The sequence below is a fragment of the Sceloporus undulatus genome, chromosome 3, assembly GCF_019175285.1.
Source record: "Sceloporus undulatus isolate JIND9_A2432 ecotype Alabama chromosome 3, SceUnd_v1.1, whole genome shotgun sequence".
Lineage (NCBI taxonomy): Eukaryota > Metazoa > Chordata > Lepidosauria > Squamata > Phrynosomatidae > Sceloporus > Sceloporus undulatus.
In genome coordinates this window covers 69,234,074-69,306,162 of record NC_056524.1, presented here as the reverse complement: position 1 = coordinate 69,306,162, position 72,089 = coordinate 69,234,074, and the positions used below count along the sequence as shown (strand labels likewise).

The 72,089-nt window shown below is 39.8% G+C and overlaps 1 protein-coding gene across 1 annotated transcript; it reads right to left on the bottom strand.

Annotated features, from left to right (window-relative positions):
- Positions 1–30,749: 30,749 nt before the first annotated feature.
- On the bottom strand, positions 30,750–49,741 carry ETS2 (ETS proto-oncogene 2, transcription factor). The gene is made up of 10 exons (XM_042457807.1): positions 49,483–49,741; positions 43,089–43,160; positions 39,419–39,539; positions 38,083–38,202; positions 37,453–37,653; positions 36,792–36,875; positions 35,512–35,754; positions 34,368–34,631; positions 33,312–33,430; positions 30,750–32,281 (listed from the first exon to the last, which is right to left on the bottom strand). Exons 2-10 carry the CDS (start codon positions 43,158–43,160, stop codon positions 32,066–32,068), a joined length of 1,440 nt encoding a protein of 479 aa, XP_042313741.1. The 5' UTR covers positions 49,483–49,741; the 3' UTR covers positions 30,750–32,065.
- Between the last annotated feature and the right edge of the window lie 22,348 nt (positions 49,742–72,089).

Sequence of the window (72,089 nt, the reverse complement as noted above, 5' to 3'; positions counted from 1 at the left end):
ACAGTCATTTTTCAAGGAAAGCCACACGATCGCGGTGAAGATTTTCACACGGCATCGTGATTAAAGAGGACTTATCCTGGGAATAACCAGCAAGAAATAATTCATGGGGGAATCCCGTGAAGTATTTGTTGCTGGTTATTCCTTGGCTATTTCCGGGATAAGTCCTCTCTAATTGCGATGTGTGTGAAAATCTTCACTGACATCGTGTGACTTTTCTGGGAATATGAGTATTTAAACCCCCCAATTTTCCCAACATGTGATAAACTCCAAAGTTCTTTCAGACACAACTTTCATTCTGTGGAAATGTGATAGCAAGCCACTCTGTGGAGTTCCACTAAGCATTTGCCTCCCCTCTCAATAATTTTGCAGACATTTATTTAAAACAGTCTTTGCCTCTGAAGATGTATCTGCTTGGACTTGAATTCCTCAGTGATACTTCAGCTAACACCAGAATTGTCTGTAAGCGGATGATAAAACTAATTGTGCCCTTTACAAAGTATGTCCACTTTTCCATAAATCGCTTTGGAAAGTGTGGCTCTTGACCAATTCGATGAGCATATCAATAGTGGCTGTAGTGGGAGAAGAAGAAATATGAAAAAAAAAATCACAATTTTCCTAAGATGGAGACTCCTTTTTACATTTTAGCATACAATGTTGGTGCATTTATAGCGGGTACCTGTATACCAAAACTGACTCAGTGTTCCACTGAGTTGGAGGGATGTCTACTGTGTCTATCACTGTGACTGGACATATCAATTGCTTGTATGCTGTACATGTTTTCATAGTAAGTTAATTTGGTGCCTTCTGGATGCTTAGACTACTAGCCAGTGTAGTTAAAGGTCTCTTGTTTTTCCTTTTTTGTTGTCACCATTCAGTTGAAGGGATGTCTAATGTGTCTGCCACTGGACATATCAATTGCTTGTATGCTGTGTATGCTATCATAGTTAATTTGGTGTCTTTCAGATGCATTGATTATTACATTAGTTTTCCTTTTCCCTGCACACAAATAATTGAACAGTTGTATTCAGGCTTCTGTTTCTGTTTCTGGCACCTTTTACCTTCTCTTCTGTCTTTGACTGCTTGAAGTGTTTCATCAGTCATCCATTCAGGCCTATCTTTCTTTCTGACTACATATAGTGTCTTTCCAAATTCCTCCCTGATGCTATCCCTGATTTCAGTCCAGAGCTGCTCTGGTTTCTTATCAATCAGCCTTAATATTGTAAATCTATGTTCACCTTATCTTTAACTTCTTTAGGGATGTTCTTATGTTTTATTTCAGCATGATGGTTGGTTTAGTATTTTTCTTTAGCTTTACGCTAACTCTTGCTATGAGTAATTCATGGTCTATGCCACAATCTGCTTCTGGCTTTGCTTTTTGCAATGGAGCCTCTCCATCTTTGGCTTCCAAGTTTGTAAACTATTTGATTTCTATATAGGCCATCAGGTCATTTCCATTTACAGTCATCCCTCCATATTTGTGGCTTTGATATTTGCAGCTTTGATTATTCACAGATTTCATTAATATGTTCTCTCTAGGACTGTCTAGGTCCTCCAGCGCAACTCTGTGGTCAACTTTAAAAGTTGGACTGAAAGACCATTTGTAGCTACTCCAGTGCCATTCTATGGTCAGTGTATGTTGGACATTGACCACAGAGTTGCACTGGATGACCTAGAGATTCCTAGAGAGGTGTCCTCTCAGGTAAAAACAGTGTTTTTGTTATTTGTGGTTTTTCCATATTCATGGGGGACTTGTTCCCCTAACCCTAGTGAATATGGAGGGACAACTGTATACCATTGCTTTTGGGTTGTTTGAATAATGTGTTTGCAATGTACAAATAATTGGCTTTGTGAAATTCAGGTTTTCAAAATTCAGTCATATGCCCCTTCCTTTTTTCTTCTCATTGTATGGAAAGCAGCACACAAGTGAGATATTCACTTGCAGGCCACTGATTTTAACAGGGCTGTTCTAGAGTAAATGCCTTGTGATGTTTCTGAATTTAGTTAAAAGTGAACCAGGCCTATTAATTCCAATTAGGCACTGCAAGAATGGAGCCTTCATATAAACAATTCAAAAGAAACAAGATACTGACTTTTAATCTATTGAATGTTCACTTAAAACTGCTTTAAAATAGGTTCCTTTGTTTTAAACTAGTATAAAGCAGCCAATTATCTGGTTTGTTTAGGATCTGTATGCTATTTCAAGAAGTAAATGACCCAAATGGCAGATTGTTCTGCCTTCAGGCATCAAAGAGCTTTTTTTAAGGACTGAAGCCAATTTTATTATGAATGATGAATTTTGTGGATTACCACATGCTAGTCTTAAAGGACAAATAAGCTAGAAAGAGAGATCAAAAGCAAGAATGTGAAAATACCTCCAGTCATGGTAATTATAGAAACTGCATAGTGGAACCAGACAAGTAGTAGAAATATCACATATTCATATTTAATAAATGTATGCTATAAATACTGAAAAATAAAAGTTATACTGGTAGAGGGTGGAACATTATTTATTAGGAAAATATGGAAGAGAAGAGGTGAGGAACTTTATTAATTAGCAGGGCAATTCTATGTATGCCTATTCAAAATTAAATCCCACTAACTTCAGTGGCAGAGAGCTGGTGTGGTGTAGTGGTTTGCGCATTGGACTATAACTCTGGAGACCACGGTTCGAGTCCCCTCTCAGCCTCCAAAACCCACTGCGTGACCCTGGGCAAGTCACACTCTCTCAGCCTGAGAGGAAGGCTTATACAAACCCCCTCTGAACAAATCTTGTGACAGGGTCAGCATGTTAGAAATGATTCAAAGGCACACAACAACTTAAATGGTACCAGAGCTGGAACTACCAGTGGGCAGAAAGATTTGGTATGTTATGAATGGTCAGCTAGATATTAATTTTTATTTTTTTTTAAAAAAAATCTCTTTTCTGTTACAGAGCAAGCACTTACCATTTTGTCTGCCTCTGGTTCCAAGATAACCTGACCTAGCATTGGGTATTGTTAAGTATATTAAGAATGTAATGTGGGTTCCTGCACCCCACATAGCAAAATAACTTTGTACCTCTGAATAGTTCTGGAGTAGAACTTGGCAAAATTACTTTTGTAGTAACTAAAAGTTACTGCAAATCCCAGAGTCCCTTAGGCAACCTGGCTACTGATTATGGGAGTTATGGTCCAAAAATCTAAATTCTCCAAGCTCTGTTCTGAAACAATGGAATCTTCTATGCTTTCAGTAATATGGTATTTCTTCTATGGTTTAACAACCATGTAAGGAGATGAGAGAGAACCATGCTTTTCAAGGGGCATAGACTTACTTCAAAAGGAAGGCATCTTAAAAACAGCAACTGTGTTGAGTCTTGGAAAGCAGTACAGATTCCTATCCCTGTCTAGATGGCATTTTACTCAAGGATTAGCTTGACGGACTATCAGAGATCTGGCACACAAAACGTGAAGGGGAAAAACACTTTGTATAATCAATGTTTGTTTGCAATGATGCAACAGTAGACTGTATGCTGTTGTATAAATTCATAGGCCAGACTGAGTCACAAACAGGGCACAGCAAAGGTAAACAGTCACAAAGGATTAACTGTGGGATACGTAGGTATAAACTAGTAAATTTTGCCTCCAGAATGTCAAGAGCTCAGTAAAAGATTCATTGGATGAGAATGACTTATTAACAGTTTTATTTAATTTGAAGCAATCCTTATGCTTTCTCAAGTGATAATGGACATGGTGTTTCATGCTTTTATTTTTTGTTTTAAAAAAAATGAACTCCATTTGTATTAGCAGATTTCAGTAATGTGATCCTATAGTAATGTGGTCCAAAATGGGTAAAATTGTGATTCAGTTCTTTTTTCTTTTCTTTTCTTTTTCTTTTTCTTCTTCTTCTTTTTTTTTTGGAATAAGAACTTAACAAAATTAACAAACACATTTGCAAATGAGTTGACAAAGAGCATCAAGGGTTTACCTCTTCCCCATGCACATTTTACATTTTTGCTGAATTTTTAAATTATGGATTATTCAGTGTTAAAAGAGGAAGATTCTCGAATTTTAACAGCTACACAGCAGCAGGTGAAACTTGGTTCTCTCAGTGCTGAGAAAAACTATACCTATTGAATTTGGATGACACAGTTGGACGAAAATGTCATTTTCATTTTCGGATGAGGATTTCCACAAGTTTGCAAATTTCTTTGGATAGAAAAAATGTGACATTTAAGAAAGTGAAAAAAAATCTGATAGTTCATTTATCTCTATTGGATTGTTCCTTTGTTGCTATAGTATGTTGTTGATGTTGTGTGCCTTCAAGTTGTTTCTGACTTATGGTGACCCTAAGATGAACCTGTCATGGGGTTTTCTGAGGCTGAGAGTGTGTGACTCACTGAAGATCTCTAGAGTCACAGTCCAACACTCAAACCACTACAGGGTGCGAGGCCATAATTACAGAATTCTTTGACCACCATGTAATATGGGAGATTATCACACGAGCCCTTATTCTCACCACAATTGTGTTAATGAAAAGAAACACATGCATACTGGCTTGTGAGCAGTCCCTATTGCATGTGTCTGCAATCACTGTAGCAGCCATTGTCAGTCTGGGAATCTCTTTCTCTGCATACGCCTAACATTGCTTCTCTACCTTATTGCTTTACCTGTATGCCTTTTGATGATGATGATGATGATGAAGACCTCTTCTTTTAAAACTATTTAGGCATTATGGCAATGTGACCCGGGGGGGGGGGGGGGGCATGAATAAAGGTTAGTAAAAAAAAAACAACAACAAAGAAAAGAAAAGAGGCTATCAATCTCTGTTTCTGGGTTCATTTGTCTACCTATATATTGGAAGCTCCAATGGTGATAATACATATATTTTTTCTATTTGTCACTGCTCATTTAATCACATTTGTGATCCACAGTCTTTAACACTGCAGCTCTTCCTGGTTATCTTGTAAAACAGCATCAGAGCTCTAGTACATATTTTTCTGACTCCTTTATTTTTTGCCTTCATTTCTTTATCCTCTGGCTAAAAGTCATCTGCCCTTATTTCTCTTCTCAGTAGGTCTGTTCTTCTCATCTGTTTTCTGCCATCCTCTCTATTTTTCTTCTCCCTTTCCTTCCTCCATGCCTTCTGGTCTGTCTTGAGACTTGGCAAATTTCCCACTTTCTCTCAGTCTATGTAACTTTAATATATCCTCCCTCCTCCTCCTGCTTGGCATGCTTTTTAAAAAGGGTTGTCTCTTTATTTCCACGATACCAACACATTCAGTCTCATCTCAGAAGCTTTGAGAGCCCAAGACACTGGCTTCAGATTTCAGAAGCTAAGTAAGGTCTGAGTACTTGGATGGGAAACCCATCAAGGGACTATTAGTAATCATCAGGTAGTAATATGAAAGAATAATTTCTAAAATACTGAACTTCCAGATAGAGTTGACAATAGTGAGATAGATAGACCAATGGTCTGATTCAGTGTGAGGAAGTTTCCTATATTTGTGTGCAACCTTTGTACCATCTTTGCAGAACTCTCGCTTCTGGGTAAATTCATACTTCCCCTACTCTGTAGGCTGATACAGTATCTCTTCTCTCCATATACATCCATATCCATTTAGTTCAAAGTGTACATAAGATATGGCCATCTAGATACCTTTCCCCTATTCCCTCACCATATTTGTACCCTGGTGGTGCAGTGGTTAAATGCCTTTACTGCAGCTACTCACTCACAAACCATAAGGTTGTGAGTTCAATACCAGCAAAAGGGCTCAAGCTCGACTCAGGCTTGCTTCCTTCCTAAATGATCACCCAGATTGTTGGGGGCAATTAGCTTACACTTTGTAAGCCGCTTAGGGAGTGCTTAAGTGCACTGATAAGCGGTATAGAAATGTACTTGCTATTGCTATTGATGGGAGGTTACAGTTTGGTAATGCCTAGAGGGTTGCATTTTTTGCCCACCTGTAATCTGCTTTATTAATCAGAGGGTCTCAATTGAAATGTTCCCATTTGGGGAAGTGGGCATACTTCCTTCTGCATAAACCTGCAAACCTACAATCGTCTAAGTAGACATTACTGTGTCAGGTGAACTTCTTGCCTTTATCATAAAGCAGGTTCATGCAGTGGTCTTTTCAGAATTCCTTTTTCTTGGTTTGTAGGTGTATCTTTCATACTGCTTATTTATCAACAGTTCCATAATTCTTCTCAGAAGTCCTTCCATACATGCACTGTATATTCTGTGCAGAGCTTGGAAAAGGTACTATTTTTGGACTGCAACTCTCTGAATCCCTTAACCAGCATGGTCACTGGGATGCTGTAGGCCTAAATACACCCCCCCCCCCCAGCTCTGGTTCTGCCACATAATGAACATAAAATAGCCGCAGGGGCAGATTTTTATTTCATCTGCTTACATATTCTGTGGTAAAACTGTAGCAGTCTTACAAATGTTCTGGTTGCCCAAACACCAGAGAAAGGGAGACTGTAGTGGGAGGGAGCACACTTACTTTATGATATCCAAGGTGTTGTGTTGTCAGTGGCAGTGAACAGCCTTGAATGTGATGATAAACATCACCGACTTTGAAGATAAAACAGAATGGAAGCAGTGTGTATGTGTTAGGGATTGTCAGGCAAAGTGAGGTAGGTGTGTGTGTGTGTGTGGTACATATCTGTCCGCTATAGTAAAGCAAATCATTTGTAGGCTTAAAGGACAAAGTTCTCTATGTAGGTGATACTGCTCATCTGGCAGCCCTGAACTTTTGTTCAGAGAACAACACCTACGCTGCTGGGCTGGCTGCCAAAGCAGCTGCACCCACATAAGGACTCATTCCTGCCAAGATGAAAGAAATTAACTTTCTACCAGTGTGGTAGAATATTCCCCCCCCCCAATATTCTGATTTTACAAGGAGCAAATTCACTTTCATTGCCTTCAAAGCTTTATCCCTTTTTACAAAATCTTCAGGATGTCTCAAATTTATTTTCATTATTTTTTTCTTTTTAGAGAAGGACATTTCACAGTATCTAAAATGGCTAAACTGACTGTGTATATAGGTATGTTAGGAAGATATGGTGCCGATCAGGAAGTATATGTAGTTGTGAAAACAGGTACCTCACCACAACTTTTCTTGCTACGTTAGTTGGTAAAGCAAAGTATAGGAATGAAACTAATATCAGCATCAATTTGGCCAAACATTATGAATTAATACATAAACATTTGGCCAAACATTATGAATTAATACATAAAGACTTAAATCAATGATTATTTAAATTGGTTGTCTTCTTTTCTTTTAAAAAAAGCAATTTTGCATCATGACTCAAGTTGAGTGATACAATGAAGCTAGTGCCCATGATCTTGTGAAAGCGTTTTTTGAGTAGCAGAGACAATGACAAAATCTAAGACACATGCCCATGTTCCTTATTCTCCTTATTCTCCTCTGCATTTTGTTGGGGGATGCATGGGTTTTCTCAGCAACAATATATTGTTGTGACCTACTTGTGTTGTAATGCAAAGGGTTCAGGGGTACCTTGACTAAAGTGAGCAAATTACATTCTATTAGCTTTATAAAAGACCTGGTGGAAAGGAAGCCTGTTAGAACTGATCTATTTGATACGGATCAACCCAACTGCCTAAACTTTTGGATTCCGCTTGGAGACATGGCAATGGGCACTGTTGCAATAAGCACTGGTACTTCAAATTTTGCTATTATACTACTGCTTCAATCATTTTCAGTGTGAGTCATACAAGAAGCCATATGAAGATACCCACACATCACAGCTGTTTCCTAGGCAAACACTATTACTTGCAGTAATTTTGGCAATGCGGGTTTGAGGAAGAGCTGTACTGTGGGCTCCTCCCACAAAGTCTAGGACTTCTGTGGTACACGTGGAATCTGGGAAGGGACTGTCTTGTCAGAATATCCATCTGATTTCAGTCTTCTCAAGGCAGGCATCTCTGTAGAGGTTCCAAAAGTTATTCTCACAGTTTTGCCACTGAGGAATTCAGGGTGGCGTGCGTATTTCCCTATGCCACACTATTTTATCCTCACTGTGATCCTGTGAAGTGGGTTAGGCTGACAGAGGACTGGACCAGAACAACATGGTTTTTCTGGTTATAATCTGAAACTCTAACCCAGAAGTGGGCAGCTTTGTTGGGCTTATGAGCCAGATCCTGCCTTTAGGATCACTGTGGGCTATGCACCTCTGCTACTGTTGTGTGGGACTTAAAATTTGATGATGTAAAGTATCAGAAATCCACTATGGGTTTTTTTAAAAAAAAACAACCCAGTGTTGTTGTTGTTGAAATAAAGTGTGCAAGTGCCACATTCATGTAACTCTCCTTTGAAAGAAGCCAAAATGTAGCTTTCAAGTATTTCCATAGCTGGATATTGGTGGCATAGTACTGAAGCTCTGGGGACTTAAAATGAGTGGGCAGGGGACCCCATCCCACTCCCAGCCTTTATCCCACTCCTATTCTAGCCATTTCATGGTAACTGAGGGTATTTTTACTTTCTCCTATGGTCACTCCTTTTCTGTGTTTTGTGGCTGACTAAAAAAAATATCCATGGCTAATTGACAGAAACTGCTTTTGGTTTTATGGGTGGTGATGGTGGCCCCATTTAAGTGCTGTCTGTATGCTCTTCATGCTTCTTCATGCTTCTGTAACAGATTGGAGATGTGGGGCCAGAATGTGATAATTGACACCAGTTCAGCAAGCAGCCTCCCTTATTCAACAGAACATTAATTAACCTTACAAAATCTATGCTGTACCAAAGAACTGAATTTAGATTCCCTGCCTGTTTTTCAAAGAGCAAGGCTGCCTACAGGTCAAGAAATTATGGGATTAGGTTCCAGCCCAATTTTTTCTTCTTCAGAGGACAAGATTATGAAATATATGAGATAAAAACAGAGGTAGAAATTGTAAAAAGCTGACACACCCAAAGGTAGATGGTATGCACACTAGCCATCGTTGCTATGATAATTGTTACCTTGTGGAATGTATTAGCTCCTGATGTTATCTTGTCTGATCCTTGCCTTACATCATGGCACTCCTCAGAGCTGTGCTGCTGGCCTCTATTTAGTCTGTGTTGCTTACCGTATTGTCTTTTTATGATAATGAGGTTCTGATAAGATGTGCACATACAAGACTCAGACTTATATTTTTTGTAAATGTTTCTCCTGTACTCATGTAGGGCAAGCAGGGAGGAGTCCACTTAAGGTTGATCCAACTGGCTACACTGACTAGAATAAGACTGGATATGAAGTTACCTTGTCTGATCCTTATTGTGTAGGAACCATGCAGCCCTCCACATGCTACCAAACTCCAGCTCTCAGCATTCCCCATGATTGGCTATGCTAGGGCTGCTGGAGTTTATAATCCAACCATTTGTAGGTCCAACGTCATAGATCAGTGTGAGATCTATGGACCAAATGAGTAAGTAAGATGCAGCGAGCTTGTTTTCTGCTGCTCCAGAAACAAGAACACCAAGAAAGTCAAATGACAAAAAATGAGTTTCCACCTAAACATTAGGAATTACATCTTGATGGCAAGAGCTGTTTGACAGTGGAGCAAATTATCTTGGAGGGTGGTGGACTCTGGAAGGTTGGGTGGCCATTGCTTGGCAGTGCTTTAATCATGTATTTCTGCATGTAGGAAGGTCTTTGTGGTCACTTCCAACTCTGTGATTCTACACAACAGTTTAGGCCAGGTGTGGGAACCATGCAGCCCTTCAAATTCTACCAAACTCCAGCTCTCAGCATTCCCCATGACTGGCTATGCCAGGGCTCCTGGAATTTATAATCCAACAATTTGTAGGGCCAACTCCAGAGTAGTCCCTAAGCACACTACAGTTATATCTTCAAGTAATGAGGGGGCTGTAAATGCAACACAATATATTAGAAAAATAAATACCAGTTATAAGGCTTCTTATCACTTGTAGTTTTTGCTTTCTTTCCATTGAGGTTGTGAGTGGTGCAGGAATCATCATTTGTTTGATCCCTCTTCATAATCACTTTAATGTGGTCAGCATGTAAGGTTGATCAGCAGCAATTTCACTCCTGTCATGTTTCGCAAATTAGATGCATTATCTCTGTCAGCTCCATCCAAACCTATGAATGTGATTTCTTGTTGCTGTGTACAAGTGGAGTGGTAAGTCCAAAGCTTTGTCTTCTTCTTAATAGTATCTTCCTCACAGAAGGTCTCATTGAAGATAGATATAGGCCCGTTACAGGCCGCTCAAAAGGGGCGGTCTCAGGCCGCTGCCGGTTGCAGCGTGGAGGAGCCGCAGCAGCCAAACTGCGTGACTCCTCCGCGCTGCAAAAAAGGAACACGAAAATTGCACTCCTTCCGACAACCCGGAAGAGACATTGCAAGTGCCAAAGCGCGCACTTGCGATGTCTCTTCCGGGTTGGGACGTGCGGACGCAGAGCATCTGCTACGTCAAGATGGCGGTGCCCATCTGTATAGGGCGCCGCTATCTTGACGTATCGGTTACGTGCAAGGGGCAAGGCGCATCCGGAAGCGCCGCCCCTCGCGCATAATCGCGGCGCAAGGACGGCGCCTCTTAGGCCCGTCTATAACACGCCATAGAGTGATAGAGTTAAAGAATCATACAGTTGGAAGATGCCCCATAGGACATTTAGTCCAACTCCTTTCTCAATGCAGAAAATCCAGAATGTAGCTGTCCAGCCTTTTTTTTTAAAGACATCTAGTAAAGTAGACCCCTAGGTCACTGATTCCATTGCCAAATCACTCTTACTGACAATAAATTCATTCCATTGTACAGTCATGTCATACCCGAGTCCTCTCTTTGCCAAATTGAATATGTCCAATTCCCAGAATTTTTTTTCCTCTGAAAAACACAAGCCCAACAATAGAACTGTGAGAAATTCCTAAAAAGGGGGCAGTTTATAATGAATTATGCTTTAATTTTAATTAAACAGTGGGTGGCTTTTTTGTTCTGTTTTTTTTTTTTTCCATGAGCAGGGTCATCATGTAGCAGAAGCAAGCTTAGTCTTGTCTGAACATTCACATAACCATGAACATTCAACCTGTTTATAACTTGCTGGAAATTGCAAGAGCACAGAGAATGGAGACAAGCTGTTACAAGCTAGACCTATTCTGCATTATATATGAATCTCTCCCCATGCCTCACTCCTCCCCAGTAATTGAAATAATACTGTGCTATCAAGTGTATCCTAGAGAAAAAAAATCAAGTAAAAGCTGAGTTATAACATGAGTCTAAAGAATAACATGCTGCCTTCATCCATTCCAGTACATTAGTTCAGTTAAGGTTCTACAGATTGTTAAATTCAGATAAAACTTGAAGAAAGCAGCTTACATTTCTCATTGTCTCTGTTCTCTTAGCATGTTGGATGGGGATACAAAAAGCTGGTAATTAGCACAAAAAGCTGGTAACTAGCCAAGTGTAGTCAGCTCATTAGAAATAGGGTGCTGTAAAGGGTTCTAGGAATATCATGGATTGCTATAAAGACAAATGAGCCTTCAATCAAATCATACTTGAACTCTTATTAGAAGTGAAGATGACTAAACTGAATTCATAAACAAAGACCCGTTCCAGATGGGCGTAAAGTACGTATCCAGTACGTACTAGGGTTAAGAAGAGGCATCACTTCTGGACGCCCCTAACCCTAGTATGTACTGGATATGTACAAAATGGGGCGCCTGTTCCACATGGGCGCCGCCATCTTGATGTGTGTAGTGTCCACATGTTGTGCCCTGGTTGTGACACCGCGAGTGCGTGACTAGCGCCTTGCGGCATCACATCCAGGGCGCAAAAAGAAGCACCATTTTGGCGCTTCTTTTTTGCGGTGCAAGGGAGCCTCGCAGTTTGGCCACTGAGGCTCCCCCCATCGCAAATGGCAGCGGCAGCAGGCCGCCGCTTTTAGGCGGTTTGTAATGCACCATAGCCATGTGAATCTGGAATAGCAGTATGCAAAGGGATCTTGTAGCACCTTTGAAACTAACTGTATGCAAGAAGTTGTAGCATAAGCTTTCCTATCTGAGAAACTAAACCAAGTCTACGAAAGTTTATTCTACAATGTCTTTCACAAGCTTAATAACTAAAACTGAGGCAGTCATACTTTGAACATATAATGAAAGGATGTGATTCATTGGAAAAGATGATAATTTTTGGTAAAGTGGAAGGCAGTAGGAAAAGATGGAGACTGCACTAAAGGTGGATGGATTAAATCAATGAAGTTATGGCCCTGAGTTTGGAATACCTGAATAAAGCAGTTGATGACTGGATTCATAGAGTTATCTCATTCATAGGGCCACAATAAGCTACAATTGACTTGACAGCAAATAACAAGAATTACCAAGTGTAGTGTACTGCTTAATGGTTTAGGCTGAGCCTTGCAAGTTCCATGTTCAAGCCCCCAACCCCTAGCCATAAAACCCACTGGGTGAACTTGGCCAAATCAGTTCCTCTTAGACTGATCTGTGTTACAGGATTGTAATGAGGCTAAAGGAGGGAGCAGGAGTGCCACGGATATTCCCTTGAGTTCATTGAAGGAAAGATAAACATAATGTAATTAATTAAACAAGAAATAAATATTTAGAGGTACAGTCGGCCCTTCTTATACATGGATTTTTTATACACGGATTCAAGCATACACAGTTTGAAAATGTTCCAAAAAAGTATAAATTTACCTTGATTTTCCATTTTTTATAAGGGACACCATTTTGCTATGTCATTATATTTAATGGGACTTGAGCATACACGGATTTTGTTATACACGGGGGATCTTGGAACCAAACCACAGCATATAACAAGGGTCCACTGTACATTCTTGTGAAATGAAAATTGCTAAGAAAATCTGAGGTGGAATGAAGATGGTAATACCTCAGTCCAGAACTCAGATGATGGAAGCTCCAACTCCAGCAAGGTTGTTCCCAATTGGGAGGAGGTAATTCTATGTACTTCCAGTCCAAAGGCATTGTGGGATTATTCCCTCTTTCTCTCCTGAATGGATTTTCTTTTTCAGATAAGACAAAAGAGAGATGTATAAGCAAAACTGACCAAGAGTAAAAACTGATAATGATGTGAATGTTATATGAATCTGAAGTCGAAGGCTTTCATGGCCAGCATCCATGGTTTTTTGTGAGTTTTTCGGGCCCCATGAACATGAACATGGCCACATAGCCCAAAAAACTCACAAAAAACCTTTATATGAATCTCCTGTAAAATGTCATAAATGAAGTAGGGTAGGTGACAACACAGAGAAATGCTCATGAGGAAGGATCTATAGTTTCATGCAGAATTTCCCATTGGTTAACTTTAGGACAGATGTCAGTGATTTTCCAGTAATCTAGCTTCCACAATTCAACGTTGTATGTATTTTTGGCCGGGGAACCCCTATGAATAAAAAGCCTATCTATTGTAGAAATTCTTGAGACCACAAGGGGCATCAAGTCCAAGCCCCTGCCATACAGGAATACACAATCAAAGAACTCAGGACAGATGGCCATCCAGCCTCTGTTTAAAAACCTCCAAAGAAGGAGACTCTACCACTCTCTGAGGCAGCGTGTTCCACTGTGAAATAGCTTTTATCTTCAGGAAGTTCTTCCTAATATTTAGGTGGAATATCTTTTCCTATAGTTTGAATCCATTGCTTCATGTCTTAGGAGTTTATTGCACAGCTATTTTTGCCTGATCCAGGCACGGGATGGGATTGGGACTGAATGGGGGAAAATGAGTGTTATTGTACACAAAAACGTAGACTTTGTCAGAGGGTGACCAGAAGCCATCCTCCAGATGTGTTTATCCCACCAATTTTGGTTGTTCGGAAGCTTTCCGCCCCACAAAATCTGCTGGCTAAGTGCAGCTGGAGGACAGCGTGTGGTCATCCTGTGACAAAGTCCGCATTTATGTGTGAGATAACACCTGTTTCCTCCCGTTCAGTTCCAGTCTTGTACCGTGCCCAGATTGGGCAAAAATGGCTGTGCGATAAACTCCTTAGTCTCGGCATCTGCAGAAAAAAAGCTTGCTCCTTCTTCCATATGACATCCTTTCAAATATTTAAACATGGCTACAATGTCAACCTTAACCATCTCTTCTTCAGGATAAATATATCCAGTTCCTTAAGCTGCTTCTCACAGGGCATGGTTGCCAGACCTTTTACCATTTTGCCCTTTTCTGGACATGTTCCAGCTTGCCAATATCCTTCTTAAATTGTGGTGCCCAGAACTGGACATTCTTTCCTTCTTCATATTATAAGCATCATATATACTGAGATAACTGCCTGTCTGAATGGACTGCATTACCATTGTCCCATTTCAGGTCCTCTGGTCTTGTGTCAGTGTTATTGCAGAAGTCAGTGACTTGATCACTTTGCTCCTCCGATTCTCACCATGCACTCTCTGACTAATTCTAAATAGGAAACACAGAGGATATCACTGGTTTCATTTTCTGCTCTGCCTGCATGCATCCCTTGAGCAAGTTCCCCCCTCTGAAGAACTCATAATCACCCCCTTAAACTTACAAACTGGGGCAAAATGTTTTCAAAATAAGTGAGGACCAAGGGCCTGAGTCACGGCTCCATCACAGAGGAGCTGAAGTCATGTCAGTACAACAGAAGAGTGAATCAGGCTGGTGGATTTTACCAGCAGAACACAGAATTGAGCAATTCAACACTTATATCTATGGCTTTTATTTATCTTGAGAGAGGACTTTCTGATAAAACCTGCTGAGAATGTTAGCTAATACAGCCAGCCCTCTATATCCACAGATTCATTATCCATGGATTCAACCATCCGTGAATTTAAAATATTCAAAAATAATATAAATACTAAAGAGCAATCCTTGGTTTTATCATTTTATATAAGAGATACCATTTTACTATGCCACTGCATTTAATGGGACTTGAGCATCCACGGATTCTGGTATCCACAGGGTGTTCCGCAACCACACCCCAAAGGATACCAAGAGCATACGGTATTTATATATCAATGGCGTCATGGAGACAGGTCTCCCAGCATTGTCAGGATGTTATCATTAATAGGGAAGGTGACATTATGTTCCACAAACTTCCAGTTTTCTCTGTCCCCCCATCTTAGCTGTAATTTTCCAAGAAATGTGGATGGTGATGATGATGATGAAGAACATGAGGACGAGGAAGAGGAGGTGGAGGGGAGGAGAAGTCAGAACTTTATAATCCACATTTTCCCAAAAACTGGACTTGTGGCAGCTTACAAATTAAAACAAATACACTATGTCTCAAACACATGAAAAGGCAACAATAATCAAACTATTAACACTAAAACCAATTAAAATACAATTGAAATGTTCAGCACTAGAGTGGTTTAAAAAAAAAAAAGAAGCAGTACAATTAAAACAGTACAGCACATTCTTGTAAGCTCTTTAGGTAACAATTCTCTGTTCCCAAAACCCTTCTGGAATATATATATTTATATTATGGAAAGACAGGAAGGAAGGAACCAGCCTAGGCAGAGATGTCCAGAGTCTAGGGCCAGCCACTGAAATGGTAGTGGATGGATTTTTTTAACAAGCATCTGTGGCAATTGAAGCCTGCCATGTCAGAGTGCTAGTAAATCCATTCTGGGTTTTAACTCACATTTGAAAGTTCCTGTCCAAGGAGCTGAACTCCCAAGAGAGAACGTGGCAGAAGCAGAGGCAGGAATGCCACCGAACTGCAGCCAGTGGCAGGTCAGAACTAAAAGTCTGGGGGGGGAGAGGAGGGAAGCTTCTCCACTCATCTGAAGGTTTTATCCTTATCACCATTGCCCCTTCCTCTAGGAATCAGAGATGCTTCAGATTAGCAATTGTATACCTGAATTATTGGATTTTCTGAACAATGACATTCCTTTGTAGTGGTCATACATATAAAGTCTGTACTTCTCTTACCTGATTGGTAAGGAATTTCAGGGGCAATTATTTACTGTATATACTCATGTCTAAGTCTAGAAATTTAGGTTAAAAAAATTGACCCCAAAAACTTGAGTTGACTTATCCACACATAAATCTAAGCATCGTATTTTAACTCGTGTGTGTGTGTGTGTGTGTGTGTGTGTGTGTGTGTGTGTGCGCGCGCGTGCGTATGAATAGTGAAAGGTAAGAGTTAAATCTGCCCTGGAAGCACTGGCCCCCTTCTACTCTCTCATCCATCCAGCCTTTATGAGCACAAATAGTTATGCCTGTTGGAATTTTGTAGGTTCTTTGGCATTTGTTTCCTTTGCTTAGTCCTTTACATCTTTCATTAAATGCTCCTACATTTTACCATCGACTTATCCATAGGCCATATCAAAATCCATAATTTTGGCCCCAAAACCTGCCCTTGATTTAGGGGCTGTGCAGACCACCTCTTCTTCAGCCAGATCAGGGCCATGGCAACCATATGCCATGGCCCTGATCTGGCCTTTCCATGGTGTGAAAAGGAGCTACAAAAAGTGGCTCCTTTTTGTGCCCTGCAAAGGGCACAATAGCAGTGGTGCTGTGACTATACAGCACTTCTTTGGTGCTGCGTCATGCAGACGCAACACTGGAGGAGCACCGTGACACCGGGGCTTGTGTTGTGGGGACGGAGCTAGGGCTTTTGTCATTAAGACGCTATGCCCCGACTACACCCCCAGCTGGCCCTTCAGGCCAGTGTGTAAAGGCTCATAGATATGAGGCTGACTTATAGTCAAGTATATATGGTAGATGTATTCAATGGTAGCCATCAAAACCCACTGGACCCCACTGGTCAAATATCTTGTCACAGTGAGTAATTATTCTAGACTGCCAGTGATTAACTAGGCACAAAGTAGATAGAGGTTATTACTTAATATGATGGCTATGATTGGCCCATCAAAATGTTTTCAAACAAGACTTTATGTGCATAAATGAGGATTTAGAGAAGTCATTTTACAGATGTCAAAATGCTGTGTCTACTTTAGCTTTAGCTTAATTATGTAGTAACTAATCTCTGACATGAGTTGCTGTAGTGTTTTGCATCAGTGTTCCAGATCAGCATATATATGTAGTCATTCCTGAATAGGACTTGTTCATATTTTTAAAGCTTAGATCAGCAGTTGTTCAGTTTTGCTGTAGTTTGACCCACTGCTATGTTTACTTCTTTGCAAAGCACTGTAGGTTTTTTTTTTGAAAACCTGCTACACAGAACTACTTATGCACTTCTAGATTAAAACTTGGAACCTTATGATTCTTGTTTACCTTGTGGTCTACTGAGAATTCTAGATCATTTTTACATGTATTGCTATGACATTACATGTCTAACATTTCCATATATTGCTGACAAGCCAGGTGTCACTGATCCTGTATTTCTACATTTCATTTTTCCTGCCTAAATGTAGCACATTATTTATCCCTGTTAAATTAATAAATAATAATAAATTCATTTTGTTAGGTGCCCCGCTGCCCAGCTGTCTAGTCTAACAAGGTCAGTTTGACTTCTTATAATGTCTTGTGGGGTATCATTTTCCTCTCCTAGTTTGATGTCGGGTAAAGACAAGGGCATACCCCCTCTGAACAAAACTTGCCAAGAAAACCCCATGATAGGTTCACCTTAGGATCACCATAAGTCAGAAATGATTTGAAGGCACACACCAACAGTCTGACAGTTCACTAGCTTGTCAGCAAAAGTACCATGGGAAACTTTGTCAAAAACCTTATTGAAATCAAGATATACAGTGCGCCTGCACCATAGCAGGATGCATTTTACGTGACTCTAAGCTTACGCAGAAGCCGCTTGGGGAGGGAAAAGAATGACGCGTGTACCTGTGGCTCACACGCACCATTCCACCACATGCACAAGCCCCATTATTTCCTATGGGGCTCAAGCATAGGCAGATTTTCCCTTATGCGGGGGGATCCGGAACGGATCCCCCACGTAAGGAGAGGGCCCACTGTACTCCATCCATAGCATTTCTCAGATCTACCATGCTTGAAACTCTATTTGGAAAAAGAGGTCTGGGATGGCATGTCTTTTGAGAAACCCATGTTGGCTCTTAGGAATCATGGGATTCCTTTCTAAGTGTGCACAGACTGAATGTTTAATGACCTCTTGTAGAACCTTTTCTGATATTGGTGTCAGGCTAACTGGATGGTAGCTGCTTGGATTGTCCCCTTATTTTTTTGAAGTTGTGGATATTATCCCACCTCCAGCCTTCTGGGACCTCTCCCATTCCTCAAGAATTATAAAAAATTATTGACATCAGGTAGTGCCTTTACCCTTGGGTGCAGTTCATCTGGTTTTAGAAACTTGAATTCATTTAGAGTAGCTAGGTATTCCTTTATGGTATACCTCTTTACCACTTCTGGGCTGCAGTCCCCTTACTGCATCATTTGTTCTATTTTTCACCAGGTATAATACTGTTTTCCTTTTGGTAGAAACAGTGGTAAAAAAGTTGTTGTGCAATTTCTCCTTCTCTTTGTTCTCTTTTAGCATTTCACTATATTCTTCACATAGTGGTCTTAACATTTGTTCGTGCTAGCTCTTGCTTTGAACATAGCTCAAATTCCACATTTTTATAATTTTACCTCTTCTCACTTGCTCCTTACAAGTGCTGGCTATTTCTTTGTATTCCTCTTTGATGATTTCTTCCCTTCTTACCTTTCATGTGCATGCCCATTTTAAATCTCAGCTCATGTGAAAGTTCTTCCACATGTGAAGCTCTGCCTTTCCTCTCCTAAAACAGAAGGCCAGCCCCAGGATCATTTTGAGTGAGTGGGTGGATGAGTGGGCGAGTGCAAAGGGGGTAAGGCAGAAAGCATCCAGGCAGCATCAATCACTTATGATCCATAGCAGCAACATAATTTATAGTTTTTTGTGAAGATGCCAGCCACAGATGCTGCAGAAACATCAGAAAGAAACTCTTCTAGAACATGGCCACATAGCCAAAAAAACTCCACAAAAAACTATGGATGCCGGTCTTGAAAGCTTTCGACTCCACAACATAATTTATTTTTCCCTGGCTGCAGAATTGCAACTGGGATAGGTGTAGTCTGGACACCTTCCCCCAGCCAGTAAATGACCATAGCTGTGCCATTGGAGCCTGAGGGTAGGGAGTTGGGCAAGGAGATAGTGAGTAGCTCTTTGCAAAGAATCCAAAACTAAACATAATGCACACATAAGTAGATTCTAGACTGTCCATCTGCTATTAAGCATTCTCTTTCCCTTCATGCTGCTCATGCAGTAAAGCTGCATGGGAATGCAGAAAGAACTACATTTTAATTGTCTTTCTGTCAAGGTCTCACACAGACAACTTGAAATGCCATCACAGCTGGTCTGAGGAGCATAGCCATTATTCAAGAATATTTTGCTTTGAAAAAACAAAGTAGTCCCACCTCAGGGACCACATGCAGCCTCTGAGATCAACTTTAGAGGTAGTCAAAGGCCCTGATCCCCCCATTTAAAAAAATACCAGACCAATTTGTAGGTGATTTTTTCACCCCAAACAGCTCAAAACAGTCTCAAACCCCTGCACCAACACAGCAGTTTCATTTGGGTCCTGCACCCCAAGAACCCCACAACACTCTCACGATGAAAGAATAATGGCCCAAACCAGCCAAAAATAGAGGTAACTGGTGGCTAGGCATATCACTTCTGGTGCATCTGGGAGGCAGAGTGTAGCTCTGTGGTGGAGTGGGGTAAGGTGGGGTGGAAACTGGACCCTATAGCCATGCAGTTGTTCATCCTGGTGTAAGTGAGTGCTTTTCTCTATTATGCACTAATTTAATAATTATCCCTTCTGCTCTTTGTTATGAGTAGCAATGCACAGATCAGCTTGGGATTTGGAAAAATACATTTTTGGACTATAAATCCCAGATTTTTTCCCCTAGTCTGGCCAATGGGAGGGGAGGGAGGGAGGAATTCCTAGTGTTAGAGTCTAAAGAAGTAATTTTTCCAAGTTTTTGTATGAGTTCTAAATGCAGGTGACAGCTATTGTTTTGAATCACTTATAATATGAAACTGTAAGAAAAAGCACTGTATCAGAAGCTTGGATGTAATTATTTACAGATTAAAAAACACACAACTGGAACAAGGTAGCATCATCATCTACCACTTAAAAACAGAGGAGCCAGGAAAACTGGGCATGCAAAAGCTTGCAAGATAGCAAATGGGATTTTGTGCCACTCTGACCTTCTAAATCATATTCTGCTGGCATTGTTTAGAACTTAAGGAGTGGAAATTTCCATGCAGGCTAATGCTTCAGTATCACGTTATGCCCTTTCAATTTTAACTAAGTCTTGTGGTTTTTGAAGAACAGAGATGGCTTAAAGTGAATTCCGCTCAGGCTGAAAGCTTAGTGACAGATTCCTTAGATAACTGATAGCTCTTGCATGTCAAGTTTTCACCAAAGTGTTTGGGCATCAATGATGCCTTTATACACCATTTCCCTCTCCATGTAAATCTTTGCCTTATGTGTATACTGACAGAATAAACTCCAAAAATACTTGGACTGTTACTTAATACTTAAATTCAAAGGTCATGGAGTGGGCCTTCAAGGAGTGTGCCTGTCATAAAAGCCAGGACCATATTTTGGTGTCACCATGGAATTACCTGGAGAGGGTCAAAAGGGGCACAGAAACTATATAATAGTATTTAGCTTAGCTCCCTGTGACGTCCCTGAATTTTATGTGGCAGAACTAATTCTCTACTCTATAATCTGGGAGTAGAGCTTGAGAGAGTTATTTTTTTAGATTACATCCCAGCCAGTGTGTAGCCTACAAAAGAACCATGAATTAGTAAAAAATTAGTAAAAAATACAAAACAAAACCAATCATTAAAAAAAAGCCTGGGCAAAAATCAACTTTATGATCTTGTACTGAACACAAAATAAGTTCAGTAACAGCTATCTCTCTCTCTCAGAAGCACATTCCAAGCCTGAGATGCCAAGCTTGAAATGCCATGACCTCTTGTGAAAAAAGAAAAGCCTGCTCAACACAGAAGCTGTGTTTTGCCATAATCACAGGGTGCCTTTTACTATAGTGCATGAAACAATCTGAACCAGACTTTCTTGCTTTATTATACTGTAGACATTAATTGGCTTTTATTGTTAAATAAATGTCAAACTGTCAGACCCCACTTCTCTATAGGTACAGTGCTGGGTGCAGATGAGCATGCCAAACTGGTGGTGGTGGTGGGGATATCAACCCATTCAATGGGGCTGCAAATAACATCACAGCAGTGACTGAAAAATACACCTATCCATCCCATCCCCATCGTTTATATACACAGAAGATTGTTGCTATCATTCTACATGTGTCACCTTTCTGTACTGGGGACAGAGTATTATATTTCACTGGATTAGATGATAATTGATTTATATACATACCTTGACCACTCTTGCAATTAGGCAGAGTGAGGGAGTGACCAAAGAGAGTAGTTGTGAAGAAGCGGTGGCGGCAGCTGCCAATGCCCCCATGTGTTCCCCAGCATTGAAGGACAGAGCAGTGCCTTCCAGATTGCTTATCTCGATTGCTATATGCTAGCCTGCTGCCCTCAGAGTAGGGAGAGGGCACTGCTCCATTTCTATTGGAGTAACTGCCAGCCAAGTTGGCTTCTCTAGGTGGAATAAGGGGCAATCTCTGGTCTTTTCTCACAGGCAGCAAAATGTTTTGGACAATCCCCCTTCTCTCTCTCTCTCTCTCTCTCACACACACACACTCCTCATTCCCTACAAGGGTGAACAGCCTACAATATTTCCCACTATGATTTTCAACAGGTATTTAATTCAGTTGGACTTTGAATGCACTAGTTTCAGCTAGACATTCAAAAGTACATTTCTAACCTCAGGCTGAAATTCAGAATGGCTGTTCCTGATTTGTCCTATGATAAATGACATGTCATTGCCAACTCCTTTAGGCTTCATTCTTCACCTCAACAGAAGTAAAGCTATCATCTCAAGCCAAAAGAAAGAAAGAAAGAGCTTCCAAACTCACAGAAGTGAAGGGAGGAAGTGCAGAAACTGGCCATGGGACTTTTGATACAGATTTTCAGATTGAGGATGCAGATCCAGACTTTGTCCTCATGTGGTAAACAGGACAATGGTACTCACATCACCTCAACCTGAAATGCAAGAAGATGCACACTTTTTTTCAGCATCAGAGAGATTTTGTGCAGGTTTCTCCCCCCCCCCACACACACATTTTTGTCAAATGTGCAATATTGAGAGGAAAAGGTAACTATTGACCTATCACATAAAAACTTAAAAGTAGTAGCATTAGATAGGTTATGTCTTTGTGATCAATTAGCCTGTGCTGTTATGCTTGCCTGTCTGTATGCTTAGCTTCAGCACTATTTTTGTGCAATTTCAGTCTTGCACAAAATGCAGAAACTACAACAGCAAAACAAAAATAAAAATAAATAAATGCCTCACTGTTACACTTGAGGCAAGAAATTCTATGGGGTATAAGAATCATCAATAGCCTGTCTTAACCAAAATCTCAGCATGATGAGATTTTCCCTCACACATCCATATTTCAGACTATGGCAGGGTTCTCCCTATCCCCAACCTTCAGCTGTCCTTATTCAGCAGACTAAGTGTTGGTGTTGGAGGCAGTCAAAGACACGAGTTATTTTGTGCCTCTTACAGAACTGTATTCCAGACAATGTTGGCCAAGTAACCAAGGAACAGTGGTTTCCAAATCACAGTATATTGGAACTCTAGAGTGCCCAGAAAAAGTGATATCCTCAGATCAAATATCTTCTTTACAAATAAGTGCTGACACTCTGCTAAATATTTAAGAGAGTGTAACTTTGAGGACTCATATTGATGAGTGCTAACAAGCAAACATGACCCTGCTCCAGAGAATAGGACCCCAAACAATTAGTGCAGGTTACAGGAAAAGAGATTCCATCTTAACATTAGGAGGAAATTCCTGACAGTGAGGGCTGTTCAACAGTGGAACACACTCCCTTGGAGTGTAGTGGAGCTTGTCAGGGATGATGGGAGTTGTAGCTCTTCACCTCTGGCTCGAACTCACCACCTGGTTGTACACCGCGCTGACCAGTTTTGGCCAGTGGTTATAGCTTAGCAGAGTTACAGAGAATAGGCTGAAGACCCCGACAAACTCTCCAAGCCTTCTCACTCTTGCTTCCACAGAAGTCTTCACCCTTCTTCAAGGATCCAGCTGGTTCTTGTAGCTTCACCCAAGACACCAGACAACTCAGTAGTCTTATATAAAAGATCTACTTTATTCTACTATATACAGCTCCAAAACTATCCAACACAACAATACACTACTCCTCCACTATCCACTCTACAATCCACTCTACTACCCACAAAAATACATTGGGATTCTTAGTCATTATTATAGTCAATGCATGACACCACCCACTGTTGTCTGTTTCCACCCAGTAGGCGTGTACACCATTCTCATTGGTTCTTTTGGTTCATCCTACAATTAATGATTTCATCATCTCAGCCTTGACCACTTAACAATTGTCAGGTGTGTCCAATTATCCACTTTGCATTTCTTGTCCTTGGCATTCAGGACTTGTTAATTCCATTACCATTTACACCTGTGTGGTTCTCAATTGGCTTCTGCTGAGTCATCCTGACTCTCACATACATGTTTTATTTCATTTACTGTATATCCCATGTTGCTTTTTTCTTGACAGAGTCTCCTTCCTTAGAGGTCTTTGAACAGAGGCTGGATGGCCATCTGTCGGGTATGCTTTGAGAGTTCCCACATGGCAGGGGGATGGACAGGATGGCCCTTGGTGTCTCTTCCAACTCTATGATTCTATGAAAACCTGGCAGCTGAACATCAAAGTGCTAGGAAATGACAACGACAGTGCTCTTGCAGTCATGAGGCATGCTGAGACAAGTAATTGTGATACAACCCGAAGGGTCTCTCCAATGGTCTGCCTCAACTGCCCCATGAGTGGGAGAGCAATGCCATCATCATTTCCCAGTGCCCTGATCTGCAATGCCTTGGAAACTTTTTGATGGGGCATTCTTTGCTTAGGAGGTTGGTTTCTGGGGAGGGGGTGGCATTGGCAGAAGTACCTACAATGATGGTGGTCCATTGTTGTAGGTATGTCTGACAATGCAACATCTTGGCCAAGGTGTTCAGATTCTGTGTAATGAATGCATATATTAGATTATTTACACAGGTGTGGACAACTGTGACCTTCCTGATGCTTTTTGGCCTATAATTTCCATCAGACTATAGCCAACAGTGAAGGATTATCATTGATGTAGTCCAAAATCATATGGCCGACACATTACATTGGATTGTATAGCACAAGAGTTGTTCAGGTGGAGCACTGCTATGGCTCCCTGCTTACCATCTGCATGACTGACAGTTTTGTTGCAGTAATCCCTCTCAACAGCCATTCTATGGCTGGTGGGGTTGGGGATGCTTGGCTATGCCCCCATGGGCAGCTGGAGAACAATGTCATCTTCTGCCAAGATCCACCAAGGTCCTTCAGATGTACCATAATCATTCTGCACCTGTCCATGGGGAAATAGCCAAATGCTTCTCCAACCCCACCACTCACCATCAGCTATGGAATGGCTGTTCAGGGGGCCTAACGCAGCAGAACCATGAGTCTTGGGAAGGCTGTGGTTGTTGTGGAGGATGGAATACAATACAAACCTCCACAACGACCAAAAAAGTAAGACATACTCGGACATAAAATGGACTTAAGCTTACATACGTCAATAACAGGATCTTGGCTCAGATTTGGACACATGCAACGCAGCTTGAGGAAACAGACTTTTTTTGCCTTGTCATTTCTCTCAGCCTCCTAAAAATGTTTCACAAGTGTGAGAGCAGCCAGGGGAGAGCTACAGTGAGTACAGAGAGGTGTGTGTGTGTGTGCATGTGGGGAGGTGGGTCTGAAAAAAATGGATGGAGGCTTCTTCTGTGAACATATTTCTTTCAAACTTGGTAGGCAGATTCCAGATACAACTCAATAGTTTGTAAATAGTATTTTTTAAAAAATCAACCCATATAGAAAGACTCAAACAATTAAGACTTGACCACTTCATGATCTAAAATGACAGTATTATCCCATTCCCCTTATAGTGGGATGTCACAATTGCAGCTGCTATCCTTATTTGGATCAAGACCTAAACAAGAAATACAAAATTGGTCATTTTTCTGGTGGGTATAAAGGCAGAAGTTTGAGCAAATCCTGTGGTCAGCCATGTATGTGTTGGAGACAGGATATGGCTCAATACAGACAGGTCATCAGTGCATGTGAATTGCATGGTTTGGACATGACTATGGAGTGGGGGAAGTCTCCACATATTATGCAGTGCTATATTTCAGAAATGAAAAGTGGAGGGGCTTAATTCTACTTTGAATCCCCACTACCCCCTCTGGACTTCCTTTCTGTCTGAAGCTAGACATGTGAGAGCTGGTTGTGGTTATTCAGTGGAGAAGTTGTAGCACTCCCCAGATGATCCCAGAACCACTATTCTTCAGATATCGTTGTGCTGAACACTTCCATTAAATCCATTGCCAAAGCTAAATTGTGAGCTCAAATTAGACATTGATGGTGTGTCTTCTTTAAAATTATATCTCTGATTAAGACAGGGGTAGGCAACCTGTGGCCCGCGGGCCGGATGCAGCCCGGCAAGGCCTTGGGACCGGCCCCAGCCCGGTCCTGCCGCCAATTGCCACTGGGGCCTTTGGCGTCTCGCGCGAGGGGCATGGTGGGGCAATTGTCTATAAAAGCCTCAGAAACATGCATTTATCTTAACATTTTTTAAAAAATCAGCAATTTTTTTCACGTGTCCTCCATTTTTTATTTTAAAAGTGCCCTCCATTTGAAAATTTTGTCCTACATTTGTCCATGTTTATTTATTTAATTTTTAAAAATTATTTAATTATTTATTTTTTGGCTTCGGCCCCCCAGTTGTCTGAGGGACAGCAACCCGGCCCCCGGCTCAAAAGGGTTGCCTACCCCTGGATTAAGAGATGGCATGAAATCTTATGTCCACCTTTCCCAAGTTAGTATGCTCCAGAGATTTTGGACTACTACTACTACTACTGCTTCTATTCCCCCTTTCCACAAGCTGAAATGACTATTAGTCAGGGATGGGAGTTGTACATATCTGGAGGGCCCCAGGTTGGGGCAAGGCTGTCTTCTGGTAACCAGATTCATGTGAATAGTTGATGCAGGAAAATCAAGAAGACCAGCTGTTTATGCCACATCAGCATTTGACTGCTGAGTAAGTGGTTAAAAAAAGAAGAAGAGTTTGTTATGCATTACAAGACTAATATAGTAGTCTGGTCAGTTTTAGTACTGTGATGCAACATCTCTTCTGCTTTACTGTAAATGATTACAGACTTTTGTACTCATTGCTTATCTTTCAATAGAAATGCAGTAATGTTGAGGACATCAAGCTTACCACAGTGTTAGCACATCCACCTTGCAATTCAGAAGATCTTTCATAACTTTATGGGCCCACACATACCCATAGTAATCGCCTATGGCTTAAGTGATGATTTAGTTTCCAGTTCCTAGATTTATTTTTAGCTAGCTTAGCCCAGTGGAAAGTTTTGTTTCTTCTGTGGACAATAGTATTTGTCCCACTTCTCTGGTTACTAAAGATGCATGCTCCACTGTCATGGCAACCTTACCAAATACCTCCTGTGACATCACTATGGACAAGGAATTCTTAATAAAGAGTATGTGTCCACATCCAGCATACTTTCAGTGATGCCACAGAAGGTATCTGAGAGGATTGCCATAACAGCTACCATACATAATGTCCCTTTCTAAAGGGAAAAGAAAGGGAGAAGCAAGGCAATCTGTTCTATACCATAATGTATCAATAGCCTAATTATGTTTTAAATTACTTCTTACTGAATTGATTGTACTCCTTTCTTCAACACTATCGCTTCTTGTTTTCCTTACATTAAGACCGCTTGAGGTCACACACAGCCAGTCAGTTTCCCTAGCCTTGTACCAGACTGAATATCAAGTGAATGGATTTAATATTTTTCCCCTTTAGGAACCAAATCCCTTCCTTGTATTTAGAGAATGTTCGAACAATTGTTACAGAAATGGTTGTTCAGAATTGCACACTAGTTTGTCCTTTGCCTCACTGCAAATTGCATTTTTCCAGTCATTTTAATACACACACACACACACTTTAAAACTTCAGAAATGCAAGCAAGCCTTCATGTTACAACAGTATAATGCTTGATCCCACTAGGCTTGAAGGTTGGTATGAGAAAATCCCACATAATGCATGCCCTTTTGGCACCAAAGAAATTGAAACCATTTCTCATATTTTGTTGTTTTGTCAGGTTTATGATAGCCATGATCTTACTTCTGGATCTCAGTAACCAAGCCCTGCTAATTTTTTTTGTAAGACAGAAACTTCTCTACCATAAAAACTGGGGCAATGGCTTTATACTATGCAATTAAAATTGGACTCCAAGTTAGCCAGACAAATACACTTACATGTTTTTGTATTGCTATTTTGTATTACTATTACTATATACTAATGCTGTTTTGTGTATATTATCTTAATTTCATTACTTTTTCTCATTCCATAACTTAGTCTTTTATATACATTTATCTAGCTGGTGGGTTGCAATAAACTTTACACTGGTATAATTGTTAATGGCCAACTTGTTAGAAAGGGGTGTTTTCCCCCCAAAATGACTTTCTGTATGTAATCAATCCTTAGCAATACTGCTATCAGACTTGTAGGTATTGGGTGAGGATGTGGACAAAGATATACAGGCATTGTTGTGCCATGGATTTGGAGGCCAGAAATGAGTATATTTTTTCATTGACTACAGACACACAAGAGATTTCCTCAGTTTGCACGTATTGCTTCAAGTTTCATGATATTATTTCTAGAGCAAAAAACAAAAACAAAAAAAACAAACACAAAATGAAAGAAAGCAGATGCTTTGAAATAAAGCAAGTATTTATGCACCCCACCCCTGAACTGCCATTACAGAAAATGTTATTCAAGAAGATTTGCACTTTGACAAATCTGATTTTACAGGAGGCAAATTATATTTAGTCATAAGCTTTGAGGTTGCAGACTTTGCATCACATTTCACATGCTCATGTACCAACAAAATACAAGACTCCTTCATAAAAAGGAACACATGTGCTGAATTACAATTTGAATTCCTTCCATATATAAGGATATATATCTATCACCCCCAGTGCTTTTACCAGTCACATGTCAGGGATATGAATTACCAAAACTGTAGCTTCTAAGAAATGGAACTGTTTTCATGGACAGATGAAAGCCTCCCGCAGAGAAAAAGAGATGTCTTCAGGGTATCTGAAGGGGAACACAGTCTTATCTAAAAAACCCATTGCAAACATTGACAAAAATAGCACTGCTTTAAATGTATTTTCTTAAAGATCCCATAAGAGCATGTGCTGGGAAGCTCCCGTTGTGAAAGCTGAAATGTAAGATGCATCAGCTCTCAGAATTTTATTTATGCAAACAGAAGTTCTCCAACATTCCTAAGCTGCAAGTACAGGCATATCAGCTATAGCAAATTCTCCTTCTTTGGGTTCTTTTTAATATTTTACACAGCAAAGTTGTCAATGAATTTTGAATTATTCTGCAATTTACAGTGATTAATACACACTCCAAGAAGTGCTGTGCTTTGAAAGTCTGTCAAAAGTATTCTGGAGGGAAGAACTTAAGGCTTATACAAGAACTCCAACTAGTAAGTAGATTGAATGACAAGTACTGTAGATTATATTCAGTCTTCATCAGTGTGTATAGTTATTTCCTTTAGTATGGATTTGTCAATGACATTGTATGTCTTTATGTATGGTTGCGAAAGCTGGGCAATGAAGAAAACTAATAGAAAATGAACTCTTTTGAAATGTGGTGCTGGAGAAGAGTTCTACAAATACCATTGACTGCCAAAAAGACAAATAAATGGGCTCTAGTACTCAATCTGAAATACGCAGATGACACCATAATATTGGCCTGGTACATGCTGCCAGTTTGCGGCAGCCTGGGGCCATAATAGTTGCGCAGTGTCAGGGCAGCTGCACGCCATGCAACCCTAATTTGTGGTGGTGGCGGCGGCATGGACGCATGGCCCCATCTACATGGGGTGCGCATCCATGACATCACTTGTGCGTCCTGACCAAACACTGGGGTGCAGAAGAGACGTCACTGCACTGCTGGAGGCAACTATGGTGCCCTATCAGCAGCATGAAAAGGAGCTTTCATTGCGCACATCGTTCCCCTGGTAACGAAACGGCCATGGGAACAATGTGAAGGAGAAAGGGGCCAGGCTGTCCATGGCTCTGGCTGTCAGGGTGTCTGGGGGCATGAAGCCCCAAGGACACACCTTTTCTGTGCCCGGAAAAACTCCGGATTTGGGCCACAGGGCTACTGGTGAGGCTGCTCTAACCCCAATCTGGAGTAAAAAGGGGCGGGTACAGGCTACCCTAAAGGGTCAGTCTGTACCGTGCCAAAAGCAGAAAACCTCAAAGACCTGGAACAACTACTAAGAATATCAGGGAAGAGAGTGCTAAGGCAGGACTATTGTTGAACATAAAGAAAACAAAAATAATGACCACAGAGAACCTACACAAATTTGAATTAGACAATGAAGAAATAGAAATGGTAAAAGAATGATCATACCTGGGATCAAACATTGGTAGAAATTGAAAATGCAACCAGGAAATCAGAAGAAGATTAAGAATGGGAAGGACAGCTATGAAAGAACTAGAGAAGATGCTAAAATGCAACTGACCACAAAAGTTAGAATCGAACAAACCATTGTATTCCCTATTACCATGTATGGATCTGAGAACTGGACAGTTAAGGAGGATAGGAGGAAAATCAACTCATTTGAAACGTGGTGCTGGAGAAGAGTGCTAAGGATTCCATGGACAGCAAAAAAAAAAAAAACAAACAAACAAAAAACAAACAAACAACAACAACAACAACAACAACAAATGGATCCTGGAGCAGATCAATCCAGAAATCTCCCTAGAAGCCAAGATGACAAAACTCAGGTTGTCGTACTTTGGACACATCATGAGAAAGCATGAATCACTGGAAAAAGCAGAAATGCTAGGAAAGAGAGAGGGAAGTAGAAAGAGAGGAAGGCTGCATGTGAGATGTATGGACTGTATAAAGATCACGAGTATGTGTTTGCAGGAGTTGGGTAGAGCAGTGGAAGATGGGATCTTGGAGATGTCTCATCAGCAGGGCCACCATGGGTCAAAATCAACTTGAGTGCAGTTAACAACAACGAAGGGCAAATCAAGCCTTAACTCTCTCTAGAAAATAGGATTACTAAACTGAGGCTGTTATACTTTAGACACATCATGAGAAAGCATAACTCATTAAAAAGACAATAATGCTTGTGCAAGGTAGAAATCAGCAGGAAAAAAAGGAAAACTGCATTACAGATGTATAGATCCTGTCTAGGAAGTCATGGTCCTGAGTCTGCAAGACCTGAGTAGGGCTGTTGATGATAGGAAAACCTGGAGCTCTCTCATTCATGAGGTCACCATAAGTTGAAGTAAATTTGACAGCAGTTAACAAACCATGTCTAACTGTGTACTAACCAACTAGTCCATTCAGTTCAGTGGAAGCATTGCCTCTTCCCAAGTAAGCCATAAATGTGTTGGGAAAGAAGTGCACGTTGTAGACTTTCTTGAGTGCAACAACCCTCTGTCCACAAAATATTGTTGAATTCACCTTATGATTTGGCATTTGTAGGAAGATGCTATCACCCCATGTCACTTATCAGAACCTTCAGCAAATTAAGAATTTTGAAGACAGCTGGGAAATTTTAAACAAATGTTCACAGCTACTGATCTTTTTCAAGAGGTTTTAATAAAATTTGATATCTTTAAACCTCACGCTGTACATTTTAATTTACATCAACCTCAGATAAAAAATAATCTTCTTACAAATTACATTTTCCAGTGAACTTTTTTTTTTGCAGTAAAAATAGCTGCTACACATTTTTCTCCTAATTGCTGTACAGGAGTCAGAAAAATTACCAAAAATAGAATCCATATTTTAATTAAGGTAATTCTCAAATTAGGGAAAGAGGATGGAAAATATTCAAATGAAAGAAAAACAAACATTATATATACATTTTTAAATGACATGCACAGGAGATACCCATCAATAAATATGTTTTAAACAATATTAACCTGTTCAATTTCATGTAGGAGGAAAGGTCACAAACTGAGTTTTTATCCTATATTCTACACTATTAGTCTCTTGTGGGGAAAAAATGCTTCAAGAGTTTGGTAGCTGTGACCACACCATCTTGCACAATGGCACTTGGCATGTGCCTATTCTATACTATTTCATTAACTCCCTTTACAGAGTAAATTCTTCCAGATGCTGATGTTCCAAAATGAAACAGTTACTTTCTTTCTCATTCAGATGCTTATATGAGCTTAAATTACAGTATACAATATCTATTAAATAGGAGCATAAATTGCCATTGAATCATACAAACATGCTTACAAACACACATACACATATTATGCACACACAGACATATATAGATGTCCAAAATGGTATGAATTTCTCCCACCCTCTGAGGGATTTCTGTCATTGATCCACCTGCCTCTAAGGCTAGGCAACCTGTTTATGGGCACTGAGTAGTGAAACCACATACTTTGAAAGAATGCCCACTGTAAATTCATTTCAGCACCTGTATTAAATATACGATAGCTTGCCTTTTCTGTTATAAGCACACACACCATGACATGTTGACATCTGCAAAGTTGCTATTTGAGGAGAGTTTCTTTTTGCACTAGAAATTCCAATGGCTATCAGCCTTTGGTAGGGGGTAAACACCCTTAATTGTACAACAGTGTACATAACCCAGGGAATGAACCCTCAAACACTTTCATTATGTTCAGGTTATAGCTGGGGACTGTGCTGACCTCAAGGCTGTTCAAGAGCACAGATGTAGCAAGATCTGAAGCCAGAGAGCCCAAGAATAAGGCCTTTTCTTTCCTTCCACAGCAACAGAAACACTTCTTTTAAGGTCGCTAACAGTACACCCCTCTAAACAGCCAGAGGATAAAACCAATGACTGATGCAGAAGGTCCCAATCACAGTTCATCCATTCTTGCATTTTGCATCAATGCCACAAGATTGCAAAGTTTCAGTCCTCTGTATCTGGCTGTACACCTAGCATTGCATGCAGCTCTTCTGCTGTATACCCCAACAGGTTCTGTAGGTCACACACAAAACGGTATACATAACGCTTCCCTGAAGTCTTGTGAATAATATTCTTATCGTAGTAATAGCGCAGGCCACGGCTAAGCTTCTCATAGTTCATTTTGGGCTTGTTTTTCCTTCTGCCCCATCGCCTTGCAACCTTAAGCCAGAACAGTGGGGGGAAAAAGATTTAGTTCAGTCAAGTGCTGTTAAAAACATGTGCATTTAAAAGTATTTTTCAACAGAATTATTTAGCTGATTCCAAGTGTCATTAGATTAACCACCAGCATCATATGACTACAGTTTATTGGGGGCAACTAGGAACAGCAAATGCTCATCAGAATTTCACTCTGGAATGTAATGTCTAGTCCTAGCAAGATTACTGAACTGTTAAGGCCAGCATAGTCTAGTGGTTTGAGTGTTGGACTAGGACACTGGGAAACCAAGGTTCAAATCCCTGCTTGGCCATGGAAATTCACTGCGTGGCAATGGACAAATCACACATTCTTACCCACACATGAAGACAAACCCCTTCTGAACAAAATTCTGCCAAGGAAACCCCATGATAGATTTGTCTTAGGGTTGCCATAAGTCAGAAATGACATCAAGGCACACAACAACAAGACAAGAGTGAAAATTTCTTGTCAACTGGAGAGTCAAGAGGGTTGCCATTTTTTAAGGTAACTGATACAATATAATGCTAAAGCTGAAATTTGTATCCAAGTGAAATTACAAAAAAAATTACTTTTCCAGACAATGTTTTATAAGAAATGAGATTTTAAATGTAAAGCAGCCTGTTGATATTGAGCTGAAGAACCAGGTGTTCAATGCTTTCAAGAGCAATGAATATAAATACCTTCAGAATGGATCTTGCTCAAAACCATCTGTGAAGTATCACAAATGCATAAGCTGAAATCAAAGTACCTACAATACCTATGGAACAATTTTTATATACCTAAATAAATGTAATTGGTAGACACTGACTATGTAAACTCACTGAATTGTGTTACTGAGGCTAATATTATGCATATTTGTATCTAGGGGCAGAGTACATTAGCATGACAATTTGTAGCCTCTCTGTCCTTCTTGGTAGTCACATATAAGAATGGGTACAGCTTGGTAAAGTTACTTTTCTAAACTCTGAGTATAAGGAACAACTCATTTTTATCCATAACAACTGAACTACTCACCTCATCTGGATCAGCAAGTTTGAACTCCCATCCATCCCCAGTCCAGCTAATGAACGACTGACACGATTTGTCAGTTAAAAGTTCTAGAAGGAATTGCCACAGCTGTATAGGTCCACTGCCTGTTAAGATCAAGATAAAATTGTTAAAGCATAACTAATTTCCTCTCTCTCTCTCTCTCTCTCACACACACACACACACACAAAGCATATGCAAAAAACCCCATGCCTCTAAAGATAGTAGCATAAAATGTGTATTAATTTTAAAAACCTCTTGGTTAAAAAGTCAATGCCTCTACCAGAATTTGAATCCAACAAAGAAGTCTATGTAAGATACAAATGTCTTAGAGGATGCCAGAATTTCTGAGTTTAAAACACAGCACAATGGCTTAAAGGAAGATTCCCCCTCTCTTTCACTCTCAGCAGTTGCAGTATTAATGGATTTTCATTTTGAAGCTCATCCCAGTTGAAGGGAATTTTATTTGAAACTAGGATTTCAGAAAGAAACTGGATAAGACAATTGCCAAATTGTGATTATTATTTTTTACTTGGCTTTCATATACAGACAACTGTCTGCAACAATCTTGTTATTTTTGTGTGCCTTCAAGTTCTTTCTGAACTTATGGTGACCCTAAGGTGTTTTCTTGCCAAGATTTATTCAGAGGAGGTTTGCCTTTATCTTCCTCTGAAGCTGAGGGAGTGTAAGATGGGCAATGTCACACAGTGAGTTTTTCCATGGCCAATCAGGGATTCGAACACTGGTTTCCAGGGTCCTAGTTCAACACTAAACTTGTGACACCACAACACTGGCTCTCCAGCAACAATCTAGGCTCCAATTAACCTTTATTCTTACAACAAATGTTAACATTTGGACTCCAGTTAGCTTGCCTGTGTTATATCATTTACCCAAACCAATATGCATCCTCCTCGTGATGTATTTCAAACCCCAGAAGTGGATTCTGAGAGATGGGAATCCACAAAAAATATACATTATTCCCAAGCTGTGGACACTGGAGCTCTTTCTTTCTCTGTCTTAAAAGCAGAAAGATTTAGGATTTACCTGTAAATCCTGCTAGAATTGCTGCTGGTATAACTGGTTTCCCTTGCTCCACAGGGTCACTTCTTTCTTGAATGTAGTCTTTAAAGGACATTGTGGGTTTGTTTAGACATAGCGACTGGCTGCAGTCATCTTCAAAACTCTCATAGGATGGCACACGCTGAACATCTGCTAAAGAGGACTGGCTGTTCCAAGACTGTAGCAATGAATCTGAGCTCTCATAACTTTCTGTGCCACTGTCGCTAGAATCAAGCTCCCGAGGTTTACCTGAATGGAAGATTGGAAAAGCAAAATAAATAGAAGTTCACTTTTTGGAGGTTTTTCTGGGGGTGGCAAGAAAAGCAGCATTATACTACTTCTACAAATGAAATATTTTTAATGTAACAAACACAGATTTGAATTGATAATGCTGAGATTACTGTCTGAAAATTTCACCTTGCTTCAGTTTCATAAGTGAATTAGACTGGAGGATGTGTAGAAATCACAGGATCTCAACATACAAAGCCCAACCAATGATGAGGAATGCTGAGGTACAATCAAGTAAAGTTTAGCGAATCATATGATTACTACCTTTGCATCATACTAATTTATTTTAAATTATGTTGGTCCTCCTCCAGCTATCAAGAATATACTTTACTGGGGTTGAAATGTACTATAATTTTGAAGGGTTTAAGTTATTCAACTGAAACCAACTTTATCTAGCTAAAATCCAGTATTAGTTTCTGCTTAATATAGCAACAATATCTGAAACTAAGTCAAGTGAGCGTTGCCTTTCATTCTGCTCTTTGTACAGACTGAACTGGATTTCTCTGAAGATGCCAGCCACAGATGCTGGCAAAACGTCAGGAATAAACTCTTATAGTGACATGGCCACATAGCCCGAAAAACCCACAAAAAACTATGAACTGGATTTTACTGGAACCTATAAAAAGACACTAGCAATTCTCCAGATTAAAACTAATGGCTTGTGGCTCAATAACAAGATGTGAGGTGAGCTACTGAACTCAGAATCTACAAGATTGGGAATCTGAATACTGAAATTACTTGAGCTAATGACATTTGTTTTGTTATATTAGGGACATCTATCTCTAAATGCCTAACTGAATTACACTTTAAACAGCATTATGATTAGAGTACATATACTTACCAGAGTTATCCAACAGCATGTTCAGATTGTTTCTTGTGAAGTCCTGATTCATGGTGCAATAATTCACATTGACTGTTTCTAGCTGTGCTTTAGGAAACATCTGATATTCTTGTTTCAAATGAACAAGATTTGGTCCTGTTGATGGCTGGCATAAGTCACCCAGAAGGCTGGTTTTTGGATAGGTTAGTGTTTTTGGATAGCTAGGTACCTGAGCACAATACTGTGCTTGATCAATGTCAATACCTGAAAAACACAAAAAGAAATGCACATTGTCAGACCTTAATACAGACTCTAGAACAGTAGCTCCTTTCCAAGTGGGCCTAAATTGTTTTTGCACAGGTCTTTCATTAGTTTTTGAGCAGTATGTGGAGCGAATCTCACTGGTATCAGTCTTCCCCACACAAAGACACTGGTGTTTATTAAAATGTCTAGTTACAAGAACCACACTGTCTGATAATCTCTATAAATCTTTGAAACTGCAGATCAGATGAAATACTGATGTAATAGAAGCTTCCTGCATCTGTAAGCAAATACATTAAATCTGGGGAATTTTTGCATATAACCCCAATCAATTCCACGCACAATAGCCAATGTTGAGGGTCTCTGGGAATTGTAGCCTAAAGCAAGGGGGTCAAGGGTTCCTATGCCTGCTTTAGTTAATTCCCACAACTTTCAAAGCATTCATTTGAGCTGGTGCAGTTTGTGTCTTTTGCCAATGAGTAACAATACCAAAACCAGTTGTTCAACTGCAGTATTAAGTATCAGATGCATTCAAATACAACATTGATGAAAAAGGGCTGAAATTTCATACACACACACATCTATTTATTTTTTGCAGCCTATCAAAAACATGAATCAAAATTAGTTCAACTAAAAGGGGAGTTAGAGTTTTAAATCTTAGCTTTCCTTTCTTTTAAGGTTTCTGATTTTCATGGATCTTAAGAAATGTTTTCAGCCTGATCCGTGTTATTCTTTCCCTTCATTTATTACTCAAAATTAAACAGGTCAAAAATGTAAACCTCATACTGTTCAACCACCTAAAAGAACCTAAGAGGAAACCTGACTTTAAAAATAAACACACACCTGAACTGAAAATAAAATACAAAATATTTTCAGGAGGTTGCAAAATTAGTAAACAAACACACCCACCTCTGCATATATTTTTTGTACAACAAAGATATGGGTGCAGATCCATTCATATGCAAAGGAAATTCAATATCTCTGTCTTTTCTGACTAGTGTAATTTGCTTAAAGACAATTTGTTTTATTTAAAAATTTACCTAATGTGTTGTTGTTGACCCATTGTGGAGATGAAGTGAGATGAGAATTTTCCATATACTGTTCCTGTGGCTTTTCTTCATTGTCTGCAAGCAAAACAAGCATTTTTTGAATATGCAGTTGGAAGGGAGAATTTGCTTTGGTATGTTAAATACATGTCATATATTTCTCATAATTATACATTGCCACTGAAATCTTTCTTGTCTAATGTTGTCAGGTCTCTATATATTTTTAAATGGTCTGGAACCTAAACACCAGTGATAAGAACTTTCTTTGTTTTTTCATTTATATTAACAGGAATAACTACTACAATCTTTTGAATACATATAAGTTGGAATTCCAACTTGGTCATCCTTATAGGTAGGCTATTTAAATTAGCCACAATTTATATCTGAACATAAATATGACTAAGTACCAATCTAACCCATGATTTCATGAAATGAAAACACATATCACTTTCTACATTATAGTTTTCTAATTTGGCATAAAAGATTAGACATATATGAAAAAGAGGGGCAGCCACAGTCCTGGACCTTTCAATCAAAAACTAATAAAGCTCAGCATTACCTTCTGATACTTTACAACAAGTTTTCAACACTCTGAACAATTTTAAAGGCTTATCCATCACAAATATTAAACTATCACTTTGTTTTTGCAATTTACCTTTTATCATCTGCTCCAAGTGTTCCCACAGAATATCACCCACATAATCAGGTGCTAATTCCAAGAAATGTTCCTTTCCCAGATTGCACAAATCTTGACCATTCATGGAAAACCTCTCAAAGTTCACATTTGTCAAACTAAATTCATTGGCAGCCCAGAGAAGCCACTGATACACCTGATGCTGCGTCCATAACCACGGATCTGTAAACGAGCAAGATGAACCAATTAATAACCTTACAAGGGAAATCTCCTACAGCATTATCTTCCAGATGGAACACATACTGCTTTCCTTTTTATTGTCCCATGATTCCACACACACTTCTGAGCAGCTTCTATAAAACAACTTAGACTACAAGCCTAAATATAATAGTTTGGATCGCACCAAAATCAATGAAGCTTACTTACAAGTAATGGACTAAAGGCAATTGTTAATCCCAACCAGAATAGGCCCAATGAATCAATGGGAACCTGATAAATCAACATTTATGCAAGTCCCATTGATAATGTAGGCCTATTTACATTGTGTTGAAGCCTATGTGTTTAGGATAAGAGTACCACAGCACAGACAGACTCATTTTGTCTCCTATCCAAACTGCATAATCTTGTACAATGGGAAGAAAACACACTTACTGCTTGGTATGCCCAATCTGCGTTGTTCCTTTGTGAAGCCGCTGAAAGTTGCTTTTAAAGCTTGACTCATGACAGCTTTACTGCTTGGAGTTAAGAGAGGCAACTCACAGCTATTTGATTCTGAAAGAAAACATTGAAATATTCTAAACAGGGTCAGTTAAGACAAGGGGCTAAATTATTTAAGAATATTACCCACAGCTCTACCACCAAAGTGTGCATAATTTTAAGAGATTTTCTGTTTGTGTGTTTACAGACCCCTTATAATCTGAGGCCCTAAACTTTAATATATTTAGCGTGTGTATAAATCCAAACACAACCTTTCCTACTTGTACCAAAAGCAAAAGGAAGTGAAACGATTATGCTTCTTCTCTCTTTGTGAAGATGGCCTACAAGCTTATTCTATATTTGGACCAAATGAACGAATAAAGCCAAATTACATTTTTTTGAAAGGCTTTGTAAATGACAGGTAACACTTCAGTGCTAGAAAAAACACTGAAAAGAAAACATGGACAAGTTGGTTTATATAAACCAACAGTTGCTCCCTAATTGTTCTCTAACTTTGCATTTCTTCAGGAAAGGACTCCTGCCTTTACTCCTGATGCTATTAACTCAATACATTTTCTGTGAAAAGGTGGTTGCCTTTGCTATAAAAACTCCACCCATTCTGAAATCACCATATTTTCCTTTGCTAATGTTTTCATCCACTATTTTCAAGTTGCAAGCAAGGTTCTAATAAATTGCTAGACAATCTGGCCAGAAGTATTCATTGACTGATAATTAGTTCACCTTTAATGGAAGTGAATCAATAATTTCATACTTCTGGTGTGATATGGTTGGCTTTAGTAAACTAGAAGACCTTAGTAGACCTTAGTAGACCTTAGGCCCTGATCAAAAATTCTCAGAATCTCAGTCCAAGTTCAAAAAAATAACTGTTCCAAGGATAGATAATACAGTGTAGTCATGCCGATCCTTTGATAATAATGGCTCCCCTATGAATTTAAACTGAAGGAGTCAATCAAGGAATGCATTTTGCTAAATGCAGGAAATACTAGGGAGCCACAAACACACTTTGATCTGGTCCCACTTTTGATAAGGGATGCAGATTTAATGATTATGTGATGCTATTACTATACATGTTCTACCAAGATGTTTCCCGCTTACACTTCTGACCAGATATAGCACACAGCTAGAAGCTTTGGTGAGGGTGAGTTTCCTGCAAACTGGGGCTTCTGTTCCTCATGCAGATGACATGGAATTCCAATGTATTCCACAAACCCAGCTTTATTCACCAGTATAATCAAACTGCTATATTTATCATGTACCATAAAGTATTTACCATAAGAAATAGAGTCAAGGCCTGTAGGCACTTCCTGAAGTGTCTGATCTTCATTTAAGGAGGGAAAGTATCCCATAAACAAAGAGTTTGCACTTTCAAAGCTATCAAATGCAGGTTGTCGCTGAAAATAAAGAAAGAAGGCAGTTGAATGTAAACATTTCAGGACATCAACACCAATTTTAGTATCTTGTGACAAAGTGAAATGTGATAATCTGAATTAAACCACCATTCCTAGTTAGCATAGAGGATTCCATGCTTTCCAACATATTTTGAAAAACCATGTACAATACATTCATACAGGTCACCACTAAGGAATCTTAACACTGACATTCTGTTTTAAGGAGTCATCTCTGCAAACAGTTTTTCTTCCATGACACAAACTTACAAACAAAGAACAGATGTTTCTTTTAAGACTCCCTAGTTTACTTGAATAGCTTGCTCACATATCAATCTAGCAAAGAGACTTTTTTTGGTCCAAATCAGCAATCCTAAAATATGTATTAATTATTCATTCAATTTCTACCCCATTTTTCTCCTAGTATGGGATTCAAAATGTCTTACAATAATTTAAACTAAAAGTTTAGGTAAAATCTTATTTTACAAACACTACAAACATTAAAAAGCATAATTCTAAAAAGACCATGTTTAAAACAGGTTGTTGTTGTTATTGCGTGCCTTCAAGTTGCTTCCAAATTTATAGCAAACCTATCATCATGTTTTCTTGGCAAGATTTGTTTTGAGGAGATTTGCCATTGCTTTCCCCTGAGGCTGAGAAAAACTTCCTCAAGGTCACCCAGTGGGTTTCATGGTTGAGCAGGGAACTGAAACCTGGTGTCCAGAGTCATAGTCTAACACTTTAACCACTACACCATACTTAAAATATATTTAAAATATAATTGAAAGGATAAGAACTTTCAAACAGCTTTTTACCATTTGATTAAAAATTTTAAAAATCAGCTGCCCAAATAGAAAGGTCTTTGCTTGGCAGTAAAAAAGAGAGCAGAAAAGAGGTTAACCAGAACTCTCCTGGAAGGGAATTCCATTGCCTGGGAACAGCCACTGAGAAGGCTCTTGATGCTTCTGCTAGGGAAATAAGGAACAGGGCAATCCTCCCTCCTGCATTCCCCTATCCACCCAAAAAACATGCTCCAGCAGCTGGGGAACCCTCAGGAGAGGAGAAGAAATCCCCAGTGCTCTCTAAGTACAGCACTGCATTCAGCCCCATGTGAATTAGTTTACAACAGATTCATTGCAAGACAACAATGTCTGCTGTGCATTTTCATTTAGCTCCTCCTAGAATTTGACTAGGTGTGCTCTAGGAGACAATGGCCATTTTGAGGAATTAATGGCATTTGAAGATTATGGTAACTAAAACCTCAACTTACAAACAATCTGCTTTCCTTTTTATATCAAACAGAGCTATTCACTACAATAATTTTATTAAAACACAGAAAGACTCAACTGCACAGGCTGCATCTGCACTGCAGAAATAATCTAGTCAGGCATTGCTTTAACTGCCCTGGCTCAATGCTATAGAATTCTAAGCACTATAGTTTTGTGAGACATTTAACCTTCTCTGTCAGACAACTCTGGTACCACAACAAACTACAATTCCCAGAATTCCACAGCATTGAACCATGACAGTTAAAAGTGGTACGAAAACTTGATAATGTCTGAAGTACAGATGCAGCCACACAAACATGTCTAATATAGGTGAGACAAATGTAAAAACGTGTTAAACAGAACACAGACATGCATGGAAGAATAAGACAAAACTATAATCTTTGTGGCAGTCTTAGGACAATTGAGAGAAAGGATTAAAATTACTTTCTATTTCTGCTGGTTTCCTCTTTAAACAAACAAAAGCATTCACTGACATGTCTTCACTCAAACTAAAGGATATTAATGGTTTATTAGTCTGTTAAGAGGCTCTTCCAAGAAAAATGTGTTTAACTTTCAACTGATACTGTGCTGTTTTCCCTTCTTTAGAGTTTTTACAGTGTAACTCTATACATGAGTATTCAGTAAGCTTCACCGAGTTCAAAGTGGCTTACTATCAACCAGGTATGTTTGTACAGGATTGCAAGCTGTGTCTGACACTGCATTGTTTTTCACTTTATGTATTTTAAACTGTGAGCTTGTCAATTCAGGACAGATTTTCTACTGACTGCCCCTTTCTTTGAGGAAACTAAATGTGGAGACTCAAACACGAATTAACATATTTCTCAGATATGTATCTTTAATGGTTAATTTTAGTACTAGAAGATCTAAATGTAATGCAGTCAAAATGATTTAGTCCAGAACAAAGAAACTATTCATATACAGACATTAAGAATTAGAACATTCAGCATCCAAAACTCACTTGACGAATATGTTGTATAAGATTAATAATAAGCCAGCTGTCTAGCCTTTTCACAACACAGATTTTTTCAGTGTTATTAGATAAAAGATGTGAGTCATCACCAATACCTAGGGGAAAGGCCAAGCTCTTTCAACATAATCTGGAAACTCCTGTGTTTTGTGTAAATATGTGACCCTTACACTGAGTCACTGGAAAAAATGTGGTTTTATACGAATGAGTAAAAGGGATGCTGTACTTTAAACATTATGTTGCATTTTTAAAACATGAAACTAAACCGTAGAGTGAGCATATTTAAAGGCTACACGGACTAAAGCCTACTAGGCACATGAGCAACAAAATTTCATTTTCTATGCCAAAGTTACTAAAGAATAGTGGAAAATAGTACTCATTGAGAAATCCTAAAGTACTGGGAACAGCCGTACAATGATGGAACTGTGCCCTAAAGGCTGATATGAGTCAACCATTATGCCTCTAATATGCTTTGTCACATGGCCAAGCCTACCAGAGTACACAGCCCAGGTTAATAAGCATCTATTACAAGGCCTACACTTATATTATTATGTGGCTTGCTTAAGTGGAAATACAACCTCTTCATAGGCTGCTACTATGTTAAGACAATTTCTGTAATGAGAGCGTCAACAATTTCCTGAAAATGTTGAATTTTAGGCAGTATTGATATAAATCAACAGTTGTGATCCATATACATATTAGTGGCATTTTAAAAAGATAATGTTATGATGTCCCAATGGTGGACAATGCTGAGTTTTTGTATGTAAATATTTTGCATATTCAGGATGGGGAACCTGTGACCTTAACATACCTTTCATTGTATATGACCAATGAGCTGGCCAGGGCTGATGGAAATTGAAATCTAACATCCTCTGGAAAGCCACTAATCCCACGTCATGGGGTTAATATGACCAACTGCACATACAAATGCTACTGTCACATTAAAAATGACTATTCCAGTAGTGCCTTTATATAAATCTTTATAACTTTAACTATGATGCTCATCTAGAATTCAGTTTCAGTATAGAACAAATTGGAAAAGTCATTTCTTGTAGCTCTATTATTTTCCCTCCTCATATATTAAAATTTATATGTAGCTCTAGGTTCACTGAATTCATTAGAGCAACAGCCTGCTTCTCACTGTGACTAAAAAGAACAGTAGCAGATGGAATGGTTTTTCCACAGTGCATACTTTCTCTGTTACATGCAAATGCTGTTCCATACAAATATGCCCAAAAGATATGCCTTTTGCAGAGATTAAACTGCCTGTTATTGAAAACAATGTTGTTGATATCTTACCTTGAGCAGTCCTCTATACAAACTGCATACCGGCGCCACCTGATCCATGTTCTTGATTCCAAAGTCACTCATCTAAGAATGAAACAGAATTCATAAGAACTGTTTATTGACAGAAACAGAAAGCAACAGTCTCAGTTTATGCCTAAACATTACAGGATTCACGAGTGTCCCAGTGTTCCTTCATTTATAGGAGATAAGATCAAATGAGACAAATGTAGACCTCCCTGTTACACAAAATTATAGCTACAGTGCCATTATATTTTAAGAATCAACTTTTAATGCCATTGGTTCTTCAATGAATACCCCACCTCATGTAACTCCCTTTGAATTACAGGGAATTTCATAAGCATTTGGAGAGGAGTGTCTGCCAAATGTTTAAAATTCTGCTCAACCTAACCTGAAGTCTTGCACGCATCTATGTTGGGCTTTATCACATGGGAGGAAATTAGGAGTTTAAACAGTAATTAACCCATGAAAATCACACAACTGACATTAAAACGTGATTCAAATGAGTTTAACAAAATGGCCATTATCCCATGAATAACCAGGGAATAACCAGGCAATAAACAGCAAAAAGTCATTCACGGGAAAATCCCATGAAGGATTTGCTGCTGTTTCTTGCCTGGTTATTCACAGGATAATGGCACTTTAATCATGTTTCATCTCGACCTCGTGTGAAAACTATTAGTGCAATTGTGGGATTGTCACAGGTTAATCACCATTTATACTTCCAATTGTTCCCCATGTGATAAATTCCCTCAAGTAGTTTGTTTGGGTCCTGGCCAAGAATTTGTATAATTGTGTATATTTGGGCCTTCAAATCAATATATAAGGCCTATTTAATTTATTCTTCTCATAACCAAAAATTTGGCATTTAAAAAAATTATAAACACATGCACCCATAAAAGTGTCCAACATAGAAAAAAACTTGGTATCAAACTTCCAAGAACCAGAATAATGATAGTATCCTGGGAGGGCTATGTTGATGTCACCCAATTTACAATAAATCTGGAATACAAAGCAAAAAGACACACTTGTATAATGACTAGAGCCTAGTATGGCTCTAGGGTTGCATCTACACAATGCAAAATCAATGCAGTTTGACAATGCTACAACTGCCATGGCTCAGTGCTATGGAATTCTAGGATTTATAGATTTGTAAGCTATTTACCCTTCTCTGTTAGTGAGCTCTGGCACCAAAACAAACTAGAAATCCCAATATTCTACAGTGATGGAGCATTGATAGTTAAAAGCTGTGTGAAACTGCATTAATTTTGAAGTGTGTCAGCAGCTAACAGAAGTTGAAATCCATAGACAGACATGAAATAAACACTGGTTGGCTGGCGCAAATCACCAAGAGCTCAATCTAATGTGTCTCACAGGTTTCTTGCGCTGGTACTATTCCATTTTCTCTGCACTTTGTATCTACTACTTTGTTTGTTTTAAAATTGGGAAACCATTTAATATCTCACTAATCTTTTAAAACTTTTATAATTATTTGTTGTTTAATATTGATTTTATTGTAAGGTTCCCTTAGATCTTTGGGTAAAGGGCAGGATATAAATATTATAATAAATACTACTACCCCAACTTTACATGCAGAGTGACACCCCCCCCCCTTCAATTTAGTCACCTCCTGAAGTAGGGTGACTAAATGCAGTTTTTCAGAACAGCCTTGTTTTTAAGGTAAGTTTTAAAGTAAGTTTTATTTTAAGGTAAGTTTTATTTTAATTTAAAGATAAGTTTAAAATAACTGAAAATGGTAATGCTAGCTAAAGTCGAGACTATACACCATGCAATCATTGTGGACAGATTGTCTTACAGAATTTTTTTTGTGGGTTTTTTGGCCTATGTTACAGAATGTTTTTTCAATAGTAGTTTACTGGAACAACTTTTTAAGACAGTTGTTTAAAACCAGCTGTAAACTCCCATTAGTCTACATTTACAATAAATTGGAAATGATGTTTACATTATTAGCTTTACTAACTCTGCATCCTATTTAACATTTGACCCTTTTGTACAAATGGTAATTAAGTTCATTTAAACAGCATTTTGCTTGCAACAAAATCTTTCTTATTGGTGAAATTAATGTCTATACAAGAGAGCTTACTCATTGTTGAATGGCATATGCTTTAGGGTAGTAATGTTTTTAGTTTGTTGTTTTTTTTACCAATCTTGGCTCCAGATTTTCTGAGGTTCCAGGATGATATGATCTGTGGTTTATCCAGCTCTGCCAACTCTAACTCCATTCCCAATTACTCCAATAACCACCAGACCTACAAAAGCTACAAGGCTGGAGTGAAGGGACCAAAAGAATTCCAGAGATGGAGGCCTAGTTAAATGTATTAACCTTCTTAAGATATCTTCATATATCTTGATAGTTAGACTATAGACAGAACTAGATGCCTATGTTGTAGGCCCAGTCTTAGTGAGTGTAGTTGTTTCCCTTCTGTCTGGGTCAGAAAGTGTGAGTCCAGCATATTTCTATGAGCTGCTAACTCACTCACCATCAATGCACGCAACTTTTCAGCCTGGACATACCAGCATCACTTTTACAAGCCCTTTAAAGGATAGTGTTTAAATAGCTCACAGACAACTCCAGTAAGGGGGAATGATTCTGAACAGTGCTGGGAAGAGTATAATGTGAGGTTTCTTGACTAATTCTCTTAAACCTCCAGTTGATGGAATTGCTAAGTCTTGAATACATGTACTCAATATGCAAGGCTCAAAAAGGTGACTACAAAAGCAGAAGTATGGGGTATAGCTGATTTGTTATGATGAATACTGTACAAATAAATGAGTGGCCACTAAACTGGATTAACCCTTATCTTTGCTGAACACATAAGAAATGTGTATTAACTTGATGGTATTTCCCTTAAGAAAACCTAAGTTAAAAAGTGTGTGTGTGTGTGTGTGTGTTGTGAGTCTTCAACTTTCTGACTTATGGCGACCTTAAGGGGAATCTATCATAGGGTTTTCTTGGTAAGGTTTGTTTAGAGGAGGTTTGCCAGTGCCTTCCCCTGAGGCTGAGAGAGTGTGACTTGCCCAAGGTCAATCAGTGGGTTTCATGGGTGAGTAGGAATTAAACCTGGGTCTCCAGAATCATAGTCCAATGTTCAGATTACTATGCCACACTGGTTACATAATTGTTATTTTAATGTATTTTTTCATATGCCTTTCAATGGTTGATTTTATAAATTCCTTTTAACAAACCATCTTAGCTGCACTTCTCAATTATGAAAGTAACTGAAAATTAAATGTGGAATATTTCATTATACTAAGTTAACGACATCTATCAGGAACTCTCTCTACTAAAATATATTTGTTATGACTTTTTCAGCTGAGTGTACTGATGCCACACTTTTTAAAAAGCAAACTTTGACAGGTAATATATTCTTTTAAACCTCCCAAAATGCAGTTTTTCTGAACAGTCTTGTTTGGCTTCTGAAGGGTAAGTCAGGCTCTAGCTTTGAGGTTCAGCAGCTAGACACAACTGGAATGTTCTGGAAACTGAAGTTTAACAACATGTATCTTCAGGTTCAATGGGTTCCTCAGAATCAGATAATCTGAAGATTACCTTCCATATAACAATGCAAAACACAAAGTTCCCTGGGGTATAGCAATGCAAAACACAAAGACTCCTGGGTCAAACAATTAACTATTTCCCTCCCTTGGTAAGATTTAAGTAAGAATTAACAACTAATGCCTTAAACAATCATCCCTCCACCTCCATTCCACGTTAATTTGTTGATTTCATAGATATAGTTCCATATTGTGGCCATCTCTAATCTATGGTGCTAGATTTTTACAGAAGTGACTGAAAATCCTATACATATCAGGATATTTGCTGGTCATGTAAAAACAAACTTTAGGGTTTTGAGTACTCAGCATCTTTTCATTTCTTATATATGGCATTGCCCAGTGGAAAGAAGCAGTCGAAAATGAGGCTTTAATATAGAAGTTACCTCTCTTTTAGGAAGGGCAACAAAGACAGCGAGTTTAAACAGAATCATTCTCTGTTGGAAGAGGTAAGAACTCTCCATAGAAATAAAAGCAGAGGCAATCTGAATTCTGAAACAAACAGTTCTACAAGACTGGTCTAAAAAGAAAGAATCTTATGGCACTTTAATGATTAACAAGCGTATTGTGGCATAAGGTTTCATGGTTAAAGGAAGGGCCTCAGCCCTCCACTTTCACAGTGTCACCTGTTTTTGTGCAAGTGATCAAAATAGAAAGGCATATCCCTAAAGGCTGTTTATTGGCAATCCCAAGATGTATTTAATATTTATTTACAAACTAACATTTGCTAGCATTTCTTGCTGACACAAGAAAAGCATTTGTGACCAGCATTTATTTACAAGCAGACACGATTTCCCTGTTTTAATCCACAATTAGGAAGACCAAAAGTTGGTGACATCTTGAACATCCTGGATCATACTAGAAATATCATAGTCCAATACTCTTTTGCCAAGGCAGAACTACCCAAGTTACTTTCTGACACGCAAGCTCAAAAGTCCAGTCAATGATGCAACACTAGTGTGAATGTATGATGCAAATGTGGATGTGCTCACAGCACTTGCCAAGCAAACCAGCTGTTTGCCCACACAAAAGGGCTAGATGCTACGTAAGAAGCCGTACCTTTTGATCAGAAAAATATCTCTGTTAACTCAACAACCCCTTCTGTCTGATCACATCCAAAGAAACACATACAAGTACCATTACCACTTGGATAAGGAGTAGCTCAAGTTACATTTCTAAAGGGAAGATCTTACTTAATGAAGGCTTGGCACAACAAAAAGCTTCCCTATATGAGGCTTGTAGGAAAGAAGACCAAACGGAGACCAAATGACAAATATTCTGCAACAAGTGACTGTCCAAGAGGCCTTCAAGTCTGGAGAAGGACTGAAAATGTTTATCAGATTGACCGTGAAAAGAAAAAATTAATAAAGAAACCCTGGGAGGTGTCTGTATCATCCACCTCCTACGCACCTCTCATCTTTCTTTCAGTCACACAGATAACCAAGATGACAGAGAGAAACAGGAACAACAGACATCTTCCTTTTCTGACTCTTATTAAAAAACCTGAAGAAAAGTAAATCACTGAACCATTTTTGGGACTTGCTTTCTACTAAAGGGTACACAAAGGCAGAAAAAGGACTAGAGCCCAACTACCATCATCAGGGGCTCTGGCTTTTGAGGCAGTTGTTCCAGAGCCTTTGAGGCAGCATCGCTGGCTCAAAGGACTCCTAAGGGTCCAGATCGGCCACAACTCCAGGACGTCATCCACACTGCCGAAATAATCCAGTTTGATGCCACTTTAACTGCCTTGGCTCAATGCTGTGGAAATGGCAGTTTGTTGTGACACCAGAACAAAGCTACCATTCTCAGAATCCCATGGCAATGAGCCAGGGCAGTTGAAATGGTATCAAACCAGATTATTTCTGCCATGTGAGTGAGAAAGTGATGAGAAAAACATTTCTCACTTGGCAGGGATGCTGCGACACCTGTATGGATCCACACAACAACAACAACAACAACAACTAGTACTAGTACTACTACAATAGGGATGTAGGAGCCTCTCTGGGGTGGCCCAAAGTGACCAGATGCCCTCACTGCAAAGGAAGACAAGGCCCTGCAAAAGGTAAGGCAAATGAGAAAAAGAGAGGATACTCCCAAAACCCAAGAAAACACCCCTGGCAATGGGAACCCATGCTTCTTAACCATGCTCAAAAGGGAGGGCATTTTGAGATGATTATTATTTATCATTAAACTTTATGTATGAAGCACTGTAGATAAGATAAAATAAGAGAGAATAAAACCAGATAGATTAAAATAAAATAAATACATAAGCTAGAATAAAATAAGATTGATAAGATAAAATAAAATAAAATGGCCCTGCCAGTGGTGTACATTCTTGAAAATGGAATATCATTCAGAATTGATCCAGGATATTGCTCCTGGACTGAAGGTTGGCATGTAGGGCAGGTCTGGGGGGGGGGGGGGGGAGGAGGTCTGGACACCTTGGGGCTGAACAGAGGTTACATCTGCAAAAACTGAAACCCTAAAACTATAAAACTAACCCCCCCCCAACACCAGCAACCGCTGCCAGCCTCCCCCCCCTCCTCCTCCTCCCATCTGGATCACGCCCAGAATGGAAAGAAAGGGGTTTGGGGGCATGGGCTTAAAAGGAGGGCCCTGGGGCTAAATGGGGGGGGCTTGTGGGGTCCCCCATTCCCCCTCTGGTCCCAGCCTCTTGGCAAACACCAACAATAAGAGTAATGTTTTCCAAAGGGCGGTACATCAGAGCAGCAGAGGCATTCCAAGAGGAAAGCCCCCTGGCTCCCCCTCAAGCCCCATCCATGCCTGCATTCCTTCCCCCGAGCAGGGCTCTCACCTGGGCGCTGCCCTGGGCTGATGTCCCCCCAAAGGCGCCCTTTCTTGGCTCCAGCCTCTCGCCTTCAGGGTCCCCCCTCGAAAAAACAAATCTCCTGCTGCTTCAACCGAGGCTGCGACGTTATTCCAAGCCCAGGAAGGGAGAAAGACAGAGCAGGAGAGCAGGGCTGGAGTCCAGGGAAGAGAGAGCTTTCGCAGCAACAGCAGCCACACTCCCCTCCTTCTTCCAGGCAGCCTCAAAGCAAATGCCTCCTCTCAGCCCAGCTTGGACCCGCCTGGCTCTTGATGGGAGGGAGGAGGGGGCGGAGCTTCCTTCTCCTCCTCCAGGCCCAGCCCAGCCCAGCCCAGCCTGGCCTTCCTCCTCCTCCTCCTCCTGAGGCCAAGCCTGCTCTGGCCTGGGCCCAGTGGCTTTCCCAAGGAGGTCTAAGGGGTGACCACCGCCCCAGTGTTATAGATTATTGATTATCTTAAACCCAGAATTTTAACCAGAATTCAGCAGGGAGACCAAGTGGAGTCGACTGGAGAGGAAACATGTGAATTGTAGCTGCAGCTGTTGTTCCCATAGAAAATGCCTCCCAATGACTGGGGCCACGATTTCTAAAACGAACCACATTTTCCACAGCATTTTGAACAAAGAAAACTAGAAATCACATTTCATTGGTTGTATTGAATCAAACCTTGACACCCCTGGATATTCATTGGCATCAGTCCATCTTTTATCTATATGTTTTGTTTCACTGTCCTTCAACTGTTTATGCAGTACTTCCATTTCTTTGGGTTAATATCTTAAGTTTGGAGCCATTTCCAAATTGTTTGCATTCCAAAACAGAGCATTTGACGTGAACTGGAATAACAACTTTTGTTCTCATTTCAGCACTATAATTTAAGCTCCTAAGCAAGTTAAATTCTGAATTTCAACCATGCCACCACACCGGGTGGCACCCAAATGGGGGGTGACCCACCCCTTCTCCTCAGACCTCAGCCTTTGGGCAGAAGCAGGCTGTGGCATTTCCCTGTCTCCCCTGAAAGTGCTGAAGAGAAGCAGGGAGGGTCAGGGGCAGGAGAGAGGAGAGGCTGATATTTTAAAATATATATTTTTATTACCATCACTATTTATGGTAAAAAAAATAAGATTCATAGAATCACAGGGGATTGTCACATAGGAGGCTTAACATTCCTGAAGCACAAAGGTGTGATAGCCAGTTGCACTTAAATGCCAATACTGTACTGCAGCCACTCACTCAGAAACCATAAGGTTGCGAGTTCAATACCAGCCAAGGGCTCAAGCTCGACAGCCTGGCATCCTTCCGAGGTCATGAAAATGAGGACCCAGATTGTTGGGGGCAATTGGCTTACACATTGTAAACTGCTCAGGGAGTGCTTAAGTGCACTGATAAGCAGTATAGAAATGTACTTGCTATTGCAGTGTTCTGCTCCTCTCCTGTCCTCAAAGCAATCGCGGAGAAGCCATCTCTTCAATAACGGGAACTTCCTCTCCACCACAGTTCTTGGTAATGTAGTCGGTATTAACGTTACTCATAAATCATAATTCCCATATATCACTGAAGGTAATGACAATAGTTGACATAAATAACTAGCAACATAAAAATTATGCCTTTAAATTACGGAATAATACACACACTCTAAATGTATTTACATGTACATAGTTTCATGGGTTCAAAGTGAAAATTTAGTAAAACATGATGTTTTTAAAGAAAATGTTAAGAGATTGGTAACATTCTCCCCAGCATTGGTAGCATTTTCAGCCCACACTGGCCTCCTGGCCTCATCTGCTCAGCTCAGATCCTGCAGGCCCAGGGCCCTGGCTTCTTTGATTGAGTCTGTCCATCTGGTATGTGGTCCTCTTCTCTTTCTACTGCCTTCCGCTTTTCCTAATTTTAGTGTTCAATTTTATACTTGCACTTTAGGATCTTGTCTAGTTCTCTCATAACTGCTTTTCCCAGTCCTTGTCTTCTGTTCATTTCTTAATTGTAATTTCCATTCTGATCAATGATTGATTCAAGGTATGGGATATCTGTAATTATTTCAAGTTCCTCATCATCTAGCTTGAACATATGTAAATCCTCCATGGTCATTATTTTTTGTTTTCTTAATGTTCAACATTAAGCCTGCCTTAGCATTTTCCTCTGAATTTATTCAGTAATGGTTCCAAGTCTTTGTTGTATTCTTCTAGCAGTATGTGTCTAAATGTTCTATTGAAGTTTTACGTTATTACAGTATGAGAACCTGAGGACTTCAGGAAAATTTAATTGAGAGATGGAATAGGGGGAGGATGCTCTTATTTTTCCATCCATCCATACCTGCACCTCTGCCCTGACCTCCACCCAAAGATGCACTTCTGCCCTAACACCTCCTGACTGAGGCCCTAAACAGACCGGCAATAAACACCACCATTGGGGCAGAGTGGGGAAGTGGCAACCACAGGCCACGTGCCCCAACTCCATTACCATGCTGGCATGACGTTGTGCACCCCACCACATGGCGGGAAGCATCACAGTGCTCGCTTGGCGCAGTATATACATGCGCTGTGCCAAAGGAGTGACGAAAAGCCGCCTGTAAATCCCCTAAGAGACTTGGATACTCAGTGCTCAACACCATTGATAAGCCACATTGAAGCTAGATTCACTTTAGCACAAATTGCTGTTTTCAGTAGAGGAGCTCACACAATGGCACAAACCAGACATTATGGAAGCCCTCCAAGGCCTCAGCCACTTTAACCTAGCCGTGCTTATATGCCTCCATAGTAAGAACTGGCTCAACTTGTCACATACCATCCAACATTTCACAGATGAAAACTGGGACATGTGGCCAAGCAACATGAGTTGCCAAGATGGCAAAAATTATTAATGAGAGAGAACACACAAGCTGGGAGAGGATGCAGCAGTTTGCTTTTGCCTGAGCCTACTAGGAAGAGCAAGATTCTGCCACTCTTCTCCTTTCCCCTCTGTTGTGTTAAGTGAATGCAAATTACTTTTGTACATTGAACACATTTTGTAGCAACTGAGGTAAGCTGAAAACAAAGCAGGAAAGTGGGAAGAGGGAAGAGAAACTAGTATACTTTAAATGTAGCTAAAAGACCAGACAACAGAGATTAATCAGGACTGTCCCTGCCCAGTTGTGACAGTCCGAGAATATGCTGTCAGCAAAGCCTAGAACACGGTTGCTATATGCCATGGTGATTTGTTATTATGTTCATCTACCCAAAAAATAAAATTAAATAAAAATTAAATAAATTAAAAATAAATTAAAATAAAAAAATAACAAACAAATAACAACACCAAGCATGTGCCTTTTGGACCCAGTCTAAGTCTCTAAAGGAATAACTCATTATTTGCCTTAATTTATCTTTAGCAACTCTACTTCTGAATATACATGCCCACTCCTTGACTTTTTATTAGGTTTTTCTTGTTTTTACTATATCTTTATGCTCTTTGCTGACTGTGTTTCCAATTTTTATTGGGTATTTTAATTTAATGTGAAATTGTTTCTGACTTTCATGTTGTATGAATTCTTGTGGGCAGGGAAATTACTCCTAAATGTGATTCAGAATAAATTATTCCTGTGGTGCATTTCATACCATTTTAAACTCCTCACAGTAAGCTAAGATAAGATATATATTTAAAACAGTTATAAATATGATGGTACAATTAATGGGTAGGAGTATTCCAGTTATCCTGTTGCAATAAAAACCCACCAGTTCCTTCTCAAGGACCAAAGGGTTTATTTTAACTTTACTTCCTCCTTCATATACTAAATGCTTCTCAGGTGGATATCAACTCCCATTACTCTATCTCAAGCCTTATTTTTATAGGCATTATGTTATAGCCGCACAGCTGCTGACAACATAAAACATTCCATGGCTGTTTTTAAAAATTAAGCATTACTCTTTATGACAGCATAGGATCTTATAATATGACTGTAAAGAGCACACGCTACAGCTAGTGGGGGAGGGAGTAATTTTAAACACCCAACGATTTTAAGTTAAATGTCTCAGGTTTATAGCATTTAGGATAGGCCTAAGTGGAGGTCAATAAATGGTGAAGAGAATGGCCAGCAACAACAGGCCTCTGCCTGCTAAGAAGACAAGCCCTCCTCCCGACCACCATCTTGCTTGTCTTTATTACATGTTGTTCGATTTTTATTGGTTTTTGTGCAGTTGTTTTTATGATGTGTAAGTTTTAAATGATTCTGTGAACCGCTTTGATCACCTCGGAAAAGCGGTATAAAAATAAAGCATATTGTTATTATTATTATTATTATTATTATTAATGCTACTGTTCAGATGAAAATAAAGGAAAGAAAGGGTAAACAGGGGAGAAGGGAGGAGAGCTTTAAGAGAACTGTGAAATTTCTTAGTATTCATTTCCATCTACATTATACATAGATAAATAAATTATCCATAAATATGTCTTCTTCATCTACTTCCTTCTTAGAATGTTCAGCATGTGTTCAGATGCAAACCACATTGACATGGCTTCTACATAGTGGCATGAAAATTGAAATGGCAAAACTGGATAAATTTTTTTAAAAGGCATAAAGGAATCCAGTAGCCACTGGCATCACTAGGGTTGGCATTATCTGTTATGGTAACTTATGGTGCCACCCCCCCCCTTTAACCTCCTCTCCTACTAAACCATACAGTAACAGAATCCTTAGTAATGTTTTTGGTACCAATGTTACTGATAAATTGTAATTCCCATACATCATTGAATGTAATGACAATAGTTGTGACATAAACAACTAGCAAAATTAAAATCATACCTTTAAATAACAATATCATAAGCACAGCCTAAATGTATTTACAGGTACATAATTTAATGTGGTTAAAGTGACAATTTGGTAAGATGTGATGTTTCTTAATAAAATTGAAAAATATATTTTTTAATTTTTTAAAACTTTTTTTTTTTTAAAAAAACCTAGGGCTTCTTCTTTCTCCTCTCACTGAGCCTTGACCCACTCACACCATCTCTTGCTCTGAGTGCCAGCATTTTAAAGGGATGCAAGCAAAAGCCACAGCCCATTTCTGCCAAAAGGAAGGTGTTTGGGAAGCAGTGATGTCACATGGTGTGGCATGTACCCTCCTGCCTTCTAGTGATTCCCCTGCTAGTGGCAAAGTTTATGCTAGAATAAATCAGATAGTGTCAGAGGTACTACTCGATTCGTTTATGACTTTTTATGCTATTACAGGACCTTATCACATGTGGGGGGGTTGCAGTTCAGATCCGCAGTCACTCCTGTTCTAGCAACGCGAAGCGTGATGTTTTTTCACACCAGATCCAGAGTCACTCCTCTCTAGCACTGTGGATTCACGTTAAAACGTGATGTTTTACCACACCTGGTTGCCTTTCTGCTGCCCTTTCGAATCAAGAGGGAAGCGGAGTCAGTTATATTCCAAACAAGTCACGTGATGTGGATTCAAGCAAAGCAGAGTGAGTGCACATTGTATTACCACACCAGAGAGTTCAGCAATTCAAATCGGCACCTTTGCTCAGTGGGGCTCTGGACACTGTCCTCCTTCCTTGCCCCCTCTTTAGCTGTCATCCTTCATGGGGTGAAGAAGCAGTCAGGGGATGATGGGATAGGTCGCAGGGGGTCACTGGGGCCAGGATTGGGATGCAGGAGAAGGCAGGGGATGATGGGCTAGGCCGCAGGGGGGTTGCTGGAGCCAGGATTGGGATGGAGGAGAAGGCAGGGGATGATGGGATAGGTTGCTGGGGGTCGCTGGGGCCAGGATTGGGATGCAGGAGAAGGCAGGAGATGATGGGATAGGTCGCAGGGGGTCGCTGGAGCCAGGATTGGGATGGAGGAGAAGACAGAGGAGGATGGAGATGATGGGTTGGGTGACAGGGTGGCAGAGGGGGCAAGACAGGGTGAAAGAGGAGGTGGGGAATGACAGAGCAGGATGCAGGGGGCCAAGGGGGGTGACATCGGAGTGGTTTTCCACACCAGATCAATTCGAAGTGAAATCGAAGTGATCTTGGATGTGAATTCTGTGAATTCCCTTTTTTTCTGAATTCATAAAAATGAGGGGTCACTTTGGAATCACTGCGGAAGCCCCATGGAAGGGGCTCCCATAGAAAGGAATCATTTCTGATAACACATTCATGTTATGATGTGAATGCATATCATTGGAAGCACATTCATATCAGAACTGTCCTGCAAAAGCTCTAAAAATCTCTGTGTGATAAACCTCACAGACTAAGGGGCTCTTCAGACCTGTCATTCAGGCCAGCCTGGGATCAGAGTCGGGGCATAGCATCCACATGATGCACAGCCTGACTCCACCCCCCAGAGCATCGTGATGCTGCATGCCACTCCACATGGTGTGCGGCATCATGACGCTCCTCCAGATGACACAGCACTGAAGGAACGCTGTATAGCTGTGGCACCGTGGCACATCCATTCCAGGGTGCAAAAAGGAGGTTCTTTTTTGCAGCTCCTTTTTGCACTCTGGAAAGGCTGGATCTGGGCCGCAGCATGCGGTTGCTGCAGCCCTGGTTTGGCTGAAGAAGGGGCGGCTGGAGTTTGTACAGCCCCTAACTTAGCTATCTCTTTGCATGCTAGATAAAATTTGTGGAAATGATCACTATGAAATGGCCTATGTCTAAAGTTAATTTATCAGTGTGTGAGACAAAAGACTATGGGGTGAATAAGAGTGGAAAGGAAAATAAGATAGATGTGACTAAATAGCTAGGTAAAATGGGTGTATTCGTGCTCTGGTTAAAACAAACATTTCACATCTTCCTGGACACATTCTTCCTATAACATCCTGTGCACTTAAGTAATTGAATATTGCCAAGGGGTTATATTTGATATTGAATATGCATATACAAACTGAACTTTAGTTAAGATACCACAGTGTCATTCAAAATATTGGGCCCTCCCTGTTAGCCTTGGCCTTTCCAAGCCATCCGTCTACAAGTGCAATAAATGCTTAGTTGTTGCAAAGCTTATTTTTGGTATGAAATAAAGACACCTTCCTTCAAGCAAGGAAGCACTGTGGTTTCATGGTACTGCATTTCCCCAGCACACAGAATGCAGTCTATCATTAAACCCACCCAAGCCTTCCACCTTTTCTTCAAAACAATTCCTTTTCTTCAGGCCTTAGTGTCATTGAGCTTAGTTCTCACTTGGATATTATAGCTGTAAATATTCTTCTGTCAAACCCAAAGATTGGCTCAGATGACTCACACTGATCGTCTAGTCACAGAAACCTGATAGGAATCTCAGCAACAGTGTTGCAGCAAGAAAAAGTAGCATCTGCCACTAGAGAAGCCAGTTGTTGTCATCTGGAGTGGTGTCTTCAAGTTGGTTAGGGAGTATGACCAGCCCCTGTTAGACTGTCATTGTGGCATCGCAGATGATAAACAACTCAGAATCCTCACCCACCGACAGTGTCTTCAGCACCAGTGCTTAGCCTGCAAAAATGGACTGACACAGACTGAAACTAGCTTCCACAGTTCTGCTGTAAACAAAAAATCAGAACCCTCACTGACTGTTCCTACTCTGAGAAGCGGAGCGTTTGATGCCTTTGTTTTTTATGTGTGCATCTTACGTATGGACTCCAGCCCATTAAAAACATTTTAAAAATCCACTTTGAGTTCATGCCTATTACTTTATCAATGGTCTTAGTGGGGAATTTTTAAGAAATGTTGATTATGTTTTCTGACATATTGATTCACTCTAAAGAATTATAGAATGGCATGGGATGGTAACATGCAACCACCACTGTTGTCATGTTATGGGGAGGGTGTCCAGAGCTTTCATCAGATTCTCAAAAGGATCCATGACCCAAACAAAGGTGAAGATCCAGTGATCCAGACAGTGAACATCACATAGCTGGGAAGCCAGTTTTATCTTTCTTTTTCCTGGCCTTTCATGATTGCCAGCCTTCTCCAAGCATTTTGAAGCATCTGTTTCTCAACACCTGCTTAGCACTCTGTTGTGTACGAGTATGTGCATTTGTACAGTGTGTATGGCCCAGAAGACTGCAGCTTCCCATTTGGCTAAACATGGTTATTAAGCGATTAATGTTCTAATTTTTTTCTTCCCAGTCACTTTCGCCAGCAAGTCTGGCAACTCATCACTTTGCTTTTTGCAATCAGTTTCATGCTCTCTCCTTGATGTTTCTGTTTACTTCTACAGCCCAGTCTGGATACATTGCCTGTTTGATTCTTTAAGCAATTTCAAATTCACCCCTTGGTATCCCCCCCACCGATCAGTTCACAACCAGGCTAGAAATTTGCAGAATTTAGTTACATCACCTCTCCAGACATTTGAAGGGGCTACTTTGATTTATTGTTTCCAAATGCTGTTCTTTCAAAAGGAAAAAGGAAGAAACCATTGTCAGTTTCACACATGCCTCCCACCTTTTCAAACAAACATGCAGTCCATGTGCCACTTTGGTGCCCTACATAGTTAAATAAATTTAAAAACCTGCATATCAGTCAATTAATTAATGTAAGAGATCCAGATACTACACAAGATAATATACATGCTTACCCAGATGCAAGTGCTGTTGTGTATGGTGGGAATTCTTCCTCCTTTGTAAGCTAAGAAATGCCTATAGAGAAGGTAAATGTCTTGCTCAGCAGGACAGCAAGTGATACAGAAAAAAGAGAGCATTGTTGATACCTCATTCATCATCCTCAGTGATGAATCCTCCAATTGGGGCTCAGCTACATTTTCTTCCCATCTACACATGCTGTTCTTGCAGTTGCACTTTGAGTTTTCATTTGAATTTTTAACAAACTATCTAAGGTGTTAAATATATTTTCAGGATAGTGTTCATCACCTTGGGTAGCTGCTTTCAGTTTTGGACTAAGTCGATTCAGTGCCACACTGACATGGAAGACTCTATTGGAATCCTGGTGTTTGTAGTTTGGTGAAGCACTAGAGGTCTCTGGCTGAGAATTCTAAAAAGGATAAACCATGGCAGTGAAAGTGGAATCATAGCAGTGTAGCTGTGGTCCAAAAGACACTGCACAAATCATCCAGTTTGAGACTGCTTTAACTGCCCTGGCTCAGTGCTAGGGAATCCTGGGAATTGTAGTTTATTATGGCACCAGAATTCTCTAATAGAGAAAAAATTACAGTCTCTATAATTCCCTAGCGTTGAGCCAGGACAGTTAAAGCTGTCTCAAACTGTATTATTTCTGCAGTGTGTTTTGGACCTCAGTGGTATAAAGTAGTCCCTGATCAGTTTTCACCTCCTTTAAAAGTCAATGTTTCTTGGCTACCACACACATCTTAAAAATCAATACTGAAAAAACACAGGCACAGGCAGAGAGAACAATGGCTTTCTCTACATCTGAGAGACTATTTCCCCTGCTGGAATATTACTCCATTCCTATCCTCTCACCCACCCACCTTTTTCATGTATACTGAATATTATGACATTGCTTTTGAAAATGAACTTGGTGGAGTATCACACAGGGAGAAGATATGCTACAATGGTAAAGATATTCTTTATTCTGATAGTGTGGATAGGGCCCATTGAGACCTGAGATCTGATTCTTGTTCTCAGATGTGTACAATCAAGAAGATTATGACAACAAACATTAACAGAGGCACACAAAAGTCCTGATTGTGATACACTTCTTAAAGCAGCAGAGTCCTGATCTAATAAGGCAACATCTGTTAAACTCATAAGGGAAGCCTGGGCAAATCGTACTTCAGCTGGATAGTGATTTTAATTATAAGACTGATGAGAACAATTATATCACCCTTATACTGAGGAAGCAGCTGTCCAAAAGAAGGGGGGGGGATACGATGACAGAATGAGAGTTCTTTGTTCTTTGTCAATTATTTTTCTCTCTGTCTTATGTGGAAAGAAAGTTTAAACATCCGCCCTCTTTCTGAAATGACTGTCTTATAAATGAACGGTATGGTTTAGTTCTGGAGCTGTCTAAGAAATAGTCATGCATTTTTAAGTTGGACCGATGACATTGGTGCAAAACACACTGCAGAAATAATCCAGTTTGAGACTACTTTAATTGTCCTGGCTCAGTGCTAGGGAAATCCTGGGAAATGTAGTTTATTGTGGCATGAGAGCTCTCTGAGAGAGAAGGCTAAATGCCTCACAAAAGTACAGGTCCCAGAATTCCCTAGCATTGAGCCAGGGCAGTTAAAGCAGTCTCAAACTGGATTATTTCTGCAGTGTGTTTTGATGTTAAGATATTGTCAGAATTAAAGTACTTCAGAGCCATACCCCTCAATGCTTCTTCTATTATGATTTTAGAGAACCATTCACTTCTTTTTTTAAAGGAAGTACATCTTTCTATATGTACATCTTGTCGTGGTTGTGTGTCATGGCCAAGGCATGGGATAATTCTTTGATAAAAAATGCTATTTAATTTGTATGTGTTTGTGTGCTTTGATTTTTATTATCACATTAGTATATACTACCACACATATGAATAACGATGTATGTGCCACTGCATATTGGTAAAACCAGAGATAGTGTTGTGAAATATTGGGAACTGTTCTATTGTGTAATCTTTAGGGAGGAGATTTACAGAATCTTTGTTACAGAATCATTTTTACAATGTTGCTAAATGCCTAAATATGTGAATGCTACTAGAAGAGAAGTGAAAACAGTTATTGCTTTACAGTTTAGTCTAACAAGCAGTAGAGTGAGAATTCTCTATCCTTTCAGTTACAATTATTCTATTCCTTTGCCCTCTCTGAGAGGTGAAGAATTCCAGTGGTGCAGCACTTACTGGTATGGCCATCATTTTTGCACCCCACAATCTCCCAGACACTCCCAAATCCCCAACAACCACCTCCTCATTTTCAGATTAGCATTGTTTTATGACAGTATAATTTGAAAATGTCATCCTTACCATGAAATATACTATGGAGATTATCACACCAGGGTCAATTGCACAACAATTGCACTATTGGATGATAATAGAATAATAGTGCTATAGCAATTGATATTTTCACGGTCGCAAAATCGCACTATAATGATGATAAAAAAACAAAAGAGAAATGCGATTGAATTCTGCATACATCCATTAATGTGTCGTTATTTCATTGTGATTGAACTTTTCACACATGTACCCTTTCAGCACATGTCTGAAAATCATTTTTCCATCCCAAACAGAATACAATAAAGTTTATATAGTTCAGAACATTGTTTTTTATCCAGTACAAACAAAATTGGCCCTACACCTCAAAATGAGACTGAAATCCACTACAAAACCGATCCTAGCAATGAGAATGAATTGCCTGTACTGAAATGCAGTCTGGGTAAAGGTTCTGAACTGCTTCCCCAATAGTGGAAATGATATGTTACAAACTTCTGCACCTTCGTGATCACGCTTCATTCACACTATTGGCAAGCTATTTACGGCAGTTCACCGTGAATGAGAAATTGCGGGAGCATTCCAGCGTGTGCTAGGGCGAAGTAATGGATGAGTGCAATATTGTCTGAAAATCTTTGATGCGTGATTATGTTGGGAGCATTCGTTTTTCTCCTGTTTCTTTCCCCATGGGATAATCTTCAACACCTGATTGTTGTGGCTTTGGGTAAATATGGCCCACAGCACTGTGCATACAAATCTACATTCAAAGTACACATTTCTGTTGATTTCTGCTACAAAGTAGTTCTTGTGGCTTGTTTTTCAAAAAAGGATATTTTTATAGATCATGGGAAACAGGCTCTCTGGATGTGCATCTATATAAATGAAGCCAGGACCCACTTATAGTATACCCTCCAATGTTTCACAGACGAAAACGAGGACACATGTGACCAAGCAATATATGAATGTAGTCCAGATGGCAAGGGTTATTAATGTGGAAGAACACACAAGCAAGGAGTGGCCGCAGTAATTTGCTTTTCTCTGAGCCTAGTGGGAAGGGTAAGATTCTGCCCCCTTTTGCCCTCTCCCCTCTGATGAGTTAATTGAGTGCAAACTGTATGCAGCAGTTGAAGTAAACCAAGGAGAAAAGGTGAAAGTGGGAGGAGGAAAGAGAAACTAGGACATTTTAAAAACAGCCAAAAAACTGAGATGATAGAGGATTATTCAGGATTGTCCCTACAAAATAGGGGCAGTTGGAGGCTATCATACAAAATTGTCTGGCACCAGCATTTTAACACACATGTGAAACTGTTGGATGTACAATAAAAATGTGAGCATAAAATGAGGGATTCAAATGTTTTAATAAAGCAATTTATCCACAAATCATTAGTTTTGTTTTCACATTAATTTGTAGTATAATTCAATAATCTGAAAGTTATTTATTGCCTGGTTCACTTTATAGCAAGCATATAGTGTAAGCTGTCCTGTCATTAATACTGACAAAGAACTTTATTGGAACAAGACAGAATTTTATTGGAATTCTATTAATAATACAGAATTTTATGGGAACAAGATCTTCTTGTAAAATAATATAAACTGAAATCTTGAAAATGGTTTTTCAGTAGTGTTCCACTAGTTTAGCACTAATTATTTAGTAAGTACAACAGCTCTAGTACGTAAAACTGAAATAAGAAAAAAAAATTGGTCTGTTTATTTTAACATTTGGTTCTTTGGTTGGTTTAGATAGATGGCTGATGATTGACTATATAAGGTCCATCCCACTAAAATAATATGCTGGATCTTGCTAATTGTTGTGGCAGTATGTGTGTATCACAGAATCATAGAATCATAGAGTTGGAAGAGACCACAAGGGCCATCCAGTCCAATTCCCTGCCATGCAGGAAATCCAAATCAAAGCATCCCCAACAGATGGCCATCCAGCCTCTGTTTAAAGATCTCCAAGGAAGGAGACTCCACTACACTCCGAGGGAGTGTGTTCCACTGTCAAACAGCCCTTACTGCCAGGAAGTTCCTCCTAATGTTGAGGTGGAATCTCTTTCCCCATAGCTTGCATCCATTGTTCCAGGTCCCAGTCTCTGGAGCAGCAGAAAACAAGCTTGCTCCCTCCTCAATATGACATCCCTTCAAATATTTAAACAGAGCTATCATATCACCTCTTAACCTTCTTTTCTCCAGGCTAAACATCTCCAGCTCCCTAAGTCGTTCCTCATAGGGCAAGGTTTCCAGACCCTTCACCATTTTAGTCGCCCTCCTTTGGACACGCTCCAGTTTCTCAATGTCCTTTTTGAATTGTGTGTGATTTTAATAATATATGTTTAAATCTGGTTTTAGTTTTTGGTTGTTTGATCTCATTTTAATTTTTGTATCTTGTGGGTTTTTAACTATATATATATTTAATTTGTTGTAAGCTGTTTTGAATCCTAAAGTGGAGGAAAGAAATAGTAATACAGTAGTTTGTTATTATTTGTTGTTGTTGTGAGCCAGACAACTTTAGATTTAAATACAGCCATGAACTCACTAGGCCCTACCACATTAGACAATTATAGTATTATGATTCCACTCTAATTGCCATAGTGGCATCCTATGGAATCTTGGGACTTGCAGTTTCAGATGGGCCATTCTCATCCAGAGAGCTTTAGTGCTTCATCCAACTACTAGTCCCATAATTCCATAGGATTCAGCCATGGTCGTTAAACTGAAATCATAGTGCTATCATTGTAAAGTGTGAACTGGCCCCAGGTTAGACTTCAAAAAACTGCTAGCTGCCAGCTTTATTCCTCTCCCTCAAATGGAGATGATAATATTTTCCTGTATCCTATTAGTTTGTGCCAATTAGAGTTGAAACAATTGTTGAATTGATTCAATGGGACTACTTAAATTGGAAAGTAGTAATAGGATTCAAGTCAGTGACGTTTCATACAGTAGGGGTGAGCGACATGCATCTCTACAGCTGTTGCTGAACTGCTGCTCTAGCCAGCACAACCCATGGTGAGGGATGATGGGAGCTGGAAGTTCAGTCCTATCTGGAGGACCATGCTTTGCCCACACATGCCATACAGGGTTGCTGTAGGAGTTATAGAGTAAATGTAGGTGAAGGCTCAGAACATTATATAGTGCAATATAAGTTGTGGGGCAACAGAACCTTAAGCCTGCAGACCAAGCTTAATGTCCTCAATCCTTGGTTTCTTCCCTCCACACACAAATGGGACATTCTAGAGCAGATCATGAACAGGAATGCCATGATCACTAAAGGTCAGCATGCATTTCTCAAAACCAAGTTATGCCAAATTAACCCTATCTCTTTTTTTAAATAGAGTCACAAGCTTGGTAGGTGAGGAAAATGCTGAGGATTTCTTGATTTCAGTAAATCCTTTGACAAAATCTATTATTATTATTATTATTAGTAGTAGTAGTAGTAGTAGTACCCACTCTTTCCCCCAAACTGGGACTCAGAGTGGCTGACAACATTTTAAAAAAACAACTATAGATATCCCATAGTATCATTGTGAAAAAAAGCTAGTAAAACATGGGCTAGACAATGCAGCTATAAGGTGGATTTGTAGTTGGTTGACTAACCAAAGCCAAATGGTGTCTGCCAAAAGCTCCTCCTGGAGAGAAGAGACTAGCAGGGTGCCACAGGGATCTGTCCTAGGCTCAATGCTATTCAACATCTTTATCAATGATTTGGATGATGGAATGGGGGGATGCTTATCATATTTGCAGACATCTCCTTTCCAGGCAAGCATTCTTTGAAGATGCCAGCCACAGATGCTGGCAAAATGTCAGGAAGAAACTCTTCTAGGGCATGGCCACATAGCCCGAAAACCCCACAAAAAACTATGGATGCCGGCCATGAAAGCCTTCGACTTCACATTGGAAATCTCTATGGGGAGAAACTGTTCTAAGACACCCAGAGACTGGAAAAATTCCAGACCAGGAAAGCACATCTACTCTACTCACTAACTTTCCTCCCACGCTGCATAGACATAGATACCATACCACAATTTCTCACAGCAAAAAGGACCTTCAAATCACCACAGGCCTTTCCAGGCAAGCCACAGATGCTGGTGAAATGTCAGGAAGAAACTCTTCTAGAACATGGCCACATAGCCTGAAAACCCCACAAAAAATAAAATATTGACGAACTGGAACCTGTCCAGAGGAGGGTGATCAAAATGGTGAAAGGTCTGGAAACAATACCCTAGGAGGAGCGGCTTAGGGAGCTGAGTATGTTTAGCTTGGGGAAAAGAAGATTAAGAAGTGTCTTGATAGTGATACTTAAAATGTTAAAGGGATGCCATATTGAAGATGGAACTATCTTGTTTTCTGCTGTTCCAGTGGCTAGGACACAGAGAATTGGATTCAAACTACAGGAAAAGAGTTTCCACCTAAACATTAGGAAGAACCTCCTGAAAGTAAGAGCTGTTTGACAGTGGAATGTACTGTCTCAGAGTGTGGCAGAATCTCCTTTTTGGGGGTTTTTAAACAGAGCTTGGATGGTGCTTTGATTGTGTTTTCCTGCATGGCAGGGGGATGGCCCTTGTGGTCTCTTCCAACTCTATGGTTCTATGATTTATTCTAAGGCAGATTGCCCCATGGGAGGCTGATTTTCAAGGGGGAGTTAGGGATGGAAGGTTGAATGAGGTATACTGGCCTTTCTCCTTAGCAACTAACAGCTTGGGCGGGGGTTAGTTACATCTGAAAAATGCAGCAAAAGTCTGTGAAAAATTATCCTCCATCTCTCTCTCTGATCCAGATCATTAGCAGTAATGATGGGGGGGGCGCTAAGCATTGCACATGGAACTCCTCTGACTCAATGAAGAGGGGCTCATGGAGAATAAAAGTCTAGATCAAGGGAAGTAATAGTGCCACTCTATTCTGCTTTGGTCAGGCCGCACCTGGAATACTGTGTCCAGTTCTGGGCACCACAATTCATAAAGGATGTTGAGAAGCTGGAACGTGTCCAAAGGAGGGTGACTAAAATGGTGAAGAGTTTGGCAGCCATGCCCTATGACGAATGACTTAGGGAGCTGGGGATGTTTAGTCTGGAAAAGTGAAGGTTAAGAGGTGACATGATAGCCCTGTTTAAATATTTGAAGGGATGTCATATTGAGGAGGGAGCAAGCTTGTTTTCTGCTGCTCCAAAGAACAGGATCCGGAACAATGGATACAAGCTACAGGAAAAGAGATTCCACTTCAACATTAGGAGGAACTTCCTGATGGTAAGGGCTGTTTGACAGTGGAACATACTCCATTGGAAGGTGGTGGAATCTCCTTCCTTGGAGGTCTTTAAACAGAGGCTGGATGGCAATCTGTTGGGGATGCTTTGATTGAGAGTTCCTACATGGCAGGGGGTAGGACTGCATGGCCCTTGTGGTCTCTTCCAACTCTACAATTCTGTGATTCTAACTGTACTTTTGGAAATCTATATCTACACATAGATTACCCATTAGAGGATTGGAACAGGCACATGTTGAAATCCTTTGGGGAAGTTGAAACAAAGATCACCATGTACTCTGGTTGTGTTGTGTAAAACGGACAGTAGTTAATGGGAGAGTTGACCTTTATTTTTTTTTTAGGGGTTTACTCTAATTCATGAGTTTTGCAATGATTTCCTTTAAAAGGGCCTTGAGTAGGGAAGGAAGGGGGGATATAATGCTATTATGACATTGTATGGAATCTGCAAAGCTGTGCTCTTTGTAGTAACATGGATTCTTAATTACATTATTATTACAGCTGTCCTTTAAGAGGCTGTTCCTTAAATTAAGATTATTCTTCCCCCAGTCTGGGGTTGTCCAGATATTTAATAATACTTGTGTGCCATATGCACACACATGTAGAAAATGGAAAAGTGATTTTTTCACTCCCTCCTCACATCTCTCTTAATCTCTCTCAGCATAAAAGCATGTGTCGTTCTCCCCCAGCCAACATCAAAAAGTGGGGCAAATGGTTGTGCTCACCTTCAATAGACAGTACATCTGTGACGTATTATGAAAAGTAATAATGTTGCTTTCATCCAGTAAGATGTGATTCATAAATGTGTGAGGTTTTTGTGTGTGTTTTTCTGTCTCTCTCTGGTGTAAGGAGGGAATAATGCAAACAAGCCCTGGGGTTGTAAATGCAGTGCTCACATCATTCAGAGGTCTGTGAAGGAAGTATACCTCTGTGTCTATCCCTGGTTTCCACTCTACTAAATGCATCTGAGGAAGTAGACTTTGGGCCCGTACAGACAGGCCAAAATAAAGCTGCTTTGCGTTACTTTGGGGGTATGCTGTTTAAATGACACATGCATCTTAAGAGGCCAGAAGCTGTGCTAAAGCCACTTTCCAGTCCTAAGGACTAGAGCGCAGCTTTGGTGCAGCTTCTGGCCTCTTAAGATGTGTGTGTTATTTAAACAGCATACCCCCAAACTGACCCAAAGCAGCTTTATTTTGGCCTGTCTGTTCGGGCCCTGAAGTCTACAAAAGCTCATACTGCCAACTTCTTCTTCAGTTAGTCTCAAAGGTGCTACAATATCTCTCTACATACTGATTCTACAGACTAACATATATCTTTGAATTATACCTCTGTGTGTTGGGCCTCACCCACCTATACTCAGATACAAAACAGTTTGTAAACCACTGCTTTCCATCTGCTCCCCTTGAACAAATGGCCAATAAGAGAGATTTTGTAGCACCTTTGAAATTAACTGAAAGAAAGAAGTTGGCAGCATGAGCTTTCATAGAATTACGTCTACTTCCTCAGATGCATTTGGTGGAGTGGAAGGCCAGGGACAGACCTATATATGCTATTAGTATATGAGAAATGTCAATTCAAATTCAAGATCCTTTGTGTATGGGAATGAAGTGGCACATCCAGTTTTAACAATAATAAAATTCTTAGATGTGATAGCATTGACTATGATGTTACACATAAAAAGCACATTTTTTTCAGTTGAGATATCATCTACACATTCAGACAGAGTAGATGGAAAACTGCTTTAGGGACTGAATCAATTTTAAAATAGGGTTTGGAAGTCATTATTTTATTTTACTGCACTACACTACACTGCATTGAATTGTAGTGACAGATTTTCACTATACCTTTCTGTTATTTCTCTGTGTTTTCAAGCATTTCCCCCCAATCTGATGACCATCAAATGCTTTGCGCAAACACTTGACTGGCTGGTAATAATAAGAGTTGCAGTCCCATATATCTGGAAGATACCAAACAGGTACAGACTGCTTTAATGAGCATATCATGAATTGTACGAACAAGGAAACCTTAACTAACACGCCCTAATATGTTTTTTCAAGCATACTAACACATCAAATCAGTGGTACTTTTGAGAAGGGCAGATGTATCAACAATGACCTTCTATCAGACCACAATCATGTTCTGGGTTAATTACATTATCTAGGTGTGATATATTATCTTAGTCAATACGACTTGGACTTTGGCAAGACAAAACAATGGCTAAGGTGAGTCACTAGCTTTCAGGGCAAAATTATACCTGTGCATAAAGAGCAAAAGGAGCAGTAAATGTGTTTTATATGATTGGCTGGGAAGCAGTATAGTGTATATTAAAGCTGCACAAAAGTTTCTCCAGTACTTTAAAAACACACCCCAGTTTTAAGAACTCTTTGTATAGAAAGAGTGTATGAAAGAGTGTCTAAACCCTTCCCCATTATTCATGCTACACTGTATTCAGTGTGCTTCTCTGGACCAGAATTCCCAAAGCACACTTCACTGAGATCCAATGACAGAGATTTCATACTCTCCAATAGGTCATAAATGAAAGCCAAGCCATGTTTTTTTGTTTCAGCAGCATCAGAGTGTGGCCAAGATAACAAAAGTTATTATTGAAGAAAGACTCCTAAACTAGGAAAGGACACAGCTGTTTTCTTTTGCCTGAGTCTGCTGGGAATGGTAAGATCCCACCCTCCATTTCCTTTCCTCCCTGGTGAATTACTTGAATAGAAACTACATGTACACTTTGAACTCAGTTTGCAGCAATGGAAGTAAGCAGAAGACAGAGGGGAAAAGTGAAAGGAGGAGAGAGAAACTGGAATTTTAAAAAGTAGTTGAAAAGGTGAGACAACAGGATTAATAGGGGCTGTCCCTGCCAAACTGTGACAGTTGGAGGGTATGAGATTTTATGAAGCTGCATATGATGACACTCTACAGTACCACAACATCTCATAAGAAGTTCCCCCTATCATCTCCCTTGGCTATAAAGCAAGACTAGATGGAACAAATTGAGACAAAGTGGGGAGTAGGCACAGGGATGCATAATTTTCATTGGGCACATCCCCCACCATCTCTCCAACCTCATCAAGTCCATTTTTCCATAAATGAGGCTTCCAGATCTATTCATGACATTATCATACATACTGTGAGTTTTTTATTGACTTGGACACTAAAGACTATATCACCCCATGCCTTTGCTGGCTATAGCTATGGGACAAACAAAGATGGAATTTGTTTGAGAGTGCATGTTTAGCTGTGGATATTCTGAAGATGCATATGTTTCTACACAAGAGGTTTGTTTTATGACAAGGACTTTACATTAATATCCCAGTAACTCAGATATTTTCATGCCAGATGTATATTTTCAGGATCTCAGACATTGGATTAGTCTCTCTCTCTCTCTCTCTCTCTCCACACTCCCCCATGACATCTAATACTGAAAGAGGAGTCACAAAGATACAGCAGTGTCATTACGTTTGTTAGGATCAGCTAAGGATGCAAGGCTTGGAGATGTCTCATAGACAGGGTCACCATGAGTTCAAGTTGACTTGAGGGCAGCTAACAGTAACAACAAAAAATTAGCAAATGATTAGAATCCTATTTTTTTTTTAAAAAAAATCTATAATTCTTTGTGTTAGGTTATTTTTAATATATGCACGGGGAGATATTTCATTGTTGTGAATCTTCAAGTCATTTCTGACATATGGCAACTCTAGGGCAACCCTATCCCAGGGTTTTTCTAGCAAGATATGTTCAGAAGGGTTTGCATTTGTCTTTCTCTGAGGCTGAAAGACTTGACCAAGGTCACTCAACGGGTTTCAGTGGCTGAGCAGGGATTTCAACCCTGGCATTGGTGAAACACTCAAGCCATTATCCCACATTGACTCTGTGAGATATTTCATAGTATTTGGAAGGCTAGAAAACCTGCAGTTTGTAAAAGTCATGAGATTCAGAAGGTACTCCATGTTGTGCAGAAATTAATGTTAGGGTGTGCACCAGAGAAGAATGTGCTCTATGACTGGCAGCTGTTTATGGATAAATCTAAGTAGGCCAACTGTTGAATCTAGAACAAACCCATTGAATTTAATAGCAGCCCTAGGCTAGAACAAAGTAGCTGATACGCATGGCCACAGGGAATTTTCAACATACCTTGCTATGCAGCTTGGATTTACAAACACAGGCCTAAATTTTCCATTAGTTTTAACTAGGGCAGCCTCATTGAATCCATTAGATTGATCTATGTGTTGACTCACCAGTGAACAATTGATTGGATGGGTCTACTGTAGTTGGGACTAATCAACAGGATGCCAGCCATAGCATGTCAACATTTCTATACAGTACCTATGAGAATTATTGGTATTATTTATATAAAGTAACACTGTAAGAATTACCCTTTATGAGGTGGCTGCCTAGCTGGCTCTACTTCTTATTCTTGTCCCACTGGGGATACATCACAGTGGCTGGACATGTAAAAAGAACAAACTTCCTGTACCCTCTGTAATTGTCTAAAAAGGGAATTTCAACAGGTGAAGCTTGCATGTCACTCGTAAAAGCCACGGAAATTTTGTATTCCTTTTCACTTGGCCATTCTACTTGCAGACCTCAGGGATGTCATGGGATGAGCCACGGTGTCATGTGTGGGGGTCACATGGATGGTCAAAATGCCCCAAAACCCAATGCCCCAAACCAGGGGAAAACCCCTCTGAAAGCAAGAGAAGTTCACTTCTAATTGTGGGGAAGGGGAGCTCACGTTTTTAAGAAGCTAAACAGTACATGGAATGGTGCGACCTATATACAAGCAAATTCCTGCTTCTAGTGTTTTTCAGGAGAAACAATTCATCCACATGTGTGTGTTTGTGTGTGTCTAATGGAGAACCAACAGCAATAACTACCCATTCAGCTCCAGAACTACACTTTGCCTACTCTAGTTGAGTGGTACAAGAATAAGACTGGACACATCTCAGACTAGTGTGTTAGAGAACAGAGGTGCTGTGGAAGAAGAAGTTGTCTTGTCACCAGCACTGAAATAATTGAACTGCCAGCACAGTTGACTTCTACATATCGATTTGTACAGGTACTGCAGTGGTCTTTGCCACTGGGAGCAAAATGTCTTGGCCTTGCTGAGCTATGTTCATGATCAGAATGTGCTTGAACTCTATCCTCTTTGACCCCTGGGTCACCAACATGCACAATGGGCAGCATAGAGACCTCTACACTGGTAGAGATGAAAAGCCAGGTTATTAGCTGCTACTGAAGAATTGTTCTCAGTCCAGGCTCAGTTTATTCCACTTGTTTCGTTTGAGAAATAATGTCTTTTGCATACTGATGCCAAAACACTCACAAAGTGGGGCATCCAGTGAAATGTACTGTAGTCACCCTTGGCTTTCCCAAATAATATTGATGATACAGTATCTGTTCCATCTAATTGTTTGCTAATTTAATAATACTAGTGCTAGAAATGTCTTCTGAAATTAGTGTTCCTCTAAAAGTAAATAAAGGACAAAATCCAGAGGAAAATAATCCTGTCCCCAGCCTCAGTTCTCATTTCAGTTACTATTGTACTGGAAAGCCTCCCAGCTGTTTTTGTCCCAGATGTTTGGCATTGCTGACAAAAGCATGTTGATGAATAGGTCATCCAAGATGTCAATACCAAGCAGCAATCCAAGGTGTAGTAAACAAAGTTAGAGTCACCCCTAATTACTGGGATTTAACGACCAGTCATCAACTCCTCCTCTTCACTGTGCTATTATTTATAGAAATGATTGCTAGGCTCTCCTTAAAATTGAGATGCACACTTTATTTAATTGAGATTTGAATCTGAATTTGTCTATTGTGATCTAAATTCTTTTCCTTACTCATACAGGTTCCAGCTATCATTCACACATAGACTATACATTTCAATGTGATGTGTGCATAATTAAGATCCATTAAAGCCACCTACAGTATGCTGAAGTACTTGCAGTTAAAAGAGGTGTCAAATAATTAAACCAATTACCTCAAACTGGTGATTGCCATGATTTCTTGAAAAAAGTGTGATGTAAAAAAAATCTCAATAGACCAAATATTTTCTTCTTTTTTTTTAAATGAAGTTCATAAAAATATAATTAGCAGGTTTGAAGAGGTAAGTACTGAGTGACACCCAAGTTTGATATTATTTGGTTTGCATTGTTAAATTTATACAACTCACAATGTGCTGATTTTATTTCATCAGGGATAGACTGGTGACTGTTTTTAAGATTTGAGTCAATTATTACATATATTCCTGTTCTTGTCTACTTAGTTTCTTTATTCTGTTATTTTTAAAAAACCTATAAAAATTTGTTTAAATATGTATTATTGAATGTATTTTGTTACAAAGTATTTATTTTTTAAAACATTTTTTCTCAAAATTCAGATTTCTAAATGTATTTTGTCCTAGTTGATTGTCATACCATGTGTGCATGCACTCACACAAGTTCTTGGCATATGTATGTGTATATATCTATATATATCTGTATCTATATATGCTAAGAACTGTATTTAAAAAGTCAGA

Excerpts from the sequence above, each read along its gene's own strand:
- ETS2 (XM_042457807.1), bottom strand. The coding sequence starts at position 43,160 with ATGAGTGACTTTGGAATCAAGAACATGGATCAGGTGGCGCCGGTATGC. Across the intron at positions 36,876-37,452 it reads CTTGGAGCAGATGATAAAAG|ACAATGAAGAAAAGCCACAG; the intron begins GTAAATTGCAAA and ends TTTTGCTTGCAG. Across the intron at positions 34,632-35,511 it reads CATGCTGTTGGATAACTCTG|GTAAACCTCGGGAGCTTGAT; the intron begins GTAAGTATATGT and ends TCTTCCATTCAG.